This window comes from Magnolia sinica, chromosome 6, assembly GCF_029962835.1.
Source record: "Magnolia sinica isolate HGM2019 chromosome 6, MsV1, whole genome shotgun sequence".
Lineage (NCBI taxonomy): Eukaryota > Viridiplantae > Streptophyta > Magnoliopsida > Magnoliales > Magnoliaceae > Magnolia > Magnolia sinica.
In genome coordinates, this window is record NC_080578.1 from 41,106,735 (window position 1) to 41,178,823 (window position 72,089).

Sequence of the window (72,089 nt, forward strand, 5' to 3'; positions counted from 1 at the left end):
TTAATTACCTGGTGTTTTGAGACATGGGATGTGAGGCTAAGATTTACTTGTGGCAAGTTCAGGCACACATCCAGTGGAGACAAACGCTTGATCAATCTTCCTATGGGGCTCCTCTGTCTAGCTGATTCAACGATCATGCTATTTGACAAACCAGGGCACTTTCAATCTCCCCCTTTGTCAATTATGTGACAAAACACCAAAACACCCTAGAAAGACTTCTAGACAAACACCCTGAATTGTGTGTACATGAACTTTACACAATTTTAAAAAGTTATCTAGTTTACACATACACATATTCAGTAGCTGCTCCCCCTATCAGCAATCTCCCCCTATCTTCTTGCAGCTGCTCCCCCTAACACCTGCACCACCATCCACAAGAAGATACACATAATTTTCCTTCGGGGTGTGGATTGTTCTCTCCCTTTTTGTCAGTCATTGGCAAAGGATAATGGAATAATAGATATTGACTGAAGTTGAAGCAATTGGGAGAACCAAAATTCAGGGAGCATAAGCAGTTTAAAGAAAAGCTGTGATGACTAATAATATGAGCATAAAAAGCAAGCATCACAGACCGTAGTTGATATAAATCAGATAAAACAGGAGACAAGATTGACAGATGATAGCAGCATTCAAAGTAGGCCAGTAAGCATACCAAATAAACATGGCAGTAAAGATGTATGAGATATAAATAGCCATAATTAAAACAAATATTCAAAATGAGTGCTACCTAAGGTTGGCAGGTGAACAACATTCAGTTTAAAAAATAATAAAACCATTCAATTGGGCCCAAACAGGAGCACACATAAAAACTTTTTGTAGACACGCAGCAACATTTCCCTTCTCAGTTGGCACCTAACGTCCACGAGTGAGCAAGTCCACTACTTGCAGGCTGGTATGCTAAAGGGCATCAACTTTATCTTCAATCGCGGTGAGTCACCTTTCACAGTTGTACAAACGTTCCTCCATACCAACCATCCCGTTAAGTAGGTGATGTTCTAGGTGATGAGCCTGGCGATTGGTGATAGACTTCGGACTGAGCAGCGGCGTCCAATTGGATCCCCAAGGTGTAGGAGGATATGAGGGTTGATCATTGTGGTTAGCCGGCTGTATGGGAGGACTATTCTCTGGGAGAGAAGAAGCGAGACACAACTGTTGTGCCTCTTGGACTGCGTCACCATCAAACCATGCCTCTGGATGAATGGCGTCAGATGTGGCACGGAGGCCCACATAATGAGTGATTTACATATGAGTGCAGGAAAGGGTAGTGTATCCCAATGATCGCCTCGGATTATACGAATGAGCTGCCTGAGAAGAAGAGTTAGAAGGCACACTTGGATTTCTTGATACACATCATAAAGAACATTTAGCACAAAGGGAGGAAGGTGATTACCCTTTACATCACATGGATATACATTAGACCCTAGAATGCTATGAAGAATTTTAAAAGAGGGTCCAAGATGATTGATGTGAAGAGAATTTTCATCATTTTGGGGGACAGTGGTGCCATGACATAATGCGCGAGTTATCTCCCCCCAAACACCCAGACCATTTAGATTCCAATTTGTCACTGGGATTCAAGTGACTTCGAGATTTAGAAGACGTGCAAGTGTGATGGGAGTGATGCACAAGTTTGATTCGAATACAAGGAGGATCATCACAAATGATATGATAGCTATTGAAGAAGTCACAAATCAAACCCAGTTGATAAGATCCACCAAGATTTAGGATATTCTGCCATCCTATCACCTCCAAGAGAAGATCCATGCCAAATGGCTCAATGACACTATTAAGTACAAGGCGTTCAACTACAGTGGCTGGACTTCCTTTCACCGGAATGAGATGATATTGACTAGATTCAGGTTGCTTGTTGTTTAGTTTTAAAGATTGAGGAAGAGACTTACCTTTGCCTTTGACTATGGTTGGTCGGTGAGAAGAATCCAAAACGACAAGTAAAGGTAAGAAGAAACAACCAGAGAAGAGAAGGGATATGTTGATTGAAACTGAATGCACGCTTCTCTATTATAGCAGAGTCATCGATGATATCGATCCCTCATCGATGGCATTGAAAGCAGGCTCATAATGACATCCAAGACTATACCGATGACCATTGGGAAGACACAAAAATCTTGTGGAAACTGAGACAGTCCAACCGTTGGGAAAGACCGGTGGTTATAACACTGCATTCCTGAGACCCTTCAATTGCATCAATAGGGAATCTTGATATCATCGATATTTAAATCTCGATGATATCGAACCCATCTAGATATCATCGAGAATGTGCAGATTTGACATTGTTGTTCCCAAAGCTAACATGGTTAATTCATGAGGTTTAGATTTATTACAGATAATTAACCATGAATATCTCAGTTTGAAGATTTACTTATGTGGATCATTTTTACTGAGATATCATTAATGAGTACATACTCCAATTGATTTTTGAAGATCACTAAACCCGTTTATATTAAGAGGTTTTGTTAGGATATCAGCAAGTTGCTTTTCAGTAGTCACATAATCCAACATGATAATCTTATCTTCAACAAGTTCCCAGATGAAATGATGACGAATGTCAATATGCTTAGTCTGAGAATGTTAAACAGGATTTTTTGAGATGTTGATAGCACTTGTGTTATCACATAAAAGACTCATTGTGGGTTGCTCAATCCCATAATCCAACAACATTTGTTTCATCCAAAGGAGTTGTGCACAGCAACTACCTGCAGCAATATATTCAACCTCGGCAGTAGACAATGATAATGAATTTTGCTTCTTTCTTTGCTAGGAGACCAGATAATTTCCAATATAAAAACATCCTCCACTTGTCGGTTTTCGATCATCCAAATTTCCAGCCCAATCAGCGTCAGAGTATCCAGTAATGATGGTGGATGTTTCAAATGGATACCACGGCCCGAAAGAGGTAGTTCCCGCTATGTATTTGATAATTCTCTTAACAGCCATTAGGTTGGATTCCTTAGGATCTACTTGATACCGAGCACACAGTCCCACACTAAAAGATATATCTGGATGACTGACTGTGAGGTATAGTAGGCTTCCTATCATACTCCGATAGAGATGTTGATCCACACTTTTGCCATTAACATCTTTGGAAAGTTTGAGTGTGGTGCTCATAGGAGTATGATAAGTACGACCAGAGTCGAGCCCAAATCTTTTCACCAAGTAGTTTGCATACTTGGTTTGACAAATGAAGATTCCATCATTTAGCTGCTTGACTTGTAAGCCTAAAAAGAAGTTTAATTCGCCAACTATACTCATTTCAAATTCTGATTTCATGAGGTTGGCAAATTTGTATGCAGTATCTTCACATGTTAAACCAAAGACTATATCATCCACATAGATTTGTGTAATAAGTAATGAATCCTTTGTTGTTTGAGTAAACAGTATTTTATCTACACTTCCTCTGCAAAATTTATAGTCCAAAAGAAATTTTGTCAATCGTTCATACCAAGCACGTGCTGCTTGTTTGAGACCATAGAGAGCTTTGTTCAAATGATAAACATGATGGGGATACTTAGGATATGAAAAACCCTTAGGTTGTTCTACATAAACTTCTTCAGCAAGATCCCCATTAAGAAATGCACTTTTTACGTCCATTTGAAATAGTTTAAACTTTAATGCACATGCAGCAGACATAAGTATTCTAATAGACTCAAGACGAGCTATAGGAGAAAATGTTTCATCAAAATCAATGCCTTCTATCTGTGAATACCCTTGAGCTACTAGCCTTGCTTTGTTCTTCATCACATTTCTAGATTCATCGGATTTATTCTTAAAGACCCATTTGGTTCCAATGACATTTGTATTGAGTGGTCTGGAAACCAATTGTCATACTCATTTCTCTAGAATTGTTAAAGTTCTTCTTGCATAGCATTTATCCAGTGTTCATCCTGAAGAGCTTCCACAATATTCTTAGGTTTAATGTTTAAGGTAAAGTGGAAATGACTATAGATATTTTCTATCTGCCGTCGAGTTCTCACACCATCATTAGGATCTCCAATAATTTGTTCTCAAGGGTGATCCTTAATGATGGGTATGTTAGATGATGGTTGTGGTTCATTTGATGCTGGAGATTTGTTATCTGATTTATCTAGAATGCATGAATTTACATAATCTTCTAATTCATTTAAGGGGCTAGCTTCTTCACGAGGTTGGTCATCGATCACCACATTGACCGATTCTTGAATAGCGAGGGTCCTTAGATTGTACACTCTATAAGCACGACTATTCAAGGCATACCCCAGAAAGATAGCTTCATCACTTTTAGACTCAAATTTCCCCAGGTGATCTCTGTCTCTCAAGATATAACATTTACTTCCAAAGACATGAAAGTATTTCACACTAGGTTGTTATCCATACCATAGTTCGTATGGAGTTTTGTTCAAACTTGCTCTAAGACACACTCTATTTATGATGTAGTAGGCAATATTGACAGCTTCAGCCCAGAAACTCTTTGCCATATCTTTTCCATTCAGCATAACTGACCCCATTTCCTTTAATACTCGATTTTTCCTTTCAACGACTCCATTTTGCTGTGGGGTTTTTGGGGCTGAGAATTCATGACGAATTCCTTTCTCATCACAATATTTTTCAAATTGCTCATTTTCAACTTCCCCGCCATGATCACTTCTGATGTGATTTATGCAATATCCTTTTTCATTTGAAGTCGCTTTGCCAAAATTACAAATTCATCAAAGGCATCTGATTTCTCCTGAAATGCGACCTAAGTAAACTTGGTATAATCATCTACTTCCACCAGGAAGTATCTTTTCTTGCCATGGCTTTCCACTTTGGTTAGACCAACTAAGTCCATATGCAACGGATCCAAAGGTTTTATTGTTACTATGTTGGTTATCTTTCTGTGACCGACTTTTATCTATTTCCTTTTAGACACTCTCCACAGACAAATTTTTCTTCTTTTATCTTGGGAAGTCCTCTAACCAAAATTTTTGAACTTAGCTTGGCTAAATTTCGGTAGTGAACATGTCCCAACCTTTGGTGCCATAATTTGGATTCACTCCTTACAGCCATATTAAACTTTGTGGATAACACACTCTCATTCATACTTTCAATAATGTAATAGTTATCACTAGTGCATAAACCTTTTATGATAGATTTTCCTGTATGGTCTAAGATCCTACACACATCCTTTGAGAAGGTGACCAAATGTTCTTTGTCACAGATTTGGGAGATACTGAGGAGATTATGTTTCAGACCTTCTACACAACTATCGTTCCTTGTCCAATAATTCTAGTGGAGCTACCATCTCCAAATGTGACTGAACCTCCATCAAAGTCTAAATACTCATAAAAATAAGTTTGATCACCAGTCATGTGTCTGGAGCATCCACTGTCAAGGTACCTTTTTGAACTATTGCCAACTTTCAGAGCAATACGGATTACTAGGAAATTGTTTCGATCTTTCACACCCTCTGAAACAATTTTTGTTAAGAATCCAACTTCATTCAAGATCACTCTCTAGGTGGTGCAGCCCTTAAGAGAGACTCGCTCTGATACCAATTGAAATTGCGGTAATGACCGCTCTAGTTGAAGTTGGAATATGCCAATATGTCCTAGAGGGGGGTGAATAGGACTTTTTAATATTTTATGGTAATTTAAAATCCTACCAATCTAATCCTAAGTAAATATGCATGCATTAGAATTTCTTCAGAGTAACTCTAATGGCTTCCAAGCCAAATAGAGGATTCAATCATAAAACTAATTAAAAGATAAATAAGAATGCAGATCATAGTTTATGATGGATGTGACTGTGTGTGAGATATGATCTCACATAATCAAATATGAAAGTATTTAAGGAAATCACACAAGTAATGGAAAACAATAGCAATCTCAAACACAAACATTTTTATACTGGTTCGACTACTTGTCTACTCCACTTCCGGTGGACGCACTCAACCCTTGAGTGTACCAGATCTCACTAAAGGAGGTTTCACAATAGGTTCACCTCAAACCAGAGGTTTTTAATCAGGTTCATCCTCTAACCAGTACAACCGACACTTAGGCTGACACAACGTGTCTACACGACGCGCTTTATGCTCCCATGAGTAAGGGTCAACACACAGCACCTGACTTTTAGGCCACACAGGCAAAGGATCCACTCAAAGAACCTCACCAGTTTATACTCCCATGAGCAAGGGTCAACACAAAGCACCCAAGTTTTAGACCATAGAGGTCAAGGACCTACACAAGGACCTAAGAGTTTAAGCTCTCTATAGAGCAAGGGTCAACACAAAGCACCCCCACGTACACTCCCGCCAGAGGCCTCCTATGAGGACTTGCAAGGGGTGAGAAACACCTTAGACCCAATCCTACAGAAGGAATGATCACAAGGGTCCTATGGACTCTAATGACTTATAGATAAGTAGATGAGCCCCGTTTAGCGCATTGATGAAGATCTCCTCCTTTGATGCTGAAGAATCTTCAGCTTCCTTGAACCGCAACTCAGAAGATGTACCAATACATGGCAACGGGTTGAGTTAAGGTTATGATGGAATCCTACTCTATTAAATGTTTTCCTATATGGGAGATAGAGCGATTCACTCATCAATGCATTCAAGGCATCTCAGCTTAATGATTTTGCTATTAAGGTGGTAGCTGTAGGATCCTTGAATGTGGAAGTTCATTCCCCAATCCATTTTATTGAATGTCAATGATGAGGGTGGATTGGAGGATGAACTTCCATGAGAGAAAAGGCTTAGGGTATATGATGTAATGTTACACACTCAAAAGAACTCTCTATTTTCTCTACCAACAACCAAGGGCGAGCTCTCATTAAATAGGCAAAAGGTTCCAGCGGATATAAAATGATCACATTTTTGATAGAGTTCAATATCATCGAGCAGGGTTGATATCATCGAGCGTATACTCTCGATAGCATTGATTGACCGCTCGATGACACGTACTCAAATGTCAAATGCTTTTGAAACCTTTTGTCAGTTGGTCAAGGAAATCGAACGTGCATCGATGTCATCGGATTTTGAACTCCGATTTCATCGACACGAGGTTCGATTCCTCGACATTTGAAAACGTGAGAGCACTTGCCTTTGAAAATTTCAGGTAAATGAAATGATTGAGCATCACTCGATATCATCGAAATTTGAATATCGATGATATTGAGGGCAGTGTCGATTCATCGATAATTCTAAGGAATTTTCCTATAAGCTTGCTGGACAGTTTCTGTCCTCTTTCGATGACATCGACCATGCCTCGATATGATTGATATTTGAATATCAATAACCTAAAAAACTTGTTGGATAGAAATGTGTCCTAATCTAATATCATTGAAGCGCTTCCGATATCATCGAGATTTGAAATCTGAGGATATCGAGGAGCTCTTCGATAGATCGAGGATTACATGATTTGCCTTAGCAGAACTTTGGACACAACAGACCCGATGCCGATTTTATCGAGTCTACTTGATGTGCTCAAGATTCAAATTTAGATGATATCGAACTATCTATTGATACATCGATAATTCCGTCTAGAGATTTTTGTGGTTGTTAGACATCTTATGTCCTCATTTCGATAATATCGAGTGAGCTTTGAGGACATCGATAACAAGGTTGAATTTCATCGAATTATATATCAATAAATCGACAAAGGTTGAAAACTTAAAGATTTTCCTAAAGTTTTGAAAAGGTTTTCTAAGAAAAAACCTTAGGATGTTCTTTCTAATTTTTAAGGGTTTTAATTACCTGGTGTTTTGGTACATGGGATGTGAAGCTAAGATTTACCTATGGCGAGTTCAAGCACACATCCAATTAAGGCAGACGCTTGAACAATCTTCCTTTGGGGCTCCTCTATCTAGCTGACTCAACGATCACGCTAATTGATAAACTAGGAGACTTTCACTCCTAGCTAGGGTATCGCATCGGTGCGCGAGATGCGGCGTTGGAACCACAGCGATGGCATGGTCGCTAGGATACAAGTTTAAAGTCGAGCCGACTCAGATCTTCAGGATGTGACTTAGGGTCACACGCAAACTCTGATTACAGGTCGCGGATTACTGGAATTCGAACCGGAGGACCGCAGAAGCCTACGGAACGGTACGGTTTAGATACGGGCCTTACAATAATTCTTGAAGTCATGAATCAATGGATGCTTGGATGGTAACCTTTGCCTAAAAATTAACCATATAATGAAGAACAATATTAGGATGGTTCAGAAGTACCTCTAGTTGCTCCACAACAATATTAGGAGTGTAATTAAATTGTTCCATTGGTTGAAGAAGTATCAGGCTAAGTTCTCAGTCGAACTACTACTCCAGTTTATCAAAAGCCCTGTCTTGATTGGATCAACCTACAATATCCATTGTCGAGGAATTATAGACCTGATTTTATGTTGTTTACATGTGATACATGTCAATCGACCATTGAGAACATATGTCGATTTACCATACAATGTGGAGAGTTGGCCAATAATCAATATTATAAATTATAATTATTTGATTATTCACTCCTGGGGTAGCTTTCACTTGGTATTCCAACTTTCTACCAAATTCCTTAAAAAATTGGCAAGAGATGGAAGAAAAGTTTAATGCTCAGTTATTTTACAAGGATAAAAATTTACATGGCCAATCTCACTCATTTTCGGGAGTTACTAGGAGAATTGGTCAAAAAATATATTGCTCAATTTAAGAGAGTGAAAAGTCAATGCAATGTAGTCATGACGGAAGCAGAAATTGTTCAGTTACCTCAAGATGGTCTAGAATTTAAGCTTGGAAAGAAGTTCATGTGGATAAAATTCACAGATCTTTATTATTTAATTAGGAAGGTGTCTTGGTATGAGGCTTTACTTCAAAAGTCAATTCGATAAAATAATTCGTCAGCATGAACATATTATTATGACCATAATTATGATGTTATAGTGGCTGAAGTAGTGGTTAAACAACCATTCACATGCTCTGCCTTAGTTAAAACAGAGGTAGTGATACCCTCTAATTAGAAAGTTCAAAAAACATACACCTTTGATATTTCTCACGTTGAAGAAATCTTTGATACCAAGTTAATCGACAAATTTATTAAAATTTTGGTTAATCATAAGGTTCTAATAGTCAAAAAAATGAAGAAAATTAATTATTGCAAATGGCATGGAACTCGGTCACATTTCACTAAGAATTTTGTTATTTTCAGGAATGTTATTTAAGACAACATCGATAAAGGGTTGCTAAAGTTCCTTGAAAAAGAAAAAGAAGCAATGTTAATCTATACTGATCTGTTTTTGTCCAATATAGAGATCAATATGGCTACCATTAATTCTCAAAGCTTGGTTCCATTGAGATGAAAGATTGATCTTGGAGTTAACATGGGTCAACCCAAGTAGCAAAATGGCAAGAGTAACGTGAGGCCTACGCATACGGTCGATCAAATTGAAGCACAATCGGAGGTAATAATGTCAAATTATCAACACCTTTTTGAGAATTGTGTGAGGTTGACTTGATCAAAGGAGAGATTTTATTGGTCAAAATATCAAGCAAGACAATCGGTCAATCAAAACTATGAGGAAAATTCCCTTTACCCATATAAGGGCAAACATGTTAATGATCACCTTGGATCCATCTAAGAGCCAAGGATGGTTAAACCATGGTCTATTCGAGAAGGTATTTGAAAAATGTTGAGTCATTCGAAAATCTCAGAAATAATAGAAGAGATGACTCGTACTCAGAAGCGACATTGGCAAAGGTAGCAGGTAGTAAAGAGAAGACAGTTAGCCACTATTTGGGATCAATCTAGGACGTACTTGCCATCCCTACCAAGACTAACGATGCCAAATTCAGAAGGAGAATAATAGATATCGGTAAATATGACAGAACTTCGTGTGGGGGTATGATTTAGTCGAAAATCAGAATTATGATAAGTCAGGAATGAATGTGGAAGGATCGACTAAACTTCATGTGGTGCATGACTCGATCGTAAATTAGAATTACGACAAGGTAGGAATGCGTATGGAAAGATCGATCAAATATTTAAGTGATGAAGAGTTCTCCGATGATCTTTTAATTGAAGAATTGCTTCGTAAAGCAAGAACATTAGAATCACCCTCCTTTAAACTGAATGAAGGAATCAATAATGAAGTTGCACATGAAGTGGATAAGCAACTGAATTCAGAAACACTTGGGGGCCAATGTCTGAATTCAATCATATAGTTTGGCTCATTTTCACCAATTACATTAGATTATAATATGGTGTTAGCATTGTAATTAAGTTTTCTAGCTAAACTATCTCAACCAAGTACGATGGAATGAGATGTTGAAGAGTTAGGCCTTCCGATAATCCTACAGCATAGATCCTTTGATTCTGAGGAGGAAGCCAAAAAGTATCGACTATGACGGTCAAACCAATATCCCATTCTGAAAAAAATTAATTATTAGAAGACCGACTCTCACAATGACCTAACATTTAAAGCCATCATATATGTCCATTCACTTAGAAGGGTGTCTGACCACTCAGGTTCTAGTTGATAATGGATTTGCTGTTAACACTCTCTTATCCAAAATGATGGCTAAATTAGAAAAGACACTTTGACCTTATCCCGACTGAGGTCATAATGAGTAATTTTGCTGGAAGAGTAACATAAACATAGGGCGTTTTATCAGTTGAATTAATGGTGGGAACCAAGAAGGTGCTGGTTGATTTCTTTGTGGTCGACACTTCATCAAATTACAATGCTTTGCTTAGACAAGATTGGATGCATTCGTTCTCGTGCATTCCATCATCACTATATTAGTTCGTGATCTTTTGGAATCAATACAGAGTATAATTGGTTTTGACTGATAACAAACCATTCTTAGCCACGTCTAATGCAACCGAGACTTATTTATATGAAGATGAGATCAAACTGATACAATTTATAGGACGATATAAGAATGCTGACCAACTGAAATTGATGCCAAACTCAATATAGATAATGTCGTAGAGGATATTTCTACCATGATTTAATTAAATGAAGAGTTGTTAAAGAATAATTCCCTTCTGTGCAATTACAAGGTGTACGATTGAACAAATCCCATGATGGACGAATCATCAGTCAAGGCCGATCTCACAACTAGAGTGCAGCAGCTCGAGTTTGAGAGATCATGATAATGGATGTTTTGTTGATATGGCTGAAGTAGCAGTACTGGTCGATCATGTAACCGAAGATGGTATTGAAATGAAAGATTTGAAATCAGCTCTAGAGAAATTGGAAGATTCTTAAGCTTAGGTTTAAGATCCTCTAGTAAAGGCAATCTTGGGAATGGAACAACATCCCAAACCTATTTTCATTAATGGATTATTAGATTCCCAAATATAAGCTAAAATCATTAATTTACTTAAAGAGTTCGCTAATTGCTTTGCATGAAACTATCATGAGTTGCCTGTATTAGACCAACATTTGGTTAAACACAGGTTACCCATGAAGGAAGGTTATTAGCCACATAAATAGCTGCCTAGACAGATGACAGCCAGAGTGACATAAATGATAAAAGAACAAATCGAGCAACTTTTAAAAGCAGCTTTCATTAAACCCATCAAATATGCCGAATGAATTTTGAATATAGTGCCTATTATCAAGAAGAACGGAGCTTAGAGCATACATTGATGATGTCCATAATTTAAATCAAATCACATCAAAGATAAGTACCCTATGCCTATGACCGATTAGCTGATTGATCGAGCTACTAGACATTAAATGGTATTCTTTATAGATGGCCATTTAGGATATAATCAAATAAAGATTGCAGTGGAAGATGTCTTAAAGACAACCTTCAGATGTCCTGGTCCTTTAGAAATGTTTTCTGGGTTGTAATGCCATTTGGCCATAAAAATATATGAGCTACTTATTAAAGAGCTATAAATGCCATTTTTCATGATATGATTGGCTGATTCATGGAAATCTATATTGATAATGTGGTGGTTAAATTAGTCAATTTAATCGAACATCTTAACCACTTATGAAAGTCATTTGAAAGAATAAGGATTCATAAATTAAAGATGAACTTCTTAAATGTGCTTTTGGTGTATTAGCTAAAATTTTTCTATGATTTATGGTACATCAGAGAAGAATTAAAATTGATTAGCACAAGGCCCGAGCAATAATAGAAACTCGATCTCCATGAACCAAAACTGAGTTACAAAGGTTTCCTAGCAAGGTTGACTTTATGTGGTGATTTATTTCTACATGTGCTAGAAAACTAATGTGTTTTCTCCTCTCTTGAAGCTGAAATAAGGAGATGAATTCAGATGGGAGGTAGAGCATCAGTTGACTTTTGATAGTAGTAAAGATTATTTGTTTAGGCCACTAGTGTTAATGCCACTAGTAAAGGGTTGACCGCTCAAGTGGTATATTGTAGATTCTATAGAATCGGTTGGAGTTTTATTAGCACAAGATGATGATGACCAAAAAAAGCATGCAGCCTATTATCTTAGTCAAAAGGGACAATATTTTGCTATGGAAAAGTTATGTTTATCATTGTACTTTATGGCTATAAAATTAAGACAATATTTGCTGGACAAAATAATAAATGTAATTGCACTAACTAATTTAATAAAATAAATTGGATGATTCTGAATGTTCAAATTAGCAAATGGATTCTTATATTATCTGAGTTTGATTTAGTCTATGTGCCATAAAGGGTTGTGAAAGGACATGCCACAGTAGATTTCCTGCCTCATCATCCTTTAGACATGGAAAGTCAACATCCTTTGGAGGCCTTAGACTTATATGTGGTTTATTAGTTACCCTAGAGACTGATATTTGATGGTTTAAGGACCAACAAAGGGTCGGGAGTAGGGATTGTTCTGATCAATCTAGCTGGTAGAAAATAAGAATTTGCATTCCACCTTGAGTTTGATTGCACCAATAATCAAGCAAAATATGAAGCCTTGATAATCGATCTAGAACTGTTGCCCAATTTAAGAGCCAAAGAGGTATTGGTTATGGGTGATTCCTTATTAGTGATAAACAAGTTAATTACCTTATTTAATTGTACAAGTACAACTCTACAGTCGTATCATCTTTTACCGACACAGTTGCTAAGTAGATTTGATGAGGTTGAGTTAAAACATATAACTTAAGAAAATAATATTGATGCAAATGAAATGACACAGTTAGAATCAAGGCTTCAAATCACACAAGGTTTTGAAGAGAGAATGGTGATTCTTCAAAGGAAGTCATTACCCTTAGTTTTTCATAATGAGTTGACCAACGAAATTTGTTAAGTCGAGGTGAGTGATGACGATTGGAGAGCTCCAATTATAGAATATCTTTGGTCTTCACGAACAAAGGTCAATTGAGACATTAGGAGAATGATTATAAACTATGTATTGATCGATAAGGAACTATATTAAAAAGGGGCCGATGGAGTGTTGTTGTGATGTTTGAGCAAAAAAGAGTCTATGTTGGCTAGGTTCAAAGTGCATGAAGGAATTTGTAGAGTACACCAGGTTGCAATAAAAATGAGGCTCACACTTCAATGTTATGGATATTTCTTGGCTATCGTGTCCGCCGATTGTAACCTATATGCTAAAGGGTGTGAAGCATATCAGAAACATGATTCGATACAGCATGTGTCCATGACCAAATTGCATCCCATTGTCAAACCTTAGCCATTTTGAGGATGGGCTATGGATTTGATAGGAAAAATTTATGCTCTGTCATCTAAGGGGCACTGTTTTATTATTGTGTCGATCGATTACTTCACTAAATTAGAAGAAGCAAAGCCTATGTTAGGAATAGATCAATAAGAAATTATTGAGTTCATTGAGACTCATATAATTCATTGATTTGAAATTCTTGAAATAATTACTATGGATCGAGGATCGGGGCAATGACCGATCAGTATAAAATCAAGTTGATGCATTCATCACCTTACTATACTTGGGGCCAATGGTCAGGTCGAGGCTAGTAACATTAAGGATATCTTACAGAAAATAATTTATGAAAATTCTAGACAATGGCATGTCAAATTATCAGAAGCTCTTTGGATTAATCACAACTCATTTCGAACAAGCACATGGATGTGTCCATTTAGATCAGTATACGGACATGATGCTATGTTATCATTAAAAGCGACTATGCCATCATTATGGGTAGCCTATCAGGTTAAATTGACCCAAGCAGAGTTCATAGAAGCTATGTTGGTTGACCTAGAGGTCTTAGATGAAATTCGGCTAAAGGCATTAAATTCCATCATGAAAAACAAGGCTAGAGTCGCTCGAGCGTATTTCGACAAGAAACGAATGTGGTTTGATAGGGGAATTATCATTCAATAGTAATAAAGAAAATAGAAAAACATTCATCATCATAGATTTTATTAATTTTGAGTTTATTTATATCCTCATATCTCCCTTGATTCTGAAATAAAGTATAATGAGTTTGCGTAATGAAAGAAAGGATAATCAATCTAATAGAAATTTTGGTAGTATTTTGACGCATTTTGTGTCCGTCAGAGTGACAGAGGGATTGTGCGGGTCCACGAGGAACCCATAAAACTATAGAGCACAGGGCTGTAGAGGCCTTTTATTTTACGACCATACAATGCATCAAATAAATCCGCGCAACACTATTCATCGAGCAACACTATTCACCACGCAACACTATTCACGTGACACTATCCACGTAGCTCCTCTCATTGGAACTTCTGATGATGCAAATGAGAGGGGGAGAGGGTATTTATAGGCTTTCACATGTGTGAGGCATCAATTTACGTGTGGGCCCCATTCTGCATAACACTATTCACCGGCGTAACTATTCACCACGCAACACTATTCATCCATGCAACTATTCATCCTTCACAACTACTCACCCATGCAACACTATGCATCCACGTAACTATTTATCCCATGCAACTATTCATCCGCGCAACTATTCCTTTCATGCAACTATTCATCACAACACTATTCATCATGGCACTATTCATCGCAACACCATTCACCACAACACTATTCATCATAGCACTATTCATTGTAGCACTACTCACCGCAGCACTATCCACGTGTCACAAATTTTCCATAAAGAGAGATGATACAGAGAGGGCTGCGTAATGGGCAAGGCTGACTATCTTGAATCCTTGATGCGCAACAAACCAAACTACTATCAACTCGTGCATTTTTTATGCCCCAACAGATGCCCCCTCGATCCTTCTTTGATTGATTTACGAAATCAAATAGAGGATCGATCTTCCTTCTGCACAAAAATTTATTTACGTTAGAGAAGGATTCTTCATGAAAATATGGTTGGTCACATAATGGAGAAGGATCGCTTGAATGAAGGTCTTTAATAGTCGATTTCAAAATAATCAAGCTTGAAGGAATCAGGATTGCAGTTGAGGTATGACTAGATGATCGTGCTCGAATGGAAGATTGAATGATCGTGCTTGAACGGAAGACAGAATGATCGCGCTCGAACTAAAAACAGAATGATCATGCTCGAATGGAAAACAGAATGCCCCCAATCAGAAGCATCGAGTGAATGCATTGATAGGGAGGATAATGACGACAATGAAAACACTCTGTCTTCATAGGAGTCACTTAGATGGAACGCACTTTTTATGATCAGGGCCACAATTGCATCTTCTACAATTTTAACTCCCTTATTCGCACAATTCTCTTTTCATCGAAACTTGCCACTATAACAGCTGTGGCGATTCTATATTTGAGTAACTTGATCAGAGAACTGTCCTTCAATGTGCTCCTGCTGCAACAATCTCTTCGATCAACTCCAGCGATTCTTTCTTTGAACTCCGTGTCTAGGAAATTGTTCTTTAATGTTGCTCCTACTGCAACAATCTCTTTGATTGTCTCCTTTATTCATAGTCTGCATAATCTAAGATTTCGAATGGTAATCTTTCCTTGCAAATTAATCAAAATTAGTATCTCAGGAAATCATAATTTTGTAATTTATTTTCATGAAGTATTGATAATTTTGAAATATATTGAAAGCTTTTAGAATGATTGTAATATTTGTAATATGATAATGATTTAGTTATTCCATCTTTGTGCTTGTTAGCGTGCTTTGCATTGCATTTATTGCATTCTTTGCTCATTATAACGTGCTTTCAGATGTCTCATTTCCAGCTCTGGAGGTTCAACAACGAGTCTTTTTTAGTTTGTGCTCTTGACATTTCTTCATAGGCTGGCTAGAAGTATATTTTCCTTAGACCTTTGCTATTTCAGATCCATGAGTAGTTATAACATCGGACCATATAACTGGGCCTTGACATGGCGAAGATCCATATAATTGTTCTTGAAGATTCATACTTTTGAATACACTTGCCATTGTTGTAACTTTGAACCTGATTTAAAAGAAAATATGATATTTTGCATTTTTTTTGCAGTAATCTTTGATAGTGTACTTCTATATAAGATAAATAAACATATGCATTTGCAGAGTTATGCATTAGTTCGAGATTTATAGCTACATTTCCTTTGGTGATTGGAGTTGACTTTCAATTTAGTTAGCTCTAAAGACATTATATGCAATTTAAACTTGAGCATGCATAATTTTGAATGATTATACTTTGATTATGTTTGACTTGACTTTACTGGACTTAACTTGATTGGGCTTGACTTGACTGGACTTGACTTGGCTGGGCTTAAGGAGCAATTATAGTTTACCGCCGATTTTGAGCTGGGCTTAAGGAGCAATTATAGTTTACCGCCAATTTTGGGGTGGGCTCAAGGAGCAATTATAGTTTACCACTGATTTCAGGCTGGGCTCAAGGAGCAATTATAGTTTATTGCCGATTTTGGGTTGGGCTCAAGGAAGAATTATAGTTTACCATCGATTTCGGGTTGGGCTCAAGGTGCAGTCACAGTTTAGGCTTGTAAGTTGTAGGAGCATTCACAGTTTAGGCTTGTAAGATGTTGGAGCATTCACAGTTTAGGCTCGTAAGTTGTTGGAGCATTGTATATAGGTCTCATGCGTGGTTGGCCTCCTCAGGCGCTCACTGCTATCATATATAAATGAATCGTCAATTGCTAATAATATAAGGCTTATACGTAATTGGCCTTCTTGGGCCTCACTGCTGCTATAAAATAATCAATGTTGTGTAGTTAGCGATAGTCAGCGATGATTGATAGTCGGTAATATTATTAATGCGAATATAATTTTCGTTATGTTGATAATAAGCGATGACGCCTGATAGTGCTCGACGATAATAATAGCTCATTGATAAATGATAACATCATTTTGTCGAGGTGATAATATCAGCTTGGCATCAATCATGGCAATATCAATGATGATCTATAATAATATTTCATAATAGACGATGTCTTAACGATCATCAATGTCACGCCCCAAACTCGAAAACCGGGCTCACAAAATTCCCGATCGCCGAATCCGGTGCCGACAGCCTCCGTAGAACCCCATTCTCGGCTCCCAGCGCCCATTTGCCAGGTTCCGATCCTGGGATGCTACAAGGAGGATTTTCAACATCAGTTTGATTCGTAAGAAGCATAACCAAAGGCATAACCCACAAACAACAACTAAAAACTCCATCACATTTCCACTATGATAAAAAACTTTACAAGTACAATGAGCATAAAGGGAAATATAATGATGATAGACCAAAAGCTCCAAAAAAGATCTTCTACGCGTCCAAGCCTCAGCGTTGCTGCGATCCAACGTCACCTGCACGCAACGGTCGTGCATAAGCTTATAGAAAGCTTAGAGGGTGGTGAAAGTGTATGCTCAAGGTGGTAATGCAGTTATGCAATATCAGAGTAATGTGGAACATGCTGATGAATGCCAAGAATACCATTAGCCGTACCAAGGCCATGCGGTGCAAAGAATGATGTCGGCCATACCATGGCCATGCGGTGTAAAGAATGATGTCGGCCATACCAAGGCCATGCAATGCGAAATGCAACTCAAGCATGTAAATCCTCATCTAAGTCCACATATCAATACAGCTCAAAATCTGGGATATCACCGGGGTCTAGTACACTCCAAGCCAGATTGCCGCCCCATCGCGGGCAATAAGGTGAGTGGAAAAGACCTCACTATCCGCCTGCCAATATCGGGCTCGGCTCGTTAATAGCGGACCCATTCCTCGAGCTGGTCAGACTCAGCCTAGCTTTGCCCCTTACTCTCGGGCGGGTAAGGCTGCACCCCCTTCTAACCGACCACGACACAGTGGAAAGCGCAACCGTCTAGTAATCGGCACTCAGCGCTCATGTACCCACTCGGTCTAGACGTTGGAGCAACCTCTTAGTACCATAAGGGTTTAGGGACTTTCACCCAGGGATATCTATCGCACCCCATGTAGAACAGTATTTTCGGTATCCAATCCTGCCAACCACGATACGTCTGTGGAGGCTACGGCCCTGATATCGCTAGGGCATACATTAACCATATCACACAATGCGAATGCATGAATCACACTATTCAGTCATGTAGAAATCCTGCACGTATCGTGCGCTCATGTAGGGCAACACCCCCTGTACGGGAGCCCCTAAACAATTTGCCCGAAGGCATATGCTATGATCAGTCATTTCTCATATCAAGCATATATATGATGCATATGATCATGAATCATGGAACTAAACATGTTATATGGGATGGATGATGTGCATAACGAAGATGGGCCTAAATGGCCTACACATAACACGTACGACCCTAACAATGGGCCCTAGGGAAAGTCATAATGCGGACATTTAACCAACACTATACTTGCAATGGGGACGTCAAACCGCCATTACTCCCAAGGTACAGCCCGACGTAAACATCATTACATAACCCATGTTGGGATCGTACATTACAATGGACCTTAGGTACATCCCATTGGACCTTAAATACGTCAAATGGGCCATATTATATGGGCCTTATATTCATCAAGTGGGCCACATCATTGGGCCGCACCAATGGGCCTTATGTGCATTGCAATGGACCATGACCCGTGGGCCTTAGAGTGCATCAAATGGGCCTACTCACATGGGCCTTATGTGTATCAAATGGGCCTCGCCAATTGGGCCCCATACGTGCATCAAATGGGCCTCAACCCATTAGCCCCATTACATCTTAATGGGCCTCGACCCATGGGCCCCTAATGCATTAAATGGGCCTCGACCCATGGGCCTTACATATACATCAAAGTGGGCCTCAACCATGGGCCACAAGTACTGAGATGGGCCTCCCACCACCATTACATCATATATGATATAATATATAATATATATACAGTACATATAATATTATATATATGTATATATATATATATATATATATATATATATATATAAATATACACACGCACACACCACACACGCACGCACCACACACGCACGCACTCCACAGGCCCACCGTCCCTGGACGGTGGGGATAAAACACTTACATCACTGCTGGCCCCACCTTCCGCCTGGACGGTGGCCATAGAACATATACATCACTGTGGGCTCCATGTGGGGCCCACCATAATGTTACTATGCCATCCAACCCATTGATAAGGCCAAGTGGGCCTAGATGAAGGGTGAAAACAAATTTCACCCTGATCCAAAACTTCTGTGGGCCCAAAAAGGGTTTCAAAGGTAGAGGCTCAATCCCACTGTTTCCTACGGTGTGGGCCACCTGAGTCTTGGATCAGGCTGATTTTTGGAGGGTGGTCCACTGACCTTAGGGCCCACCATATGAATGGATTAGATGATAAATAAACATCAAAGTGGGGCCCACGGCTACAGCCGTGCTTGGCTGTACGTCGGCCAATCCGTCCGCCCGCTGGCGTGCGCAGGCAGCGCTGCTGCGTTTCTGACACAGCAGCAGCAGCTGCTGCTGCTGAGTTTTATTTTTTTTTTATTTTCAATATTTCTGAGGTTTTCACCGGTGGGGTCCACATCCAAACAATCTACTCCGTCCAACGACGCTCCATGGCTCCAGACAAGCAAAATAAGCCCAATATTGGGCCTGTTTCGGCGTATAGAAGCAATATGGGATATTTCAATGGTAAACCCACTGTTTGCCATGTTATGGCCCGCCTGAAAATCTGATCGGTCCCATCTTTTGGCTCAACGCCTAAAAAAAATCTTGAAAAAGGAATGGACGGGGTGGATTAAATACCTACATCAAGGTGGGGCCTACATGAATGGACCACCCCATTTGGAACAAGCTAACACTTCTTTTCTTTTTTCTTTTTTTTTTTCTTTCTGTGACGTCCAGCATCCCTGGACGTTTGCACATACATGGAGGCTTCACTCAAGTGGGCCACCTCATGATGAATGGTGTGTGTGCAACACCTAAAAGGTGGGCCCCACTTCTAGATATTTTGTATAAAAATACATACCTCGTGGAGGGGTCCATCCAAGTGGGCCACACAACCATATCATAATCTCATAAAGAAAAAGAAATAGAGAGGAAGAGAGAGATAGGGAGTGGGACACGCGTGATGGAGGGACCCCGACACTGTGGGCCCTCCTTTGCACTAAATCATACATCAAGTGGGTCCCATTACATGTGGGCCCATTAAAATTAAATCCAACGGTGGAGATCCCTTCTCCCATAAATTAGACGGTCTAGATGACCCTAAATATGCAAGAAAGTAAACATCATGATGGGGTCCATGGAGAATGGCCCCATCATGGAATGATCATGATGATCCAAGTGGGCCATTGGCCACATCTTAGGGTCCAAAGTGAGATCCGAACCATTGATCGGTTGGCCTCACTTGGCCCATCTTAAAAACATCAAAAACTATCCTATCAAAACACCCACCGCTTGATCTTCTTGCTCCCTTGGCTTCCTTAGCTCCTTGTGCTTCTCTTTGATGGAGGAAGATGAGAAATGGATGGTTGAGATGAGAGATCTAAGGATGGAAAGGTGGGCCACACATGTAGCTTGGGAGGAATGGGAGAGGCTCATACGTATGGACTTCTCTTGCTTAGGGAGAGTTTGAAAAAGAGAGAGAGACTTGTAAGGGAGAGAGAGAGAGAGGGAGTGATGGGTGATGGAGTGATGGATGTGGTGGTGATGGGTGTAAGAAGCTTTTTTGATTTTTTTGGCAAAAGTTGTAAGAGAGGTATGGGTGGTGTAAGAACTTTTTGACTTTGGGGTTTGCTTGGGAAAGAGTGAAAGGTGATGTGTACTTGACATGATGGGATTGATGGGATTGATTGATTGATGTGACACCTTGTAGAGATTCCCTGGGAATTCGCACGCGCGGTGTTTTCCTGGCACCGAACGCTGGCCCACATCTCCCAACCAGGGTATCGCCTCGGCGCGCACGTCGCGGCATCGAAACCGCGGCTGGGTCGCGCACAAATACCGGTTAAGGGTTGAAGGTTGCCGAAATTCGACCGGAAAGACCGCGGAAGCCTATGGAATGGTACGATCTAGGATACGGGGCTTACAGTCAATGCTTTGTAATCATTTTCATAACCAATGATTATTGGCAATATCAGTGATGACCAACGATATTTTGATAATCGACAATGCTTTGTAATGTATATAAGGCAGTAGTTCTTTAACAGTTTGTAAGAATGATTTTGCCGATTGACCGATATAATATTCTGTCATGAAGAATGATATAAGGTGGATATCGTTTTGTTACCAATAATCGTCGCTTGTTGAAGATATAATATGGATGTGACTTTGATAAATATTCAAGCGATAATATGCTTATTGCGGCTATTTTATAACTGTTGCCTGATCTACCCCCTTTTGATTGGATGAGATTTTCTCTAAGAATCTTTACAATCAAAACTTTTTTACCTTTCGAGAACAATAATTTTAATAGGATGAATATCTGCAAGCATTCCAATGCCTTATTCATTCTGATTCCTGGCTTGATAAGTTCTGTCGATATAATATTCAGTGATAATATATTAATTATATCATTTTGGATTTAAACTTGGCCCTAGTCTTGTAAGTGACCTTTAATAAATCCCAGTATATCATATCAATATATAATAACTCCATCGCGGTAATGATTCTGGCCCTTGTGTTGACCTGTAAAAATTGATATTGACAATTATCATATCAGGAAATTAACAATTTCCTTTTTAAGGATTAGGTAGATTTGAAATTTTGCACAGATGTTCAGAAGAATATTCAGAAATTGTATCTTTATCTGATATCTTTATTCATTGATTATTCTTCATGAAGACGTATGATCAGAATATTGCTTGTCTTATCATATATTGCATAGTCATTCTGCTTTTCCTTCTTGCACATAAGCATGATAGACCATGCCACTACTAGAATCACGTCTTATTTCTTAAGAAGTCACTGATACCATGTTTTAAACAGAAATTATATTGACTCGTCATTCTTCTCTTTCTATCCTATTCTTCCATAATAATTTCACCATTGTCAATCATCCTTTAGAGTATATCTTTCATGACATAGCAATTTTCAATCTGATGCCCAAACATATGATGATAGTGACGATATCCTTTTGCTCTCCTCTTCTCTGTTTCTTTACGGTACTTTGACTGTGGTAGTTTAATTTCCCCTCTAGCCAATAGTTGATTCTTCATAGGAAGTATATCTTCTTTTGCGAATGCTCATATCTTTCAGGTTTTACATTGTCTGCATTTTTTATATATCATTGTATGACCTTTCCAATTTTCTTTGCCACTATTTCTTTCTTCATTCTGATAATCTTCTTTATTTTTTTTCTTTGCTAGCAGCATTGGCTGACGTTTCATGAAGATTCTAGTATAGTGACTTTATGTAAAAGGCAGACACTTTTTCAACCATCTTTTCGAGAGTATGAGCCTTGGTAGTAAGATCATGAAAGATATGTATATCTGCGCTAATCAGGTTACATGTCACTTTTGGTCTTATACCTTCCAAGCATAGCTTAACCTGATCTGATTCTCTTAGAAGATATTGACATGATGCCCCCAAGTCTTTCCATTGACTGATGAATTCATCAACTGATTTGTCTTCTCGTTGGTGAGCAGAGGCTAATTCAGTCAAACTTACTTTTTTGTCGAAAGAGAAGTTTTTCATAAAAATACTCTGCATCTTCTTTTAGATGTCACAACTATCCATCATTCATTGTCCTGTTGGGCTGTCAGTGAAGCAGAAATCATTCTGGACATCGCCTGACATTGCCTATCCTTAACTGTAACTGATTTAACCTTCTCTGGTACTTTCTATAGTAGTGATCGCGTGTTGTCAATGTAATCAACAGTGAATCCATTGGGTGTGAAGTAAATAACTATATCAGTCAGGAGAAAAGCCATTGCGGTTGTGTAAAGACAAAATACATGTTGTTCAAAACAGAGCATCAGCTACTTTAATGAAATAAAATTGTACTTTATTTTAGAGATGAAGGGGAGGATGTTCCCCAGCAGTGTCACTATTTTGTTTCGACAAGAAACGAATGTGGTTTGATAGGGGAATTATCATTCAATAGTAACAAAGAAAATAGAAGAACATTTATCATCATATATTTCATTAATTCTGAGTTTGTTTGCATCCTCATATCTCCCTTGATTCTGAAACAAAATACAGTGAATCTGTGCAATGAAAGAAAGGATAATCAATCCAATAGAAATTTCGGTAGCATTTTGATGCATTTTATGTCCGTCAGAGTGACAGAGGGATTGTGCGGGTCCAAGAGGAACCCACAAAACTGTAGAGCACAGGACTGTAGAGGCCTTTTATTATGCGACCATACAACGCATCAAACAAACTGCGTAACACTATTCATCATGCAACACTATTCACCTGTGTAACACTATTCATCATGCAACACTATTCACCTGCACAACATCATTCATCCCACAACACTATTCACGTGTAACACTGTTCACCCGCAACACTATTCACGTGACACTATTCACAAAGCTCCTCTCACTGGAACTTCTGATGATGCGAATGAGAGGGGGAGGGAGCATTTATAGCCTTTCACATGTGTGAGGCATCGATTTATGTGCCGTGGACCCCATCTGCACAACACTATTCAACTGCGCAACTATTCACCGTACAACACTATTCATCCACGCAACTATTCATCCCGCGCAACTATTCACTCGTGCGACACTATTTATCCCATGTAACTATTCATCCCGCGCAACTATTCATCCACGCAATTATTCCTCCCGCACAACTATTTATCATGACACTATTCATCATAACACTATTCATCATAGCACTATTCATGACAACACTATTCATTGTAGCACTATTCACCGCAGCACTATCCACATGCCACAGATTTTCTAGAGAGAGGGATGATAGAGAGAGGGCCACGTAATGGGCAGGGCTGCCTATCTTGGATCGTTGATGCACAACAAATGAAACTTCTATCAACTCATGCATTTTTTGTGCCCCAATAGAGCGCACATTAAAAAGTGTAAGTGCTAGGATGTTGAGCACATATAGTTTGTCAAATTTCGTAAGATAAAACCACTTTAAGGTAAAACTTTAAGATCGGTCTATGTTCAAGAGAAGATTAAGCTCAAGATTGTCTGTGTTTAAGAGAAGATCAAGCTCAAGATCATTTATGTTCAAGAGAAGATCAAGCTCAAAATCAGTCTGTGTTCAAGAAAAGATCAAGCTCAAGATCGGCTTATGTTTAAGGAAAGATCAATCCGAAGTTCAAGATGAAGTCTGAGACTAAGTTCAAGCCAATGCGAATCAGATATTTGACATATCTCAGGTGGTATAAACCCTAGAAAGACCTTAGGTCTAAGTGCTTTAAAAAATATTTAATTATGATTTTTTACATTTGTTTTTGCCAGGAATTCGGCCAGCCCAACTTCTGGTTCAGCCAACCTAAGCTTCCTCGGCTAGCCTAACTTCAAGCCCGAAGCAAATAAAAACTTTTGTTGGAAATTCGGCTAGCCTAAGTTTTGGTTCGGCTAGCTCGAGCTTGAAATTCGGCCAGCTCGAGAAAGTTTGGATGAAATTCCATCAACGTTTTCTTTTAGAATTCACCAGAATTTGGCTAGCTGAAGGGCAAATTCAACTATCTGAATTATGCTCTTTGGTCTGATAGAAATCGTGTAAAATAGTCCAGTAACCAAAGACGGAATTTAGAGCTAATTTGGTCCAACTGAGACCGAGTTTGGTCCGACCGAAGGGAGGATTCGGTGCCACCGAAAGTACACGAAAAGCTCCAGCAAGGAACAATGAACTTTGGAGTTAATTCGGTTCGACCAAAGATTAATTCGGTCTAACTGAAATCAGGCAACTGCTAAAACTGATTCCTTTTCAAACTCGAACTTGTTTTCATATTCACCTTTGGTCCGACCTATGCGTAACGTGGAGCCAACGTGGATTGCGTAACTGTAGGCAATTTGCAGAAATTCAAGGTCGGTGCGAAAGGTGAAGCTTTGCAAGTATAAATAGGAGTCCCTAGGATGTTCCTAGGATCATCTAGGGTTTAAGGAGTGGAGAAAAATGGGTGGAGAGCCGATGCCAAGAGTCTTTCTTCTTCTTCCTTAGTTTGTTTTTATATTTTATTTAAGAGTTCTTAGTTCAATCATGTCTATAGTTGGCTAAACCTCTTAGCTAGGGCTAAGAGGTGAAGCTTGTAACATGATTGGGATGTTTTCTTTACTTTGATTCATGTTTATTTTAAACCTCATTGATTTCTAGTTGATTTTAAGGAATATTTTTAGTTTTTAATGGTTTGTTGTGATTCCAATTACAATAGATTTGTGATAGATTTGAATATCTTCTTTTCCTCTTTGAGATTGTGGGATTAGTAAATCCTATTGTCCACCATCGTCCCTTGGGCATGGTAGGGTGATGGAATTCCTTCCAAGTTTTCATAATTCTCTTCCATTGAGAATGAATCAGTGAGAAGTTCAGAGATTTGATCATCTCCCTTTCTCATTGGATAAGATAGGACTCTAATTCCAGTTGGATCTCTTGAATCAAGTGAGGTAGCATCCCAAGAGCTGCAAGTGGATCCTTGGCACCCTAGTTCCCACTTTAAATTGATAGTTTAATCACAATATTCACAATTCCCTCCTTATTTTAGATAGTTTATATCTTTCTCTAGTTCTAGTTCTAGTTACTTTCAGAAATGTACAAGATTAATCCTTGTGGATTCGACCTCGGTTTCATCGGGATTATTACTACATCGCGACCCTACACTTTGGGTTGTGAATAAGTTTTTGGCGCCATTGCTGGCGATAACGGCTATGTTTTTCTGAATTTAATTGATTTTAAAATTAGGTTAAGATTAGGACTAACTTTTGTTTTGTTTCTAGGTTAGGATTTTTCTCCTTTGTTTTTAAAAACTAACTTGCTTTTCTGTCTTGTAGGATCCTAACATAGAAATCTCCAATCCAATTACCTCTTTCTAATTTTCTCTCTTTTTATTCTAGATCTCTTTTAGTTTCCCTCTAGTTTTCTCTTTAGGTTTAGTTTTAGTTTCCGAACTTGAGGGCTGAGAGTGTTTCATGCCTAAGTGGGTCCGTGATAACACCTTACGTCTCTTGTGTAAAGGAGGATTAGTCGAAAGGCTGCCTATTCATCATAGGATTAGACACCACTTAAGGTCCTCCGAGTTAATAGAAGTGATGGTTGTAAATCAACCTTAACCTGCAAATCAACCTCCAGTTGAGGAAGGTAAGGATGAGAATGAGGTGCATCACGCACCCTCGCCTCATACTTTACGAGATTATCTATAACCGATGGAAGTGAGCACACCGTCTTGCATTATGTTTCTAGAGAATGCAGGACATATAGATATAAAGCCAGGAGTGATCCAACTCCTTTCAAAGTTCCATGGACTTGAATATGAAAATCCATATCTACACATGAAAGAGTTTGATGAGATAATAACCACTTTACACATTCCTAATATGTCTGAGGACACAATCAGGCTGAAACTCTTTTCCTTCTCCATAAAAGAAAAGGCTAAGATGTGGTTGCACTCACTACGTCCATGATTGATTGGTAGATGGAAAGACATGACAAGGAAGTAAAACGAACACCCTCAGAAAGTCGATCATGAACTTCGCCCAAAAGGAAGATGAAACATTCTTCCAATATTGGGAGCGGTTCAAGGATCTTGTCAGTTTATGCCCACAACACGGTTTTGAAACGTGCCGCATAACAAGTTTTTTCTACATAGGACTGACATCTTCCACGGGCCAAATGGTCAAGACGATGTGCAATGGGGAATTCATGAATAAAGATGTCAATGATGTGTGGGATTACTTTGACAAACTCGCTGAAAACACAATCATGGGACATCTCCCCAAGACCTAGCACCGTTCCTAAGTCTACTCAATCAAAGGAGAGGGGTGGAATATATGTTTTGAAAGAGGAAGATGATCTAAGGACTAAAGTGGCCAGTCTCACAAGGAAAATCGAGGTTATAAAACTTAAGAAGGGTAAGGCTGAGGAAGTTATTTGTGGTATTTGTGCATGCAACATTGTAACACCCAGGGTTTTCGAAACCCGAGTATATGACTCATTTTTCAAAAACCTAAGTGTTAACCTATAAAGATAGCCAAATTCCATGTGCATTTTTTTTTATTTTTCAGAGTGAGCATTTAGGTAGAATATGAATCAATCAAGTATAAAGGAAATTATATATATATATATATATATATATATATATGTATGTATGTATTCAAATTATAAGAGCGGCTGCCCAAAATGACTTATACAAACCAATGTCTCTATATTAACAAATACAAGAATTACAAGATTTAACACATGTGAAATAATAAAATGCGTATAAATTTGAGCTGCAACATCACGCAGCTTCTCTTGACAATTATAACCATGCATCCTTGATAATTGTACCATGCTCCTCATAAATGCAAACATGAATATCATTTAAACCACCTACACTACCTGTATGGTTATATATTCGATGAATGAGTGGCTAACTCAATGTGAATTCTCCTCAAGATTATACACCGCTGCATTAGTTAAGCATAGTTTTAAACAATAAAATATATAAAACATTTCATGATGCGATCTTATTTAAGTGCATGGATGCGTGAATGCACATCAACTAGGGATGCACATCCAGTTGGCCAAGTGGATGGATCTTTCAAATAGTTAGTCCATTCATGCAAGAGAATGGGCTTTTCAAATAGTCAACTCATTTAACTTACATGGTAGTAGACCTTTCAAACAGTCGGCTCACTTAGACATGAATGTGCTTTTCAAACAGTCAGCTCATTCATGCCTGGGGATGGGCCTTTCAAATAATCAGCTCATCCCCAATAGGGGAATGAACTTTTCAAACAGTCAGTCCATTCAGGTAAGAGAATGGGTCTTTTAAACAGTCGACTCATTTAGCTTACAAATCTACACTACCAGAAAATTGGGCAAAGGCTATGGATAAAAGCTGTAGCTAAAGACCTATGGCTACGGTTATAGTCTATAGCATGACCATAGCCACTGGTGTTGTAGCCATAGGTCTTAAAGCTATGGCTATGGATTTAATTTGTAGCCATAGAAATAATAACTACGGATTAAATCCGTAGCCATACTTTCCGTAGCTCTTAAGTATATATAGCTACGAATTATATTTGTAGCTAAAAGTGGAGCAAGAACCATAGCAATAGGCTAAAATTAGCAACAACTATGGTTTCCAGATAAAGGGCTATGGTTAATAGCCATAACTAATGCCTATTTTTTAAAAAAATTAAAAAAATATAATAATGGCATCTCTTACCAATGTAGTACATGCCCTGATAGATCAACTCATATTACTTCATGGCTAAATCATTTAATCATTCATACATCCATTCAATCATTCATTCATTCATTCAATCAAATACAACATTCATTTTAATCCATTCACAAAAGTACAATGGCAACATAATAGTTATATGTCTATTTAAAGTTCTCATTGACAGCAAGATCTAATGCCTTCTCACAGCCAAATAGCTTCTCAACAATCACAAGCGAGAACTCCATGGATGTGCCTCTACTGGTTATCAATTTGCCATCAACTAACACCCAATCCTCAGCTTTGTTTTGATCTGAAAGCTTACTACACATGGCTGAAAATCAATTTCATCATACAAAATATGTAGTCATATGAAAAAGCTATGCCCCGAAATTGAAGAACTAAATTATAGAGAAAGACGACGAGGAGATGACATAAAGAAAAAAGAAAGAAAGAAAAGACAATACTCGGGAGCATACACTGATCTTCTCATTTCTGAACAAGAAAAATCTGCAACAGCCAAAGACAAAATAAACATTCAGCTATTCAAAATACTAACTAACATAGGTATAGCAATACCAACTAAATTTGTGAAAACAGAATAGATCAACCATTTCAGCTAAATTAAGATTTCACTCAACCTATGATTTGTCAGTTCACTTGATGGATAAAAGTTCAACAGAATGTGTACAGAGGACAGTCCCCAAGGAAACTTTGTAAAGAGTGTGAGAGAGCAGCAAAAGTATCAAGGAGATAGGTAAAATAAAATTAAAATAATCAAGTATTTTTTATATTTGAAAATTTGTTTGTTGTTTTTGAATTACAGTAGATCTTTTCATATTGACAGTCCATCTTATGATGAGGTCTAGTCCATCGAAATTTTGGAATGAACCCTCATAAAAATGGTCCACCAATCAACATATCTTACAAAGAAAAGCTAGGGAACATTTGAGAACACTTGAGAACATTCGTGCCACAGTCTTCATTTAAAAGGCAGTTTAACTCCCATCCTATAAAGCAAGGCTAAATAAATTTGACAGTAGCATACCTTAATTGATATCACAAAATGACCTCCATTTTTTAAAAAAAATGAGGCATTCAAAGCTAAGATCCTCACCTGTAATTGCAAACTGTCATCTGATCACCTCACGAACCGCGCATTGCTTTCATACTGCAAAACCAAACTTCATCAACATACAGCAAGTGTGCAACAGTTGCGCTAAAACGAAAAATGCAAAATGTCAAGGCAATCCATATGTCAACAATATATACCTTCAGTTTGCTCAGCATTTTCACAGTAGCAGGATTAAAATATAGCTGCATAGAAGGAAATTTAGGTAATTATATAGCAAGCAAAAAAGAAAAAGAAATAGGTAAGGAAGCAAGAGTAGGAGCCAGAGTCCAATGCACAGTATACTCAGGTAGGTAGCGATGTTTTTCTTTCACTCTGACTGGGAATTAGAGGGCCAGGTGGTTCTAAATTTACTTGATTGGGAACTAGAGAGCCAGGTTAGTAAGTTTTGTCAACTGCATGATGATGAACATTAACTCTAGCCAAATCTTCATCTATAAATATTCTCTCATTTCCAACAGTTCCTCCAAACACAATACCCACTGGCTTTCGATATGCTTCATATCTCCCCGTAAGATGCAGGTGGCTATATATAAAATTCTTGTCCTTCCCTGTACAATGATAGAATAGATGCTCAGTTGAGCTACAGAATGCCAGTACAGGTAGAAAGAATTTTTTCTACGGACCAGGTGGAAATATGTGGAAAATTGGGCTTATAGCATAGACATATGCAGAGCTTCCACAGTAACCTTCAATGTTAGACTAGAATTTGTTTAATCCCTTCCCATGAAGAGAAGACCTGAAAAAAATTCAGTCAAGTATACGTTAAAAAATAGAACTCAATCAAGCATGAGAATCACAGAATGGTTATAGATTCAATAGAGAACTAATGATTAACAATTAATTTGATATGCCAGTAAAGACTAAACAATCGTTATGGCTAAATCCATTAAACTAATTTTATTTAACCATTCATCTTGAACCTCTTATTCAATAGCAAGGATTTTCAAATCGACCTAAGTTTTTTATACGGACACCTCCATGGTGGGCCCATGTGATGAGTAGCTAGCATCTTGCACAAAATAAGGGGAGAGGAGATCAAAACCACCGGAACCCTCTTCAGTAAGGATTTATTTGGGAGATGGCAAAGGACTGAAATGCAATTCAGGTTAGGCCTGCAAGTACCACACCCAAACTCCATATTTACAAAAACCTTGTGTTCCTCATTAACTCAATTGAGAAACTGAAATTTGAATTTAACATTTTTTTCTTTCTTTTTTTCTCAATATTCATGTAGATTAGAGATGGAAATAGCTGAGTTGAGATGGTTCAAGATGGTTCAAGATGATCTATCATAACTTATACAAAGTAGGATCTATCAAATAGATGGTTCAAGATGATAATTGGACTTATTTTGTTTATCTACTCAATCTTGACTGTCCATTTTCCATGTTACTGATCAGATGCTTGGGATCATTCCTATGGCATGATTTTTTCACATGGTTAGTTGTACGAAAGAATGGTCGGTTCAAATTGATGATTGGTCCTCCCATGTGTCCATTAAAAGATTTGGGGGCATTGCTCACGTCCCCATTAAGGATTAGTGTGCACTTTATCGGGAGAGAAAAAGAGTGCTATCTTTTCACGAGATGATACCAACATGTTATTTTCCCTTTCAATAAGCTATCTTTTTCGATCTAAGTAAAATGCATCTAGGACCCTTTGTTGTCTCTAAACACCCTTCTTCTCTGGAATGCGTCAAGTGAATCATTAAATTTCATGAATAAGCTATAGATACCCAACCTGGGGTTCTTTCCTTGTCAATATAAATAATATACAAACTATTGACATGGCTCCTTTTGAGACACTATATGGCAAACCGTGTAGATCTCCGAGTTGTTGGACCGAAGTTGGAGAACGGCGTCTCCTAGGTCCCGAGCTTGTGCAATAGACGTCAAAGGCTATCGATATCATCAGGCAGAGGATGCGTACAGCTCAGAGCTAGCAGAAGAGTTTTGCTGATCATCGGCGTCATCCCTTTGAGTTTGCTATTGGGGACAGAGTGTATCTCATGGTCTCACCCATGAAGGGCATAGTGCGATTTGGAGTAAAGGGCAAGCTTGCCCCGAGATTCATAGGACCTTTCGATATTGCCAGGTGCGTTGGCGCCATGACTTATCAGCTTGCCTCACCATCTCAGTTGTCTGGCATCCACAATATTTTTCATGTCTCGATGTTGAGGAAGTGTGGGTCAGACATTGTTCCTGTTATTGATTGGCAGCCGCTGGAGGTTCGTGATGACACTTCTTACATTGAGCAGTTAGTTCGTATCCTTAATCGGAAGGAGCAGGTACTCCGGACCAAGGTCATCCCCTTGTTGAAAGTGCAGTGGGGTCACCATTCTGTTGATTAGGCGTCTTGAGAGCGCGAGGCTGAGATTCAAGAGCGTTATCCCCATCTCTTTGATAATTGATTATATGTTGTATCTTGTATGCTATCTCCGATTATATATGATGTTAAGTTTCCTATTCCTTATGAGTTATGTATAGTTGTGATGATTATGTAAATTTTGAGGATGAAATTTTTATTAGGAGGGGAGAGCTGTAAGACCCGTATCATAGTTCTTACTGTTCCTTAGAATCTGTGGTCCTCCCGGTCGAATTCCGGTAACTCATGACGCATAGATAGCATTTGCGCTTGACCCTGAGTCGCACCCTATCAACCTAAATCGGCTCGACTGAAAACTTGTACCTTAGCGACCGTGCCATCGTCGCAGTTCCAACTCCGCGTCTCACGCGCCGATGCAATACCCAGGCTAGGAGTTGTGGGCCCGCATTTATTTAAAGGAAAATGCCGTGTGTTGTGAATTTTGAGAGAATCTCTACAACTCATCACATCAATCAATTAATCACAAGTCAAGGACACATCCTATCACAAGTACAAGTAACCCATACCCTACCCATCTCTCTTCCATTCCAAAGTTAACTCTCTCTCTCTCTCTCTCTCTCTCTCTCTCTCCACCCATCCCTTCCTTACACCCATCACCCATCACTCCATCACCTTTTCATCCCATCACTTCTCATTCTCTCTCTTCACTCCCAAGCAACCAAGAGACCAATCGTCCAAGCCTCCTAAAGAGAAGCTAGGTGTGGCCCACTTCCCTACCCCAAAAACTCTCGTCTCCACCATCCAACCTTCATCATCCACCCTTAAAGAGCTAACTTAGGAGCCAAGGAGTCCAAAGAGCTAAATAAAGAGTGATATAAGTGGGTGTTTATAAGATTAGATTTCAGTTTTTATGATGGACCAAGTGGGGCCTATCGATTAATGGTATGGATCCCATTTGGGACCCATCTTGATGTATGTACTAATGTATGTATTAGAGGGGCCTATAGTGGCAGGGCCCCTCCATCACTCCATTTCTCACTATCTCTCTCTCTCCCTCTCTCTCTCTTATGATCGTGTGTGGCCCACCTGATCCAGACCATCCACTAAGCAGGGGTCACCCTACTGACTGTCCAACGACAGAATGCTGCCCGTTTAGGCAGACCTTGATGAAGGGATAATACAAATTCAGCTTTATACAAGCTACTGGTGTCATGCCCCAAACCCAAAAATCGGGCTTACAAAATTCTCAATTGCCGAATCTCGTGCTGACAGCCTCCGTAGTACCCCATTCTTAGCTCCCAGAGCCCATACACCAAATTCCGATACTTGGATCCTATAAGGAAGATTTTCCAACATACATTTGTCTCATAAGAAGCATAACGACAAGTTTACTCAAATCACAAAGGCAACATCATCATCACATATCCACTAATATAAACATTTGAATACAATGCTGAAAGGGAAAATACATATGTCAAAATCAAAGCTCCAAGAGTCTGCTGCACGCTCCAAGATCAAGGCTGATGCGACCTAATGCCACCTGCACGCATCTATCATGCATAAGCTTATAGAAAGCTTCAAGGGTGGTGTAAGTGTGTGCAAAAGATAAGTGTCAAGCATATAGATATCAGAGTAAGCGGAAACATACTGGTAAGTCCACGAGTCATATAATATCAGAGTACATAATGCAGATCATAATGAGCTAAATATCATATACTGCGGATGCAATGCAATATGCAAATCCTACTAAGTCCGTCTAGGCCATATAAGTGCAGAAATGTAGCAACCCAAAGTGCCATATGCCGCGGATGTAATGCAATATGCGATGCGAATGAAATGACCAAGCTAAAGTGTGATGTCGGGATGATAGTATGTAGTATCGCAGGCTATGGGGTCCACAACAAGAGACTTCTATCAAAACTAGTCCCATACTTAAATTTGGATAGTCAGACTCAATGTGGTAAACTCTTGATCTCAGGTTTGTCACGCGCCCCAACCGAAATCCTAGCCATTGTGAAGGTACACGTAACAAATAGTTGCACACCACAAGCCCGAGTGGATAGTGAATGAATGAATGAATGAGTATGCAACTCCTGCTCAATAAGTCCTCATATCAGTATCATACATCTCTGGGATCATCACCAGGGTCTAGTATACTCAAAACCAGATTGTCGTCCCATCGCGCGCAAAAAGGTGAGCGGAAGAGACCTCACTATCCACCCGCCAATATCGGGCCCAGCTCACGATAGTGGATCCATTCCTCGAGCTGGTCAAACTCAGCCTAGTTTTGCCCCCTCCTCTCGGACAGGTATGGCTGCACCCCCTTCCAACCGACCATGACAAGTGGGAGACATTTTAACGGTATACAGCCCTCATGCGCTCATGCATCCACTAGGTTTAGACGTTAGAGAAACCTCTGGAACCAAGATAGTTTAGAAAATTTCACCCAAGGATATCTATAGCACCCCATGTAGAACAGATTTTCGTTGTCCCATCTAGCCATCCACGATATGCCTGTGGAGGTTACGACCCTGATGTCACTTGGGCATATAGTGGTCATATCACATAATGCGAGATGCATGAGCCACACTATCCAGTTATGCAGCAATCCTGCGCATATCCCGCGCTCATGTGGACAACTCCTCCTATCATGAAGTCCCATAATAATCTGCCCAATGGCATGTGCTATGATCAATCACTCCTCATATCAAGCATACGTATGATGTACATGGGCATGAATCATAAGGCTATACTAAGCATGTTATAAGATGATGGTGTACTCTCCTCATATCAAGGATGGCCCTAGACAGTGAAATTGCGGTAATGACCACTTTAGTTGAAGTGGGTATATGCCAATATGTCCTAAAGGGGGTGAATATGACTTTTTAGTATTTTATGATATTTTAAAATCCTATCAATCTTATCCTGAGAAAATATGCATGTATCAGGATTTCTTCAAAGTAACTCTAATGGCTTCCAAGCCAAATAGAGGATCCAGTCATAAAACTATTTGAAAGGTAAACAAGATGCAAATCATAGTTTATGATGGACGTGACTGTGTGTGAGGAGTGATCTCAGATAATCAGATATGAAAACATTTAAGGAAATCACACAAGCAGTAGAAGACAATAGTAATCTCAAACAGTTATTTTTATAGTAGTTCGACTACTTGTCTACTCCACCTCCGGCAGACGCACTCAACCCTTGAGTGTACATGATCTCACTAACGGAAGTTTCACAACAGGTTCACCTCAAACCGAAGGTTTTAAATCAGGTTCACCTCAAACTAGTACAACCTACTCTAGGCTGACTCTAACGTATCTACACAACACAAGTTTATGTTCCCATGAGCAAGGGTCAACACATAGCATCTGAGTTTTAGGCCACACATGTGAGGCCCATATCCTAGCCTGTACTGTTCCATAAGCTTTCACGGTCCTTCCGATCGAATTCCGGTGACCCGCCATCTGTTATCAGTGTTTGCACTGATCTTGAGTCATGTCCCATATGTCAGAGTCAACTCGACTCGAAACTGGTACCCTTGCGACCATGCCGTCGCCGCGGTTCTGACGCCACGTACTAAGCGCTGAGGCGATACCCGGGCCAGGAGATGTGGGCCCGCATTCAGTTTGAGAAAAATGTCGCATGTTACAGTTCTGAGAGAATCTCTATGACACATCACATCAATCAAGTACACTTCACTCCCATCACTCACACCCACCCCCAAGTACAACCACCCACCCCCAAAGTCAACTCTCTCCCTTACACAAGTACATCCATCCATCACTCACCATCCCTCTCTCCAATCATCTCTCTCTCTCTCTTTCTCTCTCATTCTCTCTCTCCATTTTCAAGCAACCCAACGTCCATGAGAGCTCTATGAGAGAGCTTTGTGTGGCCCACTTCCTACCTCCCATCTCCACCATTCAAAGAACATCTGGACCATTGGAATCATCCCCTTAGAGCTCTAGATCGTGTTGGTGGAAGAAGGAAGAAGAGTTCAAAGGTGGGTGTTTTTATCATTTGATTTTTATATGATTTAAGGGCCCACTTATGGTGGGACCCATCTTGATGTATGTGTTGTGATCATATGAGGGGCCCATAGTGGCGGGGTCCCTCAGCTACTCCGATCTCTCTCTATCTCTCCCTCTCTCTCTATTTTTTGGTATGATGGCCCCCCTAGAAGAACGGATTAGATCTATAGTATGGACACTGGAAATCCCACTTAGATGTACGTATTTTATCCATACCGTTCACCTATATGGACCACACCTGCTGGACGAGTTCACCCTGAACGTCCAGATGGTGGGCCTGGTCAGGAAAATACAAATAGTAGCTTGATACATAATGTGGGGTCTACCTTGATGACATGTTGTATCTAGCACATAGGACCCACTCTGATATAGAGTTGCACCCACCACCGTCCAGATGGATAGGATGGTGGGACCCACCGGTTGTAGGTATTATATTCACACCGTCCAGAGTCTCTAGACAGTGGAGATCCACCCACCTTGGAGTGTCTATTCCATCCACACCATTAATACTTTGGATGGTGCAGAGAGGACCACCGTGATATATATTTGTGTTACAGCCGCACCATCCATCTATTTTGGACATGGGGGCCTGCCCCACATGTGTGACACGTGTGGGTAGGTGGGACCCACATTGATCTAAGTGTTTTATAACTACACCGTCCATCCAGATGGTGGGCCTAGCAGCTGAGCTACTTTAGTGACATCCCAAGTGTTGTGGGACCCTGATGAATGTATTAAAGATCCACACCATTCAGCGGGTCTGCGGACCCCACCATGATTCATGTGACGCATGTGAGGTGGCCACGTGTGTGAACCCCACCACAATGCTTTTGCTATATCAACCGTCCATCCAAACGTCCAGCGTCTGGACGCTGGATGGGTCTTATATGAAAATAATAATAATAATAATAATAATAATAATATATTATATATATAGATATAATATATCTAGTGGGCCCCACGTGGGACCCACCTCTAAAAAAACAAATGGTTTGGCTGGTGCTGTGTATTGCAGCCAGCAAGTGGATTCCCCCACCGTGATGTAAGGTCTCATCCACATCGTCCAGTACTCTAGATGGGTGGGACCCACCTTCCATGATGGATGTATTCCATCTAAACCATCCATCCATTTGGCAACTTGTTTTAAGGCTTGAGGCAAGAATGAGATAGATCTATCAAGTGGACCACACTACAGAAAAATAGTGAAGAAATGAATGCCTACCATTGAAATCCCTTCAGGATCCCATCAGTTTTGGATCATAGTGATATTTTTTCCCCTCAATCAGATCTTTATGACCTTATGAATAGACTAGATGGAAAATAAATGCAATAGTGGGCCCTATGGAGTTTTAAGGGTGGGAATCATTGTTATTTGTGGTATGGTCCAGATGACCTTTCGATATGATTCTTTTTTTTTAGTAATGCTCTAAAATGATCTCTAAATAGATGTATGGTGTAGATAGCTCACCTAGAATGGTGGGCCTGATTAAACGTATTTGAGGCCACCTATTGTGTATTTGAAGCCCATTGATGTGGCCCATTGGTGCGGCCCGTGGATGCGGCCCACTTGATGTATATGAGGCCCATTGGTTCGGCCCGTGGACACCTCCTTCCATTTGATGTATAAGAGGCCCACTTAATGTTTATGAGGCCTATTGGCGCGGCCTAATTGACATGGGCCATTTGATGCATAAGAGACCCATGTGTATGGCCCACATATTATGTATTTGAGGCCCATGTGCAGGGCCCACCTATTGTGTATATGAGGCCCATGAGTGAGGCCCATTGTGATGTGTTCAAGGTCCATGTGATGCGGCCCACTGCGGCATGTATTAGGACCATGTGATGTGACCCATAGTGATGTGTATATAGCCCTCATATGAGGCCCATTGCGATGTACATTACGCCCTTATGTGAGGCCATGTGCCCACTATATGTTTGGCTCTATGTGGGCCACTCCTTGGGAAAAATTTTGGTTAAATGTCCACATTAATGGGCAATGATGGTTTAATGTCCACATTGTGACCTTCCCTTAGGCTGAGTCAGATTGTCGAGGCCGATTTCGATCCCGATTATCGACGCCGATTCCGATTCCAATTTCGATTGTCAAGGCCAAATCCGATTGACGAGGTTGATTCCAATTTCGATTGTCGAGGCCGATTCCGATTGTCGAGGCGATTCCGATTCCAATTTCAATTGTCGAGGCCAATTTTCGATTTTGATTGTCAAGGCCGAGTCTGATTGACGAGGCTGATTTTGATTGTCGAGGCTGATTTTGATTCTGATTGTCGAGGCCGAGTCCGATTGACGAGGCCAATTCCGATTGTCAAGGTTGATTGTCGAGGCCGATTCCGATTCAGATTGTCAAGGCTGATTATCGAGGCCTATTTCGATTATTGAGGCCGATTCCGATTGTCGAGGCCGAATCAGATTGTCAAGGTCGATTCCAATCCTGATTGTCAAGGTCGATTCTGATCTGATTCTGATTGTCGTGGCCGATTATCGATGCTAGTTACTCATACTGATTATGAGTATATGATATCGATACTGATTATGAGTATGTGACAGCATATCATCATGATACATGCCCATTCACATCATCTGCATGTTTATTATGAGATGTGATTGATCATTGCATATGTCATTGGGCAGCTTGTTATGACACTCTCTGAGAGGTGGAGGTTATTTCACATGAGCGCATGGATGCGTAGGATTGATGCATGACTAGATTTTATGACTCATGCATCTTGCATTGTGTGTTGTGATTACTGTATGCCCTAGCGGCATCAGGGTCGTAACCTCCACATGTATATCGTGGATGGCCAGATGGAACACCAAAAATTTGTTACTAGCATCGGGTTGCCATAGATGACCTGGGTGAAAATTCTTAAACCCTCTTGGTACCAAAGGATGCCCCAACATTGAGACCGAGTGGATACATAAGCACCTGAGTACCGAATACTAGGAGGCCGCGTCTCCGACTGTGTCGTGGTCGGTTGGAAGGGGTATAACCTTACCCGCCTAAGGGTAGGGGGTATATTTAGGCTAAGTTTGACCAGCTCGTGAATGAGTCTGCTATTGACGTGTCGAGTAGATATTGGCTGACTATTGGCTAGGCGGATAGTGAGGTCTCTTCCACTTGCATGCTCACACATCAGTGGACGGCGATTTGCATATACAGTGTACTAGACCCCGGTGATTTTTCAGAGAGGAACCATAATGATATGTTGACTTATTGAGCAGGAGTTGTATATTCATTTATTCATCCATTCACTATATACTCGGGCTGGTGGTGCGCAACTATCTGTTACGTGTACCTTCACAACGGCCAGGATTTCAGTTTGGGCGTGCAACTAACCTGAGATCAGGAGTTTACCACATTGAGTCTGACTATCCAAATTCAGGTATGGGACTAGTTTGGATAGAAGTTCCTTGTGATGGACCCCATAGCCTGCGATACTATGTACTATCATCCAGAATTCACTCCAGCTTGTTCATTTCATTTGCACCGCATATTGCATTGCATTCAAAGCATTTAGCATTTTGAGTTGCCATGTTTCTGTATTGATATGGCCATTAGCATTCATGCCTTGCATCACATAGCCTTGGTACGGCTGATGACACTCATGGACTTATCAGTATATTTTTGCTTACTTTGATATCATATGATTCATGATCTTGTCAGTATTTTTGCCTATTTCGATATTGTATGATTTATGGCATTGTATTGCATACTCGGCACTTATCTTGTGCACACACTTTCACCACCCGCTAAGCTTTCTATAAGCTTATGCATGATAGATGCGTGCAGGTGGCGTTTGGTTGCAGCAGTGTTGATCATGGAGCATACAGCGGTCTTCAAGAGCTTTGACTTCGACATATGTATTTCCTTTTCAGCATTATATTCAAATATTTATATTAGTGGATATGTGTTGATGATGTTCCCTTTGTGATTCAGGTATACTTGTGGTTATGCTTATTACGAGTTAAATATACATTGAAAAATCCTCCTTATAGGATCCTAGGATCAAAATCTGGCATATGGACGTTGGGTGCTGAAAATGGGGTACTACGGAGGCTGTCGGCACCAGATTCGGCAATCGAAAATTTTATGAGCCCGGTTTCTGAGTTTGGGGCGTGACAACACAGGCAAAGGATCCACTCAAAGAACCTCACCAGTTTATGCTCCCATGAGCAAGGGTCAACACAAAGCACCCAAGTTTTAGACCATAGAGGTCAAGGACCTACACAAGGACCTAAGAGTTTAAGCTCTCTATAGAGCAAGGGTCAACACAAAGCACCCCCACGTACACTCCCGCCGGAGGCCTCCTATGAGGACTTGCAAGGGGTGAGAAACACCTTAGACCCAATCCTACAGAAGGAATGATCACGAGGGTCCTCTGGACTCTAATGACTTACAAATAAGTAGATGAGCCCTATTTAGTATGTTGATGAAGATCTCCTCCTTTGATGATGAAAAATCTTCAGATCCCTTGAACCGCAACTCAGATGATGTACCAAGATAAGGCGACGGGTTGGGTCAAGGTTATGATGGAATCCTGCAATATTAAATATTTTCCTATAAAGAAGACAGAGCAATTCCAATCATCTATGCATTCAAGGCATTGAAAAGGCCAAGCTATATGTCCTAGAGGGGGGGTGAATAGGACAGCCAAATTAAAACTTATAACAGCGGAATAATAAAGAAAATGATAGCCAAAGTAAATCACAATGCAGTAAATTAAAATAACCTCAAAATTCAGATCTTGAGAGGTTGATACAAACGTTGTTCTAAGGACAACCTTACACCAAAAACAGAGTTTATGGTAGGACAACCTTATTTCTAGAAAGATCTTTGTATCAAGTCTCAAATCAAAGAGGAATACAATAATAAATATAAACTGAATCGAAATAACTTGTAATTAAAAATGTATTGTTCTAGGGACAGCCATACACCATAAAAATGGCAGGGCAACCTTGATGGAACAACTTTCAAATGAAATTGAAAATCAAGAGATAAAGGAATAGCAGAAAATAAATTCTAAGCTATTACAACATTCTCACAAAGCTTGAATTAAATAATTACAACATTCACCACCATACATACATCCCACAAAAGAATATTTAAAAATTAGATGAATAAATCAATCAAACACAAGGGTTTATAGTGGTTCGCCTGTGTGTTCACCAACTGTTAAACAACAGCCACACAAAAAGCTACTCCACTCCTAATATCCTCACACAGGGGATATTAGCGTTCACTAAAAATAGGTTTTCCCAGGTTCACCTAAAACCCTTACAATTGTGTATTTGTATGTGGGCTTACACAATTAAAAAAAACCCCACTTCTGAGTTTTCCTGGCTTTCCTCAGATAACCGATATAACAAGATTTTTCTGGCAAATCTTGAAAGAAACCAAAATAATAGAAAGGAATTTACAATATGTAAAATACCTGAATATCTCCTTCGTTGTAGTAGCCCGGTAGAACCAAATCAAAGTAGATGATTGAATGTCTAAGTTCAGTGTCCAGTACTCGATTACAATGGTTCTAATTCTAATAGATTTTAAATTGAACCAAATAGGGTTTGCCTTAATTGATTTTGATTCCAAAGAAAGGGAATAATAATTCCTCTTTATCAAATCAGATTGGAATAGCAGAAACAAAATCAATTAAATAAAGCTAAGGAAAGAGAATATTAAATAAGCACACTTAGCTTAGATGGAGCACAGAATTATCTCTCAGAAGTTTGACGAAGATTGGCTTGAATACTTTAATTAATTCGATGATTTCTTCTGAGATTCGTGCACTATTTATAAGTGAGAAGATCGGGTCTTCGACTGGTCTAGAGTGCTCTTCGACTAGTCGAAGCACTAACAGATATTTGAAAAATTCGGCGGGATATGCTCTGACCGTTCTACGACTGGTCGAAGCTTTCCTACGACTGGTCGTAGGTTTCCTTTGACTGGTCGTAGGTCCTGAAAATCTTCGCTGGACTTCAAGTCGAAGATTGTATGACTGGTCGAAGAGCAGTAGACACTGTTCCTACGACTGGTCGAACAGATTCCTGGACTAGTTGAAGGCTAACAGATTTTATCCGGAATATGTAACAAACTCACGACTGGTCGAGGAATTTCTTAGACTGGTCGAAGCAAGTCTAGGACTAGTCGAAGAAGGCCTAGGACTAGTCGAAGAACAGACCAATCACATGTAAAATAAACATTCGACTTATGTATCCAAAATGACCTACTTCTAAGGTCAACCTATGGTCAATCAAACCTCAACCATGAAGTATGGACATTGAAACATTAGGAACAAGAGACCTTGAAGTATGAGCCTTGAAGTCTTGATGTAGATTAAACCTTAATGTAGCTCAATCTTGAAAGTGTACAAACTGCCTTGAACTCTTCTTGAAGTCTTGCAGCTTGAGTCTTGTCTTGTGAGCAGTTCTTTCATTCAAGATCTTGCGTCTTGTCTTGTGAGTAGTTCTTTCATTCAAGATTGATCCTTGTACTTGTGAGCTTTGCTTGTTGTGAGCTTAGCTTGTTCATGAATGTTGATCCTTGAAAGAGCTTCACTTAAGCAAGTTATATATAACATAACAGTGATTTTATCATCATAGATTTGACAACAGACAGGGATATAAACTATAGCACTTACAATCTCCCCCTTTGTCAAATTAGTGACAAAACACATAGTCAAAACAAGAGTAAAACAACTGGTTAATACCTTCAAATCAATATTCAACATTCAACCAGTTTCATTCAAGAAGATCAAACATATACTCAAGATCAAACATATACTCCCCTTGACTCCCCACTCCCCCTGAGTAACATAACCAATGCTACTCCTCTCATAATCACATTAAGAACAAACCATTCTCCCCCTTTTTGTCACAATATGACAAAGGAGAACTAAATAAAGGAAGTCATGAGAGGAAACATGAGGAAGTAAGAGAGTATAGCAAAAGAGTCATAGAGATACTCAAGATAGCATCACATATATCCAGCATAAATATTACATCAAGAACAAATATCCAGCATAAAATCCAACTCAAACTCAAGCGAACAAGTGCTAAGTAATAAAGTTATTACAGACCAGAAGTCTCATAAAAACTAGTCAGAACTAGAACTTGATGACGGAGCAGGAATAGAGGGATCAAGTTGGTGCATGCCTTTGTTCAAGCGCCTAAGATATTTGCGCATGTACTTGAATTGCAAATCATGAGCAACAGACATGTTTTCCAACTTAACATTTATATTCTCAACTTTACCATCTAATGCACTCAGACGTGCATCAACATCAGATGGTACAAAATCTGGATCATTTGCTGAGTCAGAATCCAGTTCCTCAAAAATGTCATCCATATTAATGTCAACACCAGCTTCTTCAGGACTACCACCACCACCACCTCCTTGTTCAGGAAGCAGATCCAACTTCATTTTATTAATATTTGTATTGTTGAAGATCAGATGATGGATTGGTGCTTCATCAACAGGCATATCGACTAACATATGAGTAGCCAATACAGTCATAAAATAGGCAAAAGGAATGTCACTATGACCAGGATGGAGTCGAAACTGAATAATGAAATGACAGATTAAGGATGGCAAACAAATCTGAGTACCATTTGAGATAGCATGGATAACACGAACCATAAACGAAGTCAAGTCAGATTTATTACCCGAACGAGGATACAGATTAGACACAAAGATTCTGTGGAGAATTCTGTATTTGGGTAACAAATACCTTACGGGGAGCGCATTCCCTTTTTGAGTCCATTGAACATCCATATTGCACAAGTCTCTAGTGAGCATGCGTTTTTCAGCCATTGAGGGTTTATCGGTTAAATTATGGATAGGAATACCCTCATCATTCACAGGGATTTCCATAAGGGCTGAAATTAAATGACAATCAATGTCAAAAGGCCCTTCTCTAGTAGAAATTTGAAAAGTTAAATTATCCTGTGAAAATGCACTAATATAAGTAAACATGGATTGGGCAATGGACCGGTATGCAGGCCCACCCCAATGCAATAAGTTAACCCAATCTATAGCTTCAAGCAGAGGAAGGATGTCAAAAGGAGAAATGTGATTAACATCAACAGCATGCTCAACAATAACATTACGAGATCTAATGTCCCTAACATATGATGGATCATCATTAGGAACAAGAAGATGACGCTTAGAGATAGCGGTCGATCTGGAGGAAGAAGAAGGACCACGTGAAGTAGTTTTTCTACCTCTAGAAGCCATTTGCAACAAGGATTTCAAGAAAATAGGAAGTTGCAAAGGATTGAGAACTGGGTTTGCTCAAAACAGATTTTTCAAAATCTAAACCCCAAATCTCAAAGATTTTCAAAATAGAAAGCTTCAAGAGAGAAAAGGAAACAATCTTGACACAAATCTGCAAGAAAAACAGGATTTGGAACACTAACCTTGAAGGACTTGAAGGATGGGTTCGACGAGTCGAAGTTCGGCTCAAAGGAGAAGAAAGAAGAAATGAGGAAGAAAGTGAAAAATCCCCAATTTGAAGTGAAACCCGTGTTCCACGACTGGTCGTGGGTATCTACGACCGGTCGTAGTACGACTGGTCGTGTATACTCACGACTGGTCGAATAAACCCCAAAAAATTTAATTTTCTTGCAATTTAAACAAAAATTGGAATTCAATCTAGCAAATATATACAATATTATACAAGAAGGCATAAATTATCAATTTAAAATGCACATGCCAAGATCAAATTTCATCTTTTTGAACCTGCTTTTATCAAGAGGTTTTGTGAAAATATCAGCACGTTGATCTTCAGTAGGAATATATTCTAGAGATATAACTTTTTCTTCTACTAATTCCCTTATATAATGAAATCTAATGTCAATATGCTTAGTACGAGAATGCTGAATAGGATTTTTTGAAATATTTATCACACTGGAATTATCACAATGTAATAACATAGAATCCTGTTTAATTCCATAATCACTTAGCATTCGTTGCATCCAAACAAGCTGTGTACATGCATTACCAGCTGCGATATACTCAGCTTCAGCTGTTGAAAGTGATATAGAATTTTGTTTCTTACTAAACCAGGAAACTAGACAATTTCCAATGTAAAAACAACCACCACTGGTTGATTTTCTATCATCTAAATTACCAGCCCAGTCAGCATCCGAGTACCCAGCTAATTGGACATTGGTTTCATGAGGATACCAGAGACCAAGATTTACAGTACTTGCGACATATCTAACAACTCGCTTGACAGTAATCAAGTGAGATTCTTTTGCATCAGATTGATATCTTGCGCAAATACCAACACTTAGTGAAATATCAGGTCTACTAGCAGTTAAATATAACAAACTACCAATCATACTCCGATAAAGTTTTGAGTCAACATTTTTACCATTAGAGTCTTTTGATAGTTTCAGGGTAGTACTCATAGGAGTATCAAAATTCTTGCCATTCTCAAATCCAAATCTCTTGATTAGATTCAAGGCATACTTAGATTGAGAAATGAATATTCCTTCAGATTGTTGCTTTACTTGCAATCCAAGGAAATAAGTCAATTCCCCAACCATGCTCATTTCAAACTGTGATTTCATCAAATCTGCAAACTCAGTAGTCAAGTCAGTACAAGTTGATCCATAAATGATATCATCAACATAAATCTGCACCATTAAGATATGATCATTATGTTTCTTAACAAACAGAGTTTTATCAACAGATCCCATTTGAAAATTATGACTTAAAAGAAATTTCATTAGTTTCTCATACCATGCCCTAGGTGCTTGTTTTAATCCATAAAGTGCCTTTTTAAGCCGATATACATGATCAGTATTTTTGGAATCTTCAAATCCCATTGGCTGTTCAACATAGACTTCTTCATGTAAATCGCCATTTAGAAAAGCACTTTTCACATCCATCTGATAGATCTTTATCTTTCTAAAACATGCAATGGATATAAGATTCAAGACGTGCTACTGGTGCAAAGGTTTCATCGAAATCAATCCCTTCAATTTGAGTATAACCTTGTACCACCAGTCTAGCCTTGTTTCTAATTATATTTCCACATTCGTCAGACTTATTTTTGAAAATCCATTTTGTTCCAATGATGTGTTTATCTTTAGGTCTTGGTACGAGATACCAAACATCATTTCTTACGAATTGGTTGAGTTCATCTTGCATCGCAACAATCCAGTTCTCATCAGCCAGAGCTTCTTTTACGTTAGATGGTTCAATTTGGGATGTAAAACATACATAATTACATATATCCTCAAGTTGTCTACGGGTGCGAACACCGGTGAGAGGGTTTCCAAGAATTTGTGTGGTTGGATGATCTTTAACAGTCCTCAACTCAGAATCAATCTGATTCGATGAAGTATCGAGTTTATCAATGATTAGTACTTCATCATTATCTGAATTAGAAATTAGTGTGTTTAAGTGATCATCAATGATAACATTAATGGATTCTTGAATCACACCAGTCCTTTTGTTCAGGACCCTATAAGCTCGACTGTTTAAAGAATATCCTAGAAAAATAGCTTCATCACTCTTCGTATCGAACTTTCTCAAATTTTCACAATCACGTAAAATATAGCACTTGCTGCCAAAAACTCGAAAGTATTTAACAGTAGGCTTTTTATTGAACCACAATTCGTAAGCCGTTTTATTATTATCTTTGTTAGTGTATACTCGGTTAATAATATAGCAAGCTGTATTGACTGCTTCAGCCCAAAGATTTTTAGAGAGCTTCATGCTATTCAACATGACATTAGCCATTTCTTGAAGCACCCTATTCTTTCTTTCAACAATTCCATTTTGTTGTGGAGTTTTGGGAGCAGAGAATTCATGTAATATTCCTTGGTCGGTACAAAACTTCTTAAAATTGCTATTCTCAAATTCAGATCCATGATCACTATGAATTTTACTGATTTGAGAAGATTTTTCAGTTTGAATCCTTTTGAGAACTTTTCTTACTTCTTCAAGGGTTTTAGATTTATCCCTTAAGAAGACTACCCAAGTGAATCTGGTAAAGTCATCAACTATTACCAGGATATACTTTTTACCACCATGACTTTCCGTTCTGGTAGGTCCTATCAGATCCATGTGGAGAAGTTCGAGTGGTCTTGATGTGGCATTTGAATTCACCTTTTTGTGTGAGTTCTTTGTTTGTTTGCCTATCTGGCACTCACCACATATTTTATCTAATTTCTGAAGTTTGGGTAAACCTCTTACAAGTTCTCGTTTGTTCAATCGATATAAATTTTGATAATGTACATGTCCAAGACGTTTGTGCCATAAATCAGTCTCGTCTGTATGGACCATGTAACATGTTTGATTAGATGAGCTGGATTCACTAATAATATAGCAATTTTCAGACGTTCTACGTCTAGTTAATATTACAGAACCCTTATTGTTTAGTATTTCACAACTTTGATTAAAAAATCGAACATTATGGTTGTTATCACATATTTGTGATATACTAAGCAAGTTGTGCTTTAGGCCTTCAATGTATAAAACCTTTTTAAACACCGGAAGATTAAAAAGTTGAACCGTACCATGGCCTATAATCTTGCAGTTGCTACCATCACCAAATGTGACTGAACCATCAGTCATATCTTTCAGATCGGTGAATAAAGCTTTGTCACCTGTCATATGCCTGGAGCATCCACTGTCTAGGTACCACTTTGAATGACTTGTTGCTTTGAAAGCAGTGTAAGCAACCAAGCAGGTGACTTTAGGAACCCATTTCATAACTGTTTTGGGTTTAGGAACATAGTTGGTCTTCTTTTGTGTACATTTGTAGGAATGACCTATAGAGTTAGATTTTAAGAGCTCCTTGAGTAAATTAACTATCTTTTCAGCTAGTGGATTTCGTTTCTGATTAAAGTTGACATGGCTGTTTCTAGGTTTTTGAAATTTTTTTGAATTTCTAGAAAAATCTTGATAAGTACTTTTCCCTTTTGAGTTTGAAGACTCTCCTTTAACAAACATAGGAGTATACTTTTGTTTAGGAGGTAAATTTTTATCATAGCCCAACCCGGATCGATCGCCACATTTTCTTGATCCGGATAAAAGTTTCTCTAACTTTGGATCATCTTGGGCATATTTCCATGTGTCCTTTAGACTTAGAAGAGAAGATACTTCAGTTTTAAGTTTTTCAATTTCAGATTTTAAATCAACAATTAGTGAGTTTTTGAATTTCAAATCACATTTTGATTTTTCAAAACAATCTGAAATTTGTGATTTTTCTAAGACAAGTGATTCAAAACAATTTTTAAGTTTAGAAAATTTTTCTTTTTGAAGTTTAAGTTTGACAGCAATTTTACAACTTTCCTTATATAGGGCATTGTAAGCGTCTTGAAGATCATCTTCATTTTCACATTCACTATTCAGATTTTCTTCACTTGTAGAGTCATTATCTGAAAATGTGAATTTGGCTAGAGTCATAAGAGCTTTAACCTCATTGCCCGACTCAGTTTCAGAATCTTCTGATTCAGAAGAACCTTCAGCATCAGATGATTCATCCCATGTAGCCAACATACCCTTCTTCTTGGGTTTGTCCCTTTTAGGACATCTATTTGCTAAGTGCCCATATTCTAGACAGTTGTAACATTGACTATCTTTCAAAGATTTTTGAGATTTGGGTCTAAACTTCTTTTTGTCATTTGATTTTTGAAAATCAACCCTTTTCTTGCTTTTGAAAATCTTGTAAAATTTTTTAGCTAAAAGAGCCATATCATCTTCTGAATCAGAATTTTCTTCTGAATTACATTTAGAAGATTTTAGTGCGATAGATTTTCCTTTAGGAGTTTTAAAGTTTAACTCGTAGGTTTGTAGTGAACCAACTAGTTCTTCTACCCGCATATTATCCGTATCACGAAGTTCCTGGATCGCGGTTACTTTAGAATTGAACCATTCAGGAAGTGAGCGTAGTATTTTTGCACACAATTTACTTTCTGGAATTTTATCGCCAAGACCCCACATTGAGTTTACAATGTCATTCAATCTAGTGTAAAAGTCTATAAACATTTCATTTTCCTCCATATGAATTTCTTCAAATCTGGTTGTGAGGAGTTGGACTTTAGATTTTTTGACAATTGTAGTACCCTCGTGTGTCATTTCTAATATATCCCAAGCTTGCTTTGCAGTATCACAGGAAATGATTCTTTTGAACTCATCCGGTGATAGTGCGCAAGTAATTGCATTTAGTGCTTTAGCATTTGCACTACTCTCACTTTTCTAAAGAGTGGTCCATTGGTAATATGGTGTTACTTTCATTGATTTTGAACCATCGACCCCAGTAACTTCCATGATAGGAGGATTCCATTCAGTCACTGTGGCTTGCCACACATTTTCATCCATTGATTTGAGGAAGATCCTCATTCTGGCTTTCCAATAAGCATAGTTGGAGCCATCAAAGGGTGGAGGCCTTGTGACTGAAAGGCTATCAAAATTTGACATCTTAAATAGCTCAAATCGTTAACTCAGGAATTAAATCCAAGAATTAAAAAAAAGAGCTATTAGGCTCTGATACCACTTGAAAAGGCCAAGCTATATGTCTTAGAGGGGGGGTGAATAGGACAGAGCCAAATTAAAACTTATAACAGTGGAATAATGAAGAAAATAATAGCCAAAGTAAATCACAATGCAGTAAATTAAAATAACCTCAAAATTCAGATCTTGAGAGGTTGATACAAACGTTGTTCTAAGGACAACCTTACACCAAAAACAGAGTTTATGGTAGGACAACCTTATTTCTAGAAAGATCTTTGTATCAAGTCTCAAATCGAAGAGGAATACAATAATAAATATAAACTGAATTGAAATAACTTGTAATTAAAAATGTATTGTTCTAGGGACAGCCATACACCATAAAAATGGCAGGGCAACCTTGCTGGAACAACTTTCAAATGAAATTGAAAATCAAGCGATAAAGGAATAGCAGAAAATAAATTCTAAGCTATTACAACATTCTCACAAAGCTTGAATTAAATAATTACAACATTCACCACCATACATACATCCCACAAAAGAATATTTAAAAATTAGAAGAATAAATCAATCAAACACAAGGGTTTATAGTGGTTCGCCTGTGTGTTCACCAACTGTTAAACAACAGCCACACAAAAAGCTACTTCACTCCTAATATCCTCACACAGGGGATATTAGCGTTTACTAACGAATAGGTTTTCCCAGTTCACCCAAAACCCTTACAATTGTGTCTTTGTATGTGGGCTTACACAATTAAAAACCCCACTTCGAGTTTTCCTGGCTTTCCTCGGATAACCAATATAACAAGATTTTTCGCAAATCTTGAAAGAAACCAAAATAATAGAAAGGAATTTACAATATGTAAAATACCGAATATCTCCTTCGTTGTAGCCGGTAGAACCAAATCAAACTAGATGATTGAATGTCCAAGTTCAATGTCCAGTACTCGATTACAATGGTTCTAATTCTAATAGATTTTAAATTAAACCAAATAGGGCTTGCCTTAATTGATTTTGATTCCAAAGAAAGGGAATAATAATTCCTCTTTATCAAATCAGATTGGAATAGCAGAAACAAAATCAATTAAATAAAGCTAAGGAAAGAGAATATTAAATAAGCACACTTAGCTTAGATGGAGCACAGAATTATCTCTCAGAAGTTCAACGAATATTGGCTTGAATACTTTAATTAATTCGATGATTTCTTCTGAGATTCGTGCACTATTTATAAGTGAGAAGATCGGGTCTTCGACTGGTCTAGAGTGCTCTTCGACTAGTCGAAGCACTAACAGATATTTGAAAAATCCGGGATATGCTCTGACCGTTCTACGACTGGTCGAAGCTTTCCTATGACTGGTCGTAGGTCACCTACGATCGGTCGTAGGTTTCCTTTGATGTCGTAGGTCCTGAAAATCTTCACCGGACTTCGAGTCGAAGATTGTACGATTGGTCGAAGAGTTATCACTATTCCTACGACTGGTCGAACAGATTCCTGGACTAGTCGAAGGCTAACAGATTTTATCCGGAATGTGTAACAAACTCACGACTGGTTGAGGAATTTCTTAGACTGGTCGAAGCAAGTCTAGGACTAGTCGAAGAAGGCCTAGGACTAGTCGAAGAACAGATCAATCACATGTAAAATAAACATTCGACTTATGTATCCAAAATGACCTACTTCTAAGGTCAACCTATGGTCAATCAAACCTCAACCATGAAGTATGGACATTGAAACATTAGGAACAAGAGACCTTGAAGTATGAGCCTTGAAGTCTTGATGTAGATCAAACCTTAATGTAGCTCAATCTTGAAAGTGTACAAACTGCCTTGAACTCTTCTTGAAGTCTTGCAGCTTGAGTCTTGTCTTGTGAGCAGTTCTTTCATTCAAGATTGATCCTTGTACTTGTGAGCTTTGCTTGTTGTGAGCTTAGCTTGTTCATGAATGTTGATCCTTGAAAGAGCTTCACTTAAGCAAGTTATATATAACATAACAGTGATTTTGTCATCACAAATTTGACAACAGACAGGGATATAAACTATAGCACTTACAAGCATCCTAGCTTAATGATTTGCCATTAAGATGGTAGCTATAGGATCCTTAAATGCGGAAGTTCATTCCCCAATCCACTCTATTGAATGTCAATGATAAGGGTGGATTGGAGGATGAGCTTCCATGAGAGAAAAGGCTTAAGGTATAAGATCTGGGGTTAAACACACAAAAGCACTCTCTATGTTTCTCTACCAATAACCAAGGGCAAGCTCTCATTAAATAGGCAAAAGGTTCCAACAGATATAAAATGGTAAAATTTTTGACAGAGTTCGATATCATTGAGCAGGGTCAATATCATCAAACGTATACTCTCAATAGCATCGATTGGCCGCTCGATGATACAAACTCAATTGTCAAATGCTTTTGAAATTTTTTATCAACTGGTTGAGGAAATCGAACATGCGTTGATGTCATCGAATTTCGAACTTCGATTTCATCGACACGAGGTTCAATTCCTTGACATTTGAAAATATGAGAGTGCTTGCCTTTGAAATATTTTAGATCTAAGATATGATCGAGCATCAGTCGATATCATCGGAATTTGAATGTCGATGATATCGATGGCAGTGTCAATTCATCGATAATTACAGGGAATTTTCCTGTAAGCTTGCTGGATAATTTTTATCCTATTTCGATGACATCGACCCAGCCTCGATATGATCGATATTTGAATATCAATTTTATCGAGTGACCCTTGATCCAAGAAAAACAACCTGAAAAACATGCTGGATAGATTTTATGTCCTAACCCAATAACATCGAAGGTCTACTGATATCATCAAGATTTGAATTCCAAGGATATCGAGGAGCCCTTCGATATATTGAGAATCACATGATTTGCTTTAGTAGTTTTTTTAACACAACAAACCCGATGTCGATTTTATCAAGTCGACTCGATGGACTCGAGATTCATAATTCGATGATATTGAGCAGTCCATCGATTCATCGATAATTCAGTCCAAAGATCTTTATGGTTGTTAGACATCATAAGTCCTCATTTCGATAATATCAAGTGAGCTTCGAGGACATCGATAACAGGGTTAGATTTTATCGAGCCATGTATCGATAAATCAATAATGGTAGAAAACTTAAAGATCTTTCTGTTTTTTGAAAAAAAAAGTTTTCTAACCAAAAAACCCAGGATGTTCTATTCAATTTTAAGGGTTTTAATTACCTGGTATTTTGGGACATGGGATGTGAGGCTAAGATTTACCTGTGACGAGTTCGGGCACACATCAAGTTGAGGCAGACGCTTGATCAATCTTCCTATGGGGCTCCTTTGTCTTGCCAACTGAACACTCACGCTAATTGATAAACTAGAGCACTTTCAGATAGCCTACTCATAACAAGAATGGATCTCACAATGGGCTCAAGGGAAGGTCACAATGTGGACATCTAACCATCATTGCCCATCAATGTAGACATTTAACCAACATCGTTCCCAAGCAGTGGCCCACATAAATATCATTACAAACATTATAGTAAAATCACACATTACATCGGTCCGTACATTCATCGCATTGAGCCTCACTCAAGGGCCACATATACACCACATCGGGCCTCGCCATATGGGCCACAAATACATCACAATGGGCCTTATCAAATGAGCCACAAATACATCATAATGGGCCACATACCTGGGCCTAATACACATCACAATGGGCCGCACGACATGGGCCTAATACACATCACAATGGGCCGCACGACATGGGCCTAATACACATCACAATGGGCCGCATGACATGGGCCTAATACACATCACAATGGGCCGTATGACATGGGTCTAATACACATCACAATGGGCCGCATGACATGGGTCTAATACACATCATAATAAGCCACGACATATAGGCCGTAAATATATAACAGGTGGGCCCCATCACTTTGGGCCTCAAACATGGGCAGGGTATACATCACATGGGCCAGGTATACATCGCTTTGGGCCTCATGTACATCACAGTGGGCCGCATCAATGGGCCGCACCAATGGGCCCCTTTATACATCAAGAGGGCCGCACACATGGGCTACATATACATCACAGGTGGGCCTCAAATACCCAATAGGTGGGCCTCAAATATACATCACAGGTGGGCCTTGCACATGCAGCAAGTGGTTCTATTCATATAGCTGGGCCTACCAACGGTCCAGCCAAAGGATGGCCTAAATAACATATGCATCACAGTGGGTCTCATACATTCCTAAAAAATGAATCATATTAAAGGATCATCCGGACCATACCACGAATAGCAATGGAGATAATGATTTTCTACCATTAAAATCTCGCAGGGCTCACCATAGAAAACTATGGTAGCAGCCACACCCACTGTTGAAATATTTATAGGACCCACCGCTATGTATTTTCGAGATCCAACCTATTCATCAGTTAACACAGATATAAATGAAGTGAAAACAAAATATCAGCTTGATTAGGAACTACTATGGCCCTTAGAAGTTTTGAACGGTGGATGTCACTATCCCCAGTTATTTTCAACGGTGGGGTCCGCTGGAACTTTAGATCTACCTCACTCTTTTTCTCACGCAATAGAACGATCTCTTAAATGGTTGAACAGTGTGGATGTAACCTATACCGCATGGTGGGGCCCACAACTATTACTGACGTCAATACAACAGTTATATAGCTACTGTAGGTACCCGGCCAACCTACTTTCCATACAAGGTGGGTCCCACAAGGGGCCCACCATAATACTTATATATATATATATAATATTATTATATTAATATTTTTTTGAGAAGGGAGGGTTGGTCTAGCGTCTAGCGTCCACTCCAGGACGGATGGCTGGATGCAAACCACATATATCATGGATCTCCACTGTCAAGACCACTGGACGGTGTGGATTTCACATGAATGTCAAAGGTGGGCCACGTGCTGGATGTAGCATGCATGCAGGGTGGGCCTTCATAGCTGCTGGACATCTGTCCAACAGCGTCCAAATGGATAGCTAATGATAAAACACATACATCATGGTGCGTCCCACCTAGATAGATGGACGGATGAAACACGTGCATCAATGGTGGGGTCCATGACCACGTCAAGGTGGCTGGACGGTCAGGATAAAACCCATACATCTTGGTGTTCCTCACAGCATCGTCTAACAATGGATGGTGTGGATGCAAAATACACACATCAGGTGGGCTCCACCGTCCCAGTTGGACGACTGGATGAAACACATAAATCAAGTGGGCCACACGACATCACAAGAGGGAGAGAGAAAGAGAAAAAGAGAGAGAGAGAGAGGGACGTCGGATGGTGGAGGGACCCCACCACTATGCGCCCCTCAATACAATGCATACATCAAGATGGGTCCCAGTATAAGTGGGCCCTTAAATCATCAAATCCAAGCAAAAATATATAAATCTAACCCTAAGAAAGCACCCACTTAGATCTCTTCTTCCCTCTTCCACCAATGCATGCTAGAGCTCTAAAGGAACAATTTCAATGGTTGAAATGAAGCTTAGGATGGTTGAGATGGGAGATAGGAAGTGGGCCACACAAAGCTCTCTCATAGAGCCTGGACAGTTGCTTAGGAGGAAATGAGAGAGATATGAGAGAGAGGGAGAGAGGTGATGTAAGGAGAAAGAGGGATGGTGAGTAATGGATGGAGTGATGGGTGAGTGAGTGATGGGTGTACTTGACTAGGTATGGGTTGTAAGAGAGAGAGTTGACTTTGGGGTTGCTCTTGTACTTGACATGATGGGATGTGGTGTGATTGATTAATGGGACATGTTCCCTTGGGTTTGTAAATGCGTGGCGGTTTCCTCTAACTGAACGCGGGCCCACATCTCCTGGCCCAGGTATCTCATCGGCGTGCGAGACGTGGCATTGGAACGCAGCGATGGCGCAGTCGTAAGGGTACAAGTCTCAGGTCAAGCCGACTCAGGTTGACAGGGTACGACTTAGGGTTACGCGTAAATGCTATCTACACGTCGCGGGTCGCCGAAATTCGACTGGGAAGACTGCAGAAGCCTAAGGAATGGTACAGGCTAGGATATGAGTCTCACAGCTGGTGGGCCACACATGTAGACTCACCTGATTCATGTATTTTATCCAAGCCGTCCGTGGCCTACCATGATATATGTGGGTATCCACACCGTCCACTGCTTAGACGGTGGACCACCTTAATGTATGTATTTTATCCAGCCGTCCATCTATCTGGACGCTGGATGCTAGAGTTCTCAAAAAAATATATAAAATAATAATAATAATAATAATAATAATAATAATATATAATATATAATACATGTGGTGGTCCCCACGTAGGACCCAACTGATATGAGAAACGAATTGGCTGGTCTACCACGTACCAGCTGTATAACTGTTGTACGGTCAGCAGGTCAGTGGGACCCACCTGACCATGATGTATGTGTTGTATCTACACCGTCCACCTAGCTGGACGGTGGGACCCACACGTGTGGAATCCAGCACCATCTAGCAAGGACGGTGGACCCCACCATGATATGTGTGCTTTATCCAAACCGTTCATCTAATTGGCAAGCTCATCTTAAGGCTTGAGATAAAAAATGAGGCAGATCAGTATACTAAGTGGACCACACTGTAGAAAATGTGGAGGATTGAATGGCTACCATTGAAAGCCTTTTGGGACCACAACAGTTTTGGATTATTATGATATTTGTTTTCCCCTCTTAATTCAGGTCTTTGTGACCTTGTGAACAGATTGTATGGAAAATAAATGTCATGGTGACCCCGGGAAATTTTAACGAAGGAAATCATTATCTCCACTGTTATTTGTGGTATGGTCCAGATGATCTTCCAATCATCAACTCCGCCGCTATTTGGAGTGTGGTTCAGATGATCTGTCAATATGATTTATTTTTTGGGAAATGCTCTAAAATGATCTTTAAAATAGATGAATGGTGTAGATGGTGCGGCCCATTGATGCGGCCCACTTGATGTATATGAGGCCCATTATTGTGGCCCATTGATACAGCCCACTTGATGTATTTGAGGCCCATTAGTGCGGCCCATTGATGTGGCCCACTTAATGTATATGAGGCCCATTGGTGCGGCCCATTGATGTGGCCCACTTGATGTATATGAGGCCCATTATGATGTATTCAAGGCCCATGAGATGTGGCCCAATACGATGTATGTGAGGCCCTTGTATGAGGCCCATGGTGATGCATTTGTGACCCTTGAGGGAGGCCCATTGTGATGTATATTAAGCCCTTGTGTAAGGCCTATTATGTTGTATATGAGGCCCTAATGGGAGGCTTATTATATTGTGTATGAGGCCTTTGTGTACGGCTTAATGGGATGTGTATTGGGCCCTTATATAAGGCCTTGGGCCCACTATATGTTAGGCTCTATGTGGGCCACTCCTTGGGAGTAATGTTAGTTAAATGTCCACATTAATGGGCAATGATGGTTAAATGTCCACATTGTGACCTTCCCTTCGGCCTTATTAGGCCCATTCTCATCATTTTCTAAGTGGGTTAACCCAAATCATTCAGCCCCATTAATATTGCATGGTCCATCATCGCCGTAGATAGATGACTCTGTGCTACCGGATTTGACATATCCACGGCCGAGAGCCGATCTTTATATTATGGTTTAGATCAGTTGTTCATCTATGAACCCCACCTTACAGATAGGCTAATTATCAAGGCCGATTATCGATACCGGTTATCAATACCGATTATGAGTACGTGTTAGTATATCATCATGACACATACCCATACACATCATCTGCATGCTTGTGATAAGACATAGTTGACCATTGCATATGCCTTCTATTAAGTTGTTTATGGGACTCCCTGATAGGTAGTGTTGGCCCTTATGAGTGTACAGAATGCACAGGATTGATGCATGACTAGATTGTATGACTCATGCATCTTACATTGTGTGATGTGGTTACTGTACGCCCTAGCGACATCAGAGCCATAGCCTCCACAGGCATATCATGAATGACAGGATTGGATATCGAAAATACTGTTATTAGCATCGGGGAGCCATAGATGTCCCTGGGTGAAAATGCCTAAACCCAATGGTACTAGAGGATGAATCCAACGTCGAGAGCGAGTGGATACATAAGCGCATGAGGGCCAAATACTAGGAAGCCACATCTCCTACTATGTCATGGTCGGTTGGAAGGGGGTGTGGCCTTACCCACCCGAGGGTAGGGGGCATTGCTAGGCTGAGTATGACCAACTCATAAATGGGTCCGCTATCGACGTGTCGGATAAGTATTGGTAGGCTAATGGCTACGAGGATAGTGAGGTTTTTTATGCTCACTTGAACTGTGCGCCTGGGAAAGGGGCAGTGTCATTTGGAGTGTACTAAACTCCCTTGATTATCCAGACTAAAAACTGTACTGATATATGATGCTCTAGTGATGAGCTGCATTGATATGTGGATTTAGATGAGGATTGGTATGCTTGAATTGTATCTCGCGTCGCATAGCCTTGGTATGGCCGACATCATGGCCTCGATATGGCCGATATCATTCATGCCTTGCATCGTATGGCCTTGGTATGACTAATGGCATTCATGTTTTGCATCGCATAGCCTTAGTACGGTTGTTAGTGTTCATGGACTTATCAGCATGATTCCGCATTACTCTGATATTGCATTCTGAGCATACTTATATTGCGCACACACTCTCACCACCCTTTAAGCTTTCTATAAGCTTATGCATGATTGATGCGTGCAGGTGAAGTTAGGACGCAGTAGTAGCATTGAGATTGGAGCATGCAGCGAACTTCTGGAGCTTCCGATTCTGTTATTGTATTCCCTTTATGCGCATTGTACCTTAAAGTTTTTAATCATACTGGATTTTGTGATAGTGTTCTTGTGGTTATTATTCGTAGGTTATGCTTATGATAGAACAAATTCATGTTGTAAATCCTCCTTGTAGGATCCCAGGATCGGAACTTGGCATATGGGTGGCGGGAGCTGAGAATGGGGTACTACGAAGGTTGTCGGCGCCGGATTAGGAGATCGAAAATTTTGTGAACTCGGTTTCCGAGTTTGGGGCGTGACATAGGCTGAGCGAAAGATAGCGTTGTTTGCATAACTGATTCTATGACTCCCTGATCTTGATCAGGTACGAGTGATGAAATTATTAAATGTAAAAGAAATTAAAGACTCCACAACTGGTATACTATTACTTCCTCTTGAGTTTGACCTTATGTCTGACCTTCTGATCGACAAACATCAGTCGTGGTCCTTTCGAAGTCAGAAACTTTAAGTCTTTCTACAGGGGGCTTGTCAGCGTCAACTGAAGTGTCAGAAATAGATGCCTCGACTTGAGGAGTTAATACATGGATTAATTTCTCAGAGGCAGAGAGTTCCCTGGTTACTATGAAAAAATGGGGAGAAAGTGTGTAAAAAATGATTGCAATATAATTATAAAGGAAAAGAGGAAAAGTTTAAAATAACATCCACATAAATCTGACTGAACAACAACGGTGATAAATCAATCTTCGTAGGTGAAATTTTAGTAGGATCGATGACCAAAGCTAGAGCTCAATTGGAACAAGGAAAAGGATGAGGATTAGGACAATATACCTTAAGATATCAATCAAAAGGAATATTAAGACCGTTTAGTCTTTCTTTTTTGTTCTGTCATTTATTAAAGACCTTATTGAAGTGAGCATCTTTATCTCTCTTATACATCTCTTCCATCTCCCAATAATATTTTGAAGGTAGAATGCCCAACCAGAATTTAGTTTTGTAATTATTTTCAAAGTCTACGATAGCTTTGGTCGAAGAGAAAAGACTTAGAGCAGATCGACCAGATGTTACAAGTAGAATAGGCTGAGGAGCTATGAGAGGTCTAAGTTCAGAAATCTTCAAAATATTTGAAGGAGTTGTTGGCAATGGGATTGAAGTAGGAGCTGGAACATCTTAGTTAGACCTACCACCTTGATCTTCTTTTATTAATGAGAAAGAATGTTTGACCATTAGAGCTGGGATGGTCGATGCAGCCAAGGTCATATTCCTTAGTCATGTCTTCGTCTAGATAAGAGACAAGACTGACCAAGATGAGCATTTTTTATTATTTAATAAATGACAGACACTTTTTTTTCTCTGTCATTTATTAAAAGCCCTATTGCAGTGAGCATCTTTATGTCTCTTATATTCCTCTTCCATCTTATAAGAATATTTTGAAGGTGGAATGCTTAGCCTCATTCTCATCTGCACCGTCTTAGTTGGAGTTGCATTCCGCCCAAGAATCTAATTGAAATTTTATTCGGTTTCCACCATATTCTCCTCAATATATGGCTCATCCTCAAGCATGTTTGGAGCATTCACAGCCATGGTTTGAGATGATTCAGGCACACTCAAATATTTTTCAACTCAATGATCGATGGAAAGCCCGTTATTTAGGCCTCCTTCACTTAGAAGTTGTTGTAAATGGTCCTTTACCCACTTGGGCATGAACCAAACATAGGAAATTGAGTTCTAAACCTAAACCTAGAAAATAAAATCCTACGACGAAAAAGAAACCTACAACAATTAGAATCAAGTAATAAGAAATAAGATAAGGGAACAGAGTTAGCGTTTTAAAAGAATTAGGTTTAATGATGCTACAAAAATGAAAACCAAGTGAATGATGTTAGTTTTTTTTTAAAAAAATAAATCTGTAAAACACCTACTAGAACTAAATTTCCTAGAATTAAACCCAAAAAGGAAACCATAGGTTAGAACTAGAAATCAAAACCTAGCCTTAACTAAATATTCTTAGTGTAAATTCCCCCACAACGAGGCCTAAAGCTTGATCAAACCCAAGGGTTGATAACCTCAAGTATAGGGCTGCGATATAGTAATAACTTAGTAAGACCAAGGTTGATCCATAGAGAATTTGGTGAGAATACACTATTGATCTAAGAAAATGATTGGTCTGGATTTTTAATCCAGCGGAATAAAAGAATTGTAAAAACAATTATAAAAAGGACTGAGGATCTAATAGTCCCCAATTAATAGACTTTAAATTTAATTCATCTTCTTGAGTTGATAAATCAACTAGAACTAGATTCCAATTCATTCTAAACGGAAGATAATACAATAATATTAATAAAAAAATCAAACATAGATTAGAATCATGATTGCTTGATCTCTCATGAAGATATAGGTAATCACATCATAGGGAATTGAAAGCATTTAATGTACTCGGAGGTGACAATAGATCAAGCAACTTTACAAATTGATTCCTTCCCCAATATAGTAATTCAATCACATCCAATCATTATTCAATATAAAAACCTTAACTTTCTTTAAAGAAATGAATTAACTATCAAATATTCATTAAAAGGTTCATCTGTTAACCTTAGCTAAGAGATTAGCCAAACATGACTACCATCTTAAACAAAATATAAAGAAAAACTAGAAAAACAAACTAGAATTGAAGGATTGAGAAGGAAGGATGATTCTGAAAAAGCTTCGCAACTCCTAGGTCTCTCTCATAAGCCCTAATTTGTACTTAGGAAGGCTTAGAACACCCCTTTAAATAGAAAAATTTTGCACCAACTTAGAACAGATTCAAATTTATACACTTTTATTACACTCCAGATACACTGATAGTCACCTTTGGTTGCACCGAAGTTACACCGAGTCCAATTGAAGATCCCTTCGGTTGAAATTAAATTTCATAAAAAAATGTTTAAAGTCTTTGTCTCCCTTAGGTCGCACCAAACTCTCATTCGGTGGCACCAAACCTAGCATTGGTTGGACTTAAGTGTCGAGATGAATTACATCGGAAAATCACTTTTTATCATTGGATTGTTATGTACACTTTTGGTCGGACCGAATCAACCTCAAGTGAGATCCAACAGTCTGTTATTTTTGTTATTGAATTGTGTAATTTTTCAGTTCTTCCTTCATCTTTTGTATTTGGTTTTCTTAAATCTTTGGCATGTGAATTCTTCATTAAGATCTTCTAAATCTCTAAGTCTTCTCTTGATTTATCCTTTGAGTTTTAATCCTCCTTCTTAAGCAAGATTTCTTTTTTGTTTACTGGATTACCTTGCATGTACAAAATAGATGTTAATTAATCAATTAAGTACTTTGAATGTATAAAAATCAATGCATTTAAGAGGATACATATGCAATATTTAAATGTTATAAGTTGTGCTTCAACGCGTGTGAACCATTTGACCTAACCATTCATTGGTTTCAGTCATGCTCATGGAGACTTAAATGCATTGGAAGTGTCCGGGAGATTGTCAGACAAGCAAAAATTCATTAGGGACTTTGAAAAACTACGCTCAATTTCACGAAGCTTTTTATAGGTGATTGCAAGGTGAAAGGCTGGCCAAGTGTTAGCAATGAAGTGTCTGGTTTACTCGGAGTATTGAATAGAAGATCGTGGATTACTCATGATGACAGGACATCTAAGTCTCTGATGAATGATTCCAAATGGAAAGCTGGAATAGAAGAAGAAGAAGATGCAGCCATGACAGATTGAAAGAAAGAAACTGGAAAAAAAGGGTTTGTGCAAGAGAGAAGCAAGGAAGAGTGAAAGAAGAGGAGCACTGACTTAGAGTCATTTATGTATTGGCTCGATATGTGCGCATTAATGAAAGGATAATCATGACTCCTCATACGACATGATTCTATATCACATGTCATGTGGACAACTTAGAAGAGTGAGACAAAGGATATTTCTCGATACGACCTCGGTCGAGAAGAATTTGAAATTGCAGTTTACACTGTTGATACTGAAGAGTGAATATGAGACAATGTCCTAGAGGGGGGTGAATAGAACTTTTCAATTATTTCTCCCTATTTGAAAACTTGATCACCTATCTTAAATGATCATTCAATTTTAAAGATAATAAGGCAATATAATTCTAATGGCTTCTAAGCCAATTAGAGGATCCAATCACAAAGGCTATTAAAGATATGGAGATATAATACCTATCCTAGTGTTGTGAGCTTTTTTATGGAATGTGCTTCCTATATTCAGTTGTGAGCTTTTTTATGGAATGTGCTTCCTATTAATGAGTATCATTCATTCAATCATGTATACAAATTTAAACATTTAAGCATATATAAGCATGATTTAAACAGATGCACAAATGAACATTCCAAACACAAGCATTTTTTGTGGTTCGGCTACGTGCCTACTCCACTCCCGGCATCCACAGTCAATCCCAGAGTGCACCGGATTTAACTATCAAAGGTTTTAAATAGGTTCACCTATAACCTTTACAGTCCTACACTAAGAACACAATTTATGCTCTCCGTAAGAGCAATGGTCTTATACGTAAAACTCACATTTAGGCCCATCGGCCAAGGTCCCACACAAGGAACCTAATCGAGTTTGTTTATAGAAAACTCTTAGCCCCAATCCTACATGAGGAAGGAGACTAAACTTTTAAACTCTTATATGACACTTACTTCTTGGATAGAGTTCTCTCTTGTAACTTGTCTTGGGTTAGTAGATCTTCACGCTCTCGAGCTTGAATCAGCTTCCCGGTGCTCCCCCGATCGTGTAGCTTGGATTTACATGTTGGATCAACTTCACGATAAAGAAAACATTGCATAAGATGTACCAAGAAGGTAACCAAGGTTATGGGAGTTGGTTGAATCTCCTATCTAGGATAATGAGTGGATTTTCTAAGGGATTCAACCTATGGACGCTCTAGAGTATCAAAGAACCAAGGATTCTATTGATTTGGTCTTTGAACTCTAAAGAAGGCATAAGTTCATGTTCTTCATTGAACAGGAGCTTTGAATGCTCATAAAAGTGAAAGATCACAATGAGGAGAACATGAACTCGTATGGATAGAGTCTAAATGGGCTACGATAAGCTTGGGGTACACTAGAGACTCTATGGTGCCTATTTTCACTAATTTTGTAAGTTTTTACAAGCCCCTTTTATAAACAAAAGCTTCCAATAGATATAAAATGGCTAGTTTACGGTGCTACCGAAGTGAAGTTCGGTATCACCGAACTTGCTTCAGTGGTATCGAAATATTATTCGGTAGTACTGAATTAATTCCTCAAGTTGTTGTTCAAAATGTGTCCATTTTGGTAACACCGAACATTGCTCGTCGGTGGCAGTTGGTGTCACCGAATAATCCAGTCGGTGATACCGAATTCATGTTGTAAGCTTGCTGGATAGTTTTAAGTACCTTCGGTAACACCGAAGGTATCTTCAGTGATACCGAAGGTGACAATCGATGACACCTTCTTCCTACTTAAGGTGGATAGATTTTCCTGTTTTTAACCTTTTAATCATTCAACACCTTGGGATGTGCAAAAGCTAATACTATAGGATCAAATATAAACTTGGGATTGGCTTATAATAGATGTCCTAGGTAGGTGTTCCTATTTGGGTTGGGATCATCTATTTGCATTTGCATTGATGCTTCTGATCCAGTTGCGCATCGGTCTTCACTTGCCAAGAACTCATCCAACTACAAGACACTATTGGTCACGTAATTGACAAACATGGGTGCAAATAAGTGCACTAACAATCTCCCCCTTTGTCAATTACGTGACAAAAAATAACCTAACGTATAACCATATCATGGTCCATACCAATGACATATATACCAAAACAATAAAGATTACATATCAAAAATAAAATTTTTAACTCCAAACTTGACATGTAAAACAAAATCATGTTGCTCCCTGTCATGTCCCAAACTTGAAAAATGGGCCCACAAAATTCCCGATCGCCAAATCCGGTGCCGACAGCCTCCGTAGTGTCCTATTCTCGGATCCCGGCACTCGCATGCCAGATTCCGATCCTGGGATCCTACAAGGAGGATTTTCAGTATAAATTTTTTTTGTAATGGAGCATAACCACAAGGATAACCAAGTCACAAAACAACATCACCACATATCCACTATATCAAAAACTTTTAAGTACAATGTGGAAAGGGAAATATAAGGTGATCAAAAAGCTCCAAAATGATTAGATGTGCGCTCCTGCCTCAACGCTGCTCCTGTCCAATGACACCTGCATGGAACGGTCGTGCATAAGCTTACAAAAGCTTAGAGGGTGGTATAAGTATGTGCACAAGGCAAGTGCCAAGTGTATAATATCAGAGTAATGCAGAAATATACGGGTAAGTCCACGAATGCAATCAGCTATACCAAAATGATGCGGTGCAAGGCATGAATGCTATCGGCCATACCAAGGCCATGCGATGCGAGTCCTATGTAGCTAAATGTCATATGCGAGATGCAAAATAAGCATGTCAGTCCTCATCAAGTACACATATCAATACAGTTCATCTCTGGATATCACCGGGGTCTAATACACCTCACACTGACTGCCTCCTCCCTAGCTGCACAGTCAAGCAAGTGGAAGAGACCACACTATCTGCCTGACCAGTAGTCTGCCAATACCTACCCGACTTTTCGATAGCGGACTCATTTGTGAGCTGGTCAAACTCAGCCTAGCTTATAGCCCCCTCACTCGGGCGGATAAGGCCACACCCCCTTCTAACCGACCACGACACAGTAGGAGATGAGACCTACTGGTATTCGGCACTAGGGTGCACGTGTATCCACTCGGTCTAAACGTTGGAGCATCTCTTGGTACCAAAAAGGTTCTGGGACTTTCACCCAAGGACATCCTAAGTGCCCATAATGCTAGAGACAATATTTTCGGTATCCGATACGACCATCCACGAAGTGTATGTGGAGGCCACGGCCCTGATGTCCCTAGGGCGTGAGTGATCAAGTCACACATATGTGAGATGCATGGGTCACACCGTACAATCATGCAGCAATCCTGTGTGTACCACGCAATCATGTGAGGCACTTCGTCTCATAAGGAGTCCCGTAAATGTTTCAGCCCAACGGCTTATGCTATGATCAAACATTCCTGATATCAAGCATACATATGGTGCGTATGGGCATGAATCATAGAATTATACTAAGCATGTTATAAAGTTGTGAACTATCGTTACAATGCAGACGGGCCTAGATGGCCTACACACAACAAGTTTGGGCCTATCAATGGGCCTTAAGGAGAGTTACAATGCGGACATTTAACCAACATTGCACTTACAATGTGGACGTCAAACCAACAGTGTTCCCAAGGCATGGCTCGCCATCAAATATCATTATACAAACCATAGGGAATCACACATTGCAATGGACCTATATACATCTCATTGGGCCTCGACCCATAAGCCTTAGATACATCAAATGGGCCGCCCCATATGGGCCTTATATAAATCAAGTGGGCCGCATCAATGGGCCTTGTATACATTACAATGGGCCACAACCCATGGGCCTTGAATACAACACAATGGGCCTCACAACAGGGACTTACATTCATATCAAGGTGGGCCTCAACAACAGGACACAAATACATCAAGATGGGACTCATCCAAGTACCAAGGTGGGCCTCGATGGATGGCCACAAATAAATCAAAATGGGCCTCATTCATATACCAAGGTGGGCCTCAATAGATGGCCACAAATACATTAACATGTATAGATATACATATACATATATATATATATATATATATATATAAATGAATCATATCCAAGGATCACCTGGACCGCACTCCAAATAGTGGTGGGTATCCACTTGAACCATGGATCTGACTCCTTCATTAGCCCCTGCCATAAGCCATAAAAATGGGTTCTCAAAATGGATGGAAGGAATGGATGCAATGCGTGCATCATGGTGGGTCCCACTGACTGTCCAGCAGTGGACAGTGTGGATACATACATAGGCCACGGTGGGCTTCCACCATCCACAGCTGTGGACGGTGCACATAGAACACATACATCAGTGTACGCTCCACCGTCCGCCTGGACGGTGGGCATAAAACACATATATCATTGTGGGTCCCACGTGGGGTGCCACCATAATGTTTGCTTTCCATCCAACCATTGATAAGGTCGCACGGACCTGGCTGGAAAGGAAAAACAAATTTCATATTGATTCAAAACTTTTGTGGCCTAGAAAAAAAGTTTCAAGGCCAGACGTTCAATCCCACTCTTTCCTCTGATGTGGGCCACCTAAGCCGTGGATATGGCTGATTTTTGAAGGGGGCCTACTACTAGAACTGGCCCACCATATGAACGGGTTGGATGATAAATATACATCATGGTGGGGCCCATGGCTAGGGCCGTGGGTCTGCTGTCGTCCGCCCGCCCACTAGCAGCAGCAGACAATGCCTGCATCTCTGACAGCAGCAGCGTCTGCTACATGTATTTTAAATTTTTTTTGAAATCGTGAATTATTGCGGTTTCTCATGTATGGGGCCCACATCAGTGGAATCTAACCCCGCCGTTGGGTCCCATGGCTTAATACAAGCCAAACAAGACCAATATTGAAAATATTTTGATAAATAAAAACAGTAGTTGGTTTTTCAACGGTCACTACCACTGTTTCTCATGCTATGACCCACCAGATACTCGGATTAGCTTTATTTATCGGCTCAACGCCAAAAATGAACTCGACAATGGAATGGACGGCGTGGATTGAATACTTACATCAAGGTGGGGCCTGCATGAGCAGCTCATCCAAAAGCTTTAAACCAAGCTGGTATTTTTATTTTCCCAATCCACGTCCAGCGTCCCTGGACGTTAGACAGTTGGATGTAACACATACATTCGAGGTGGGCCCAGCTTTGGTGGGCCACCACATGGAGGATGGTGTGGGTACAACACATATAAGGTGGGCCCCACTTATAAATGGCTTGGATAAAAGTCATGTCTCATGGTGGGGCCCATCTAAGTGGGCCACACAATCACATCTTCACATACCAAAACAAATGAAAAAGAGAGGGAGAGAGAGAAAAAGAGAGTGGGACACATGTGATGGAGGGACCCCAGCACTATGGGTCGTCCCTTACATAATTTAAAACATACATCAAGTGGGTCCCAATACATGTGGGCCTACCAAATCAAGGATCAACGGTGGAGATCCCTTCTCCACTCAAAATGGATAATCTAGATGACCTCTTTTCATGCAAGGAAAGTAAACATCATGATGGGGTCCATGGAGAATGGCCCCATCATGGAATGATCATGAGCATCAACGTGGGCCATCGGCCACACTTAGGGTCCAAAGTGAGATCCATACCATCAATCGGTAGGCCTCACTTGGCCCATCATCAAAACATGAAAAATCTAGCCTAATGAGCACCCACCGTTCGATCTTCTTGGTTCGTTGGAAAGCCGATCTCCTTGTGATTCACTTTGATGGAGGGAGATGAGGTTTGAATGACTAGGATGAAGGTTAAAGGGATGGGAAAGTGGGCCACACAACTCACTTTTCTCTCATGGAAAAGCATGGACGTGTGATGCTCTTGCTAGCTTGGGAGTTGTGTTGAGAAATGAGAGAGAGAGAGAGAGAGAGGGGGGGGGGGGGGGGATGGGATGATATGGTGGGAGGATATGGTGGTTGTAAGGAAAGGAGATGGATGGGTATGGTTTGGCTTGAAAATTGGTAAAAGACGGATGGGTATGGGAGAGAGTGTTGACTTATTGGAAAAGAGAGAGATGGGTTGCAAGTACTTGAGGTATGGAGTGTACTTGATTGATTGATTGATTGATTAATGGGATAAATTGTAGAGATTCCCTCAAAATTCGCAACGCGTGGTATTTTCTTCGAATTGAACGCGAGCCCACATCTTCTGACCTGGGTATCGCATCGGTGCGTGAGTTACGATGTTGGAACTGCGGCGACGGTGCGGTCGCAATGATACAAGTCTCGGATTAAGCTGAGTCAATTCTATAGGATATGACTTAGGGTCACGCGCAAATGTCAATTATCAGTCGCAAGTTGTCGAAATTTGACGAGAAGGATCGCGGGATTCGACAGAACAATACGGAATAGGATACGGGTCTTACAGCTCTCCCCACCTAATAAAAATTTCATCCTCGAAATTTATACTACCATCATAACTAACCATAACTCATAAGGGAATAGCAAACATAACATTATATATAATCAAAACACAATACATCATACAATCAAACATTGAAAAGATGAGGATAACTCTCTCAAATCTCCGCCTCGCGCTCCCAAGATGCCTCATCCACACTATGATGGCCCCACTGCACATTCACCAAGGGAATGACCTTAGTCCGCAGGACCTACTCGTTCCGATCGAGGATACGAACTGGCTGCTCAATATAAGAAGCGTCCTCACGAACTTCCAACGGCTGCCAATCAATAACAAACATGATGTCTGACCCACACTTCCTTAACATAGAGACGTAGAAAATGTTGTAGACGCCAGATAACTAAGGTGGTAAGGCAAGCCGATAGGCCACAGCGCCAACGCGCCCTATGATCTTGAAAGGTCCTATAAATCTCAGGGCAAGCTTACCCTTCGCTCCAAAACGAACCACACCCTTCATGGGTGAGACCTTAAGATACACATGGTCCCCAACGGCAAACTCCAAGGGACGACGTCGACAGTCAGCAAAAATCTTCTGCCGGCTCTGAGCTGTGCGCATCCTCTGCCTGATGATGTCGATAGTCTCTGACGTCTACTGCACAAGCTCGGGACTTAAGAGATGCTGCTCTCTAACCTTGGTCCAACAACTTAGAGATCTGCACGGTCTGCCATATAATGCCTCAAAAGGAGCCATGCTAATGGTCACCTGATAGCTGTTATTGTACGCGAACTCAGCCAATTGCAGGTGCTTATCCTAACTACCCGAGAAATCAATTGTGTAGGCCCGAAGCATATCCTCAAGGATTTGGTTGACCCTCTTGGTCTAGCCATCGGTCTGCAGATGATACGTGATGTTGAGCTGCAAATCAGTCCCCATCGCGCTCTAGAAGCTCCTCCAAAACTGAGACGTGAACCTTAGGTCTCGATCTGAAACGATTGAGACAGGAACACCATGCAACCTCACGATCTCATTAACAAACATCTTGGCGAGCCGGTCCATATGTCAAGTCTCACGAATCGTAAGAAAGTGTGCCGACTTCGTCAGACGGTCCACGACAACCCAGATAGTCTCTGACGTCAACTGCACAAGCTCGGGACCTAAGAGACGCTGCTCTCTAACCTCGGTCCAACAACTCAGAGATCTGCACGGTCTGTCATATAATGCCTCAAAAGGAGCCATGCCAATGGTCGCCTGATAGCTGTTGTTGTACGCGAACTCAACCAATTGCAGGTGCTTATCCCAACTACTCGAGAAATCAATCGCGTAGGCCCGAAGCATATCCTCAAGGATCTGGTTGACCCTCTTGGTCTGCCATCGGTCTGCAGATGATACGTGGTGTTGAGCTGTAAATCAGTCCTCATCGCTCTCTGGAAGCTCCTCCAAAACTGAGATGTGAACATTGGGTCTCGGTCTGAAACAATTGAGACAGGAACACCATGCAGCCTCACGATCTCATTAACAAACATCTTAGCGAGCCGGTCCGTATGTCAAGTCTCACGACTCTCAAGAAAGTATGCCGACTTCATCAGATGGTCCACGACAACCCAGATAGCGTCATGACCGCGCTGAGTCCTCGGCAAATCCATGACAAAATTGGTAGATATGTGCTCCCACTTCCACATCGGGACGCTCAACGGCTGTAATAGACCAGAGGGTCTCTGATGATCGGACTTGACACGCTGGCATGTGTCACACTCGGCCACAAAACTGGCTATCTGGCGCTTCATCCCTGCCCAAAAATACTGACACCTCATATCGTGAGACATCTTTGTCGAGCCAAGGTGGATAGAGAACCGTGATCGATGTGCCTCGGTCATAAGATCTCGGCGTAACTCAGGAATATCCGGGATATATAATCGACCTCTGAAATGAAGTCCACCATCAGAACCAATCTGCCAATCTGTCTGACTCTCGGAGGCTGCCTCTGCTCGGTAATCCTGTAATGACTCGTCTGTCTGCTGAGCCTCGATCACCCTTGCGACAAAAGAAGGTTGAATCAACAGGCTCGATAGCTGAATGATAGATGACTGCAGACCAAACTCGAAGTCATACTCTGCTATATTGGTGAGCATCCTTCACTCCTGAATCATCATGTGCGCCACTAGGCCTCATGGCTGACGGTTGAGGGCATCTGCCACCATGTTAGCCTTGGCCGGATGGTACTGGAGATCAAAATCATAGTCCTTCAGGAGCTCCATCCAACACCTCTGTCTCATGTCTAGCTCAGACTGAGAGAACAAATACTTCAAGCTCTTGTGGTCAGAGAAGAGCTCGAACCTCATCCCATAAAGATAGTGCATCCACACCTTCAGTGCGAAGACCACTGCTGCCAGCTCCAAATCATGCGTAGGATAGTTCAGCTCATGGACCTTGAGCTGATGAGATGCATAAGCCACCAGTTTCCTGTGCTGCATCAGGACAGCACCCAAACCAACTCACGAGGCATCGGTAAATACAATAAATCTATCACTCCCAGAGGAAAGAGTGAGGACAGGAGCGGATGTGAGATGGTCCTTCAGCTCCATAAATGCCTGCTCACAAGCATCACTCCAAACGAACTCGGCATCCTTCCGGGTCAACCTGGTCAATGGGGCTACAATGCGAGAGAATCCCTCAATAAAACGACGGTAGTAGCCCACCAAACCAAGAAAACTACGGATCTCAAATGCGTTCGTGGGCTGGCCCCACTGACGCACGGTATCAATCTTCAAGGGGTCCACGGTAACACCCTTCCTCGTCACTACATGATCAAGGAACTTCACCTCCTCTTGCCAGAACTCGCACTTCTCCAGCTTCACGTAAAGCTAGTGTGCACGGAGGGTCTGCAATGTAATCTCTAGATGTCACCCATGCTCCTCACGGGTTCTCGAATAGATCAGATTGTCGTCGATGAACACCGCAACAAACTGGTTGAGATACGGATGAAAGACCTCGTTCATCAACTGCATGAACACTGCGGGCGCATTGGTCAGCCCGAAGGACATGACCTGGAACTCGAAATGGCCGTAGCGCATCCTGAAAGCTGACTTCGGGATATCCTCATCTCGAACCCGAACCTGATGATAACCGGACTGCAAGTCTATCTTTGAAAAGAACTGCGCCTCCTTTAGCTGATCAAACAAATCATTGATCCTCAGGAGCGGGTACTTGTTCTTGATCGTGATCTTATTAAGCTCGCGGTAATCTATGCGAAGCCTCAACGAGCCATCCTTCTTCTTCATGAAGAGTACCAGCACTCCCCACGGTGAACTGCTCGGACGGATAAAGCCTAACTAGCGCAACCCGTCCAACTACTTTTGTAAGTCCCGTAACTCCAACGGTGTTATACTATACGGGGCCTTCGAAATAGGCGCGGTACCAGGCACAAGATTAATCTGGAACTCAATGTGCCGACGAGGTGGTAACTCCGGAATCTCCTGGAACACATCGAAAAAATCACAAACGACCGGCAGCTGGTCGATACACAAAGCGGTTGGCTCTTCAATGGCACACGATAATAGGTAAGCAAGCTACTCTCCTTTACGCTTGGCAACAAACTGGAACTCTGGTACACCGGGTATACAGAACGTGACTATCCTTGCAGAGCAGTCCAATA

At 40.0% G+C, this 72,089-nt stretch overlaps 1 long non-coding RNA gene and 1 other non-coding gene across 5 annotated transcripts; both read right to left on the reverse strand.

Annotated features, from left to right (window-relative positions):
• Positions 1 to 26,897: 26,897 nt before the first annotated feature.
• LOC131250186 (small nucleolar RNA R71) lies at positions 26,898 to 27,004 on the reverse strand. The gene has a single exon (XR_009173115.1). It is a non-coding gene; the product is annotated as a small nucleolar RNA R71 (small nucleolar RNA).
• A 1,662-nt stretch (positions 27,005 to 28,666) lies between these two features.
• Positions 28,667 to 30,262, reverse strand: LOC131249996 (uncharacterized). 4 transcript variants are annotated; one of them, XR_009172959.1, is made up of 5 exons: positions 30,086 to 30,262; positions 29,872 to 29,916; positions 29,717 to 29,770; positions 29,079 to 29,109; positions 28,667 to 28,933 (listed from the first exon to the last, which is right to left on the reverse strand). It is a non-coding gene; the product is annotated as an uncharacterized LOC131249996 (long non-coding RNA). The 4 variants fall into 4 exon arrangements; XR_009172957.1 differs by having other exon boundaries at positions 29,648 to 29,770; XR_009172958.1 differs by having other exon boundaries at positions 28,667 to 29,109; positions 29,648 to 29,762.
• Positions 30,263 to 72,089: the final 41,827 nt, after the last annotated feature.